Consider the following 71,577-nt stretch of genomic DNA (forward strand, 5'->3'; position numbering starts at 1 on the left):
AATTAAAATTAAAATATTAAATTAAAATTAAAATATTAAATTAAATTAAAATTAAAATTAAAATACTAAATTAAAATAAAATAAAATATTAAATTAAATTAAAATTAAAATATTAAATTAAATTAAAATTAAAATATTAAATTAAATTAAAATTAAAATTTTCTTTTAATTTTTTTTAAAAAAATATTTTAAAATTAAACTTAATTTTTTTAAAACTTAATTTTTTAAAAAATTAAACTTAATGTTTTTTAAACTTAAAAATTTTATTTTAAAATTAAACTTAATTTTTTTCTTAAAAAATTTATTTTAAAATTAAACTTAATTTTTTTTAAACTTAAAATTTTATTTTAAAATTAAACATATTTTTTTTTAAACTTAAAATTTTGTTTTAAAATTAAACTTAGTTTTTTTTCTAAAAATTTTATTTTAAAATTAAACTTAATTTTTTTTCTTAAAAATTTTATTTTAAAATTAAACTTAATTTTTTATTTTAAAATTAAACTTAATTTTTTATTTTAAAATTAAACTTAATTTTTTTTAAACTTAAAATTTTATTTTAAAATTAAACTTATTTTTTTTAAACTTAAAATTTTGTTTTAAAATTAAACTTAATTTTTTTTCTTAAAAATTTTATTTTAAAATTAAACTTAATTTTTTTTAAAACTTAAAATTTTGTTTTAAAATTAAACTTAATTTTTTTCTTAAAAATTTTATTTTAGAATTAAACTTATTTTTTTAAACTTAAAAATTTTATTTTAAAATTAAACATAATTTTTTTTACTTAAAAATTTTTTTACTTAATTTTCTTAAACTTAAAAATTTATTCTATTAAAACTTAATTATTTTTGTTGTAACTTAAAATTAAAAAAAATGAAGTCAGAAACCAGGGGTGGCCGCCCCCTGGTATTCCCTTCCGGGGCACTTGGAAGAGACTCCGAGCACCCCGCCCTAGTCAACCCCGGTCGCCCAGGAACGGTCCGGGTGCCCGGAGCCCCCTATAAATAGGGGGGCAGGGGCGCCCTCACACTTTGCACCACCTCCCCTTCACTCTTGCTAAGGCTCTTTCCGAGCTTTACCACGAGAGTGATAAATTTAAAATTTTATACTGCAGTTATTTCGTTGCTGTGAATCAACCGAGGTTGTCATCTCTAAAAATTCTCGTCATGATGACTCGGTAAAATCTTTCCTCCTAAGTTTTTAAATATTTCATTGATTCGTGCCTATTATAGTTTATTTTTACTTATTATTGTAGAAAACGTTCTAGATCTGGTGTTGGGCCCTCGACTGCTAGTATAGACCCTAGGTTCCCCACTGATGAACTTAGGATTAAGTTTGAGTCAACCATTTACGTGGCTATTAGGACTAAGTGTCTAGATAGAGAGTTCTTCTTACATTCATGTGTTCCAATTATAGAGGTTATTTGTAACGACCCAACCTCCCTACTACTCTATAGAGGTGGACGCTACTTAACTACTAACTCTACTTAACTGGTATGATCGAAACCACGAGGAGTCTCTACCGAAAAATTTCGGCAACATCTCCCCTGTACTGGTGACCATAAACTTAGATACATATATAGTATACATCAGCCACAGGTGACTGAAACATATATCAAACACTCACACAATTAAATAAGTGTCAAACACCAAAATATCTACTTATTAAACAAAACTCATCTCAGCATGCAATCTAAAACACGAATGAACTCAAATGACATGGAGTATAAAATACAATCTCAAATGAAATGAAATATAAAGTACAACTCAATTCTTTCTTATCCACTAACACGAAAACTCAATAACATCCCAAGTCTCTCCCATAGTCCTGGCATCGCACACCATCCGCACCTCCTCGTCGCCTTCCTTTTCTATAGCATTTCCTTTCCTTTATCTGCAGTAAGAGGAAATGCAATCTATAAGTAAATTGCTTAGTAAGCGCTATCTAACTCACAAAAACTCAATATGCATGTGAATATACTGAAATCTAAAAATTAAATGCTCAACAGGAAAACTACTCATGCTGATCTAATAGCTAAAAGAAACTTATTGAAATGCTAAACATGTAAAGCAAATCTATACAATCATGCTAGCATAAAGAACTAAACTTGCTGATTTTAAAACAAAGTGAAACTTATTTCATTTGTTTTAAACTTATTCTTTTATTTCACTTGTTTAAAACTTATACTTTTATACTTATGTGAAACTTATTTTACTTGTTCAAAAGCTTATACTTTTAATACTTCAAAATAATAATCAACTTCTCTTGGGCTCAGACGTAATACCATCTTATGCGCGTTCCCTAATAGGTTGGGGTAGTGAGCCACCAATCCTAAAAGAGCAGACCTTGGTCTACCAGGGCCAAGACCTTGGAATTGGACACCTGGATTTGTTTAACGACAACCTTGGAAGTCGGGTACTAGCCTCTTCAAAGTAAAATATCTTATTATCTTAATTATTTCTTCTTTAAATGCCCTGGCATTTTAACAAGCACCTTGTGTGCCAAAATCCCTAAAGTCTTGACTTTGGGATCTACTTAAAGCCTTGGCCTTTTTCTTTCTTTTCTTTATCTCTCTTATACTTGTTAATACCTCTAATAAAAGAATGTCTCATACAAACTGCACTAAAATGCTTATTAACATTGCACTGAAATGCTTAATAGAATTACATGGAAATACTTAATAAAATTGTACTGAAATGCTTATTAAAACTGCACTAAAACTAAATCTGCATACAAGCTTAATCAAATCTGCATACAAGCTTAATCAAATCTGCCTACAAACTTAATCAAAATTCTGCACTATACTTATAAAAATCTGCGTACAATACTTATAAAAAAATCTACATACCATACTTATAAAAATCTGCATACTATACTTATAAAAATCTGCATACTATACTTATAAAAATCCTGCATACTATACTTATAAACAAAATTTGCTGAAGCTTAAAATTGTGTGAAACTTATTCAAAGCTCACTACAATAGGAATACTACAGCGACAGCACATTCCGAAAACTACAACAAGAATGCCACAGCAGAAATACTACAACAACAGCATATTCCGGAAACTACAGCAGGAATACTACCATGAAAGAAAACCGGATTCCACAGAAGTTTCAAAAGAAGCTGCTTTTTACCCTTTTTCCATTGCTCAGTACCAAGTTAAGCTTGCTGTAATGTTTTAACATAAAGACCTATACAAAACTTATTCACAGCTTATGTTTTTATAGAGTAAAGGAAACCTTTAAGCATGCTTCAAAACAAACTGAAACCAAGCAATGACAATAAACCAAACTACATGTTAAAAATTAATCTAACCCCTTCTATGTTCATTGCTTAGCACAAAATCCGAAACTTGCAGGGCTCTGTATAAATTGAACATGCCAAATGAGGTGACAAACAGAAATTCTAGTCAAGAAAACTGAATTACTACTTCCAAAGCTCGAAGGAAACAACCCACAGCTTAACCTATACCAATCAAAACCCCCTCCCATCTTCTTTAGGAGACTCACGACAGAGACCCTTAAGACCATCCATCTTCACGGCATGCTCAAAGGGAAAACAAAGGAAAACACCAAATCAAACTCGGAACTACTCTTACCGCAGGTGAGTAGCAACTTATCCTTCGTGTTCTTGGACTTGCAACTGAAAGAAAAGCAACTAGGGCTTCGGGGGAAAACTCAAACTTCGGCTCTTCTTGTGTCTACAACTTCTCTTCGACGAAAGGATCACATCCGAGTGAAAACCTCACGAGAATACTCCTTCGCTGGCCGCCGAAGACGAAGCCCTAATCACGGCTTCGTTTCTGCCCGAGCTGCCACCGTCGCACGAGAGAGGTGAGGAGAAGAGAGGGGAAAAGCTAGGTCACGGGCAAATCCAACATCAACTTATCCCTTTTATAATCCAATATTCTGTTAACTATCTTAAATAAATTTGCTACCTTTTCTAAACAGATCCGTCCGCTTGGATTCTTGGTCAGCCGGATTCGCTTAAGGTTTGGGTCGGGTCGGAGGTCGCGGGTTCGAATCTCGGCCGAAACCCTTTTATTCTTGATTATTTTTTATTTTCTAACTACTGCTTAAGTAAACTTTGCTCCTTCTTTGGTCAGCAACGCCCGCTTGGGCACTTGGTCAGCCGAGACAACTTAAGGTTTGCTTAACCGGAGGTCTCCGGTTCGAACCTCGGATAAATTTCTTTATTTTTTGCAATTTGTTTCTTTTGGTAAAAATACCAAACGAACTCCAAAAATTACATAAAAATACTCTAAAAAATTCTTAAAATCTCTAGAATTTTTCCAAAGCATTTCTAAATATTTTTAAGTACTATTAGGACTCGTAGTGAGGAATTTTTTGGGTCATTACATTATTAGCCACTATAACTTATGGAACCTTGTTTACTGTACCAATTCAGTAAATATAGATTTATGTGCTGAATTTTATAATAACTTGGTTAGGGTAGATGATCTCACTTACGTTACTAGGGTAGCTGGTACGGATATTACACTATCTCCTACCACTATCCAGGACATCTTAGGATTACGACCATCTGCGTGTCGTTTTTGGTGTTACCCTCCTAAGGATCTACCATTTGGTGATCCCTACTCACACATCACTCTGGATACGATTTATTCGTATTTTTTCGGAGGAGAGCGTGTACCCACCGTTACTATGTTTAGGTTAGTTGGCCTTCGAGTTCATGATTATGCACTCTATAGGGTCTTAGTTTATTGCATATTACCACTATCCACTCACGGCATAGCGATGATGCGTCCATTCCATTCCTTTCTTTTGTACGCACTTTTCCATAGATTAGATATAGATATTAGTCCACATATATTTCAGACCATTATCTACGTAGCTGGATATGTCACCAGCGCTCGAGTTCATATGTCGTATTGTCATATTTTGACAGCATATTTCGCCCACCTACATATTGACGTCATCCGAGGTAATGTTCGGGCCATGACTGAGTTCGACGTCATAGGACCTAGGAGCTTCTCGTTAGCGGGTGTCCACATAGATGATGATTAGGGATGTACGAGTCGAACCGAGCCGAACAATATTAGGCTCAAGCTCGGCTCGTTTAAGTTATATTCGGGCTCGAGCTCGGCTCGAGCTCGAATCAAGCTTTATCACAAGGCTCGAGCTCAGCTCATTTTAGAATTATCAAGCTCGTGAACAGTTCAAGCTCGGCTCGTTATTAGCTCGATTAACAAAGTTAACGAGCCTAACTCGTTAAGCAAGCTCGAGCTCGTTTTCGAGCTCGTTTTTGACTCGTTTTTTTGACTCATTTTAAAACTCATTTTAAGGCTCGTTTTAAAGCTCATTTTTTGGCTCGTTTTAGAGCTCATTTTTTGGCTCGTTTTAAGGCTCATTTTTTTGGCTCACGAGCCTATAAACAAACATGTTCACGAGCTCACGAGTCGAATATCCTTAAGCTCAAGCTCGGCTCGATAAAACTATCGAGCTCGAAATCAAGCTCGAGCTTGGTTCGATAAGATAAACGAACAAACTTGAATGAGCTTTTTACCGAATCGAGCTCCGAATAGCTCGCGAACCGTTTGGTTCATTTACATCCCTAATGATGATGATGGTGTCATGTCTTGGCGGAGGGGGGCACAGCACCAGCCATACCCAGATGCCCAGGAGGCGGCAGAGCATGATGAGTTTATGGTTGAGTTATTCGGCGAGGACGCTCCAGCCCCGGCACCACCTCCACCTCCAGGCCGAGCACCTCGTCCCGCTTATCGCACTCTAGGCGATCGAGTTGCCGGACTCGAGTTATCCATGACGAGCCTTCAGCAGGAGGTCTCCGACTTGAGACGAGACGTGAGACCGGATATCTCAGACCTTCGACACGATCTATCCAGTTCCTGAGAGGATGCTCGGACCCGTCACGTTGAGCTGATCGAGATGTTGCGTTCCTTGAGATCCAGACCACCCCCCTCCTCCTCATCTTGATAAACATCCCTATGTATATTTTATCATGATCATTGTACCTTGACTTTGATATTGAAGTATGATATTCTCGACTATACCTACTTAGGTATATCTCAACTTTGAAAATGATTGACTCTGGTTTGTTTAATAGACTAGTATTACAAAAATTATTTTCAAACGGGCATTTTCAAATTCTAAGTAAAACACTTTCAAAATTTCTTATTTTTAGAATTTCAAAATAGTTTTAGCCTTAGACTAGAGCAATTCCCTAGAAAATATGTTCCCCTAAGGCTAGTACTTGAGCATCTCACCAACACCCTAGGATTCCCTTGTTTGTGATTGCCAAACATAGAAAGGGGTGAGATGCATAGGCAGATTACCTGGACTTAAGATGTTTATGTCAGTGCATCAATACAAGTCTGGACGTTAAATACCAAATAAATAGTAATCAAATTAAGTCATTCGGTTTAGTCAAACACTAACTGATGCTTAGACTTAACTTGACTAACCAAGTGAAAGTTGTTATCCTCTGAATAGTCAGTAAGTAGCTAACTAGTTAAACAGATTTTGTAATGTCAGGTTCAGGGGGAGTAATAATCATTTTCACATCAATTTTTTATTAAAAATATTTTTGAAATTAGGTTTTGGAAAATATTCTTCTAAAAATCTTTTAGAAATGTGTTTATGAAACCTAACCTTTGTAAAACTAAGTTTTATGTTAAATTTTTTCAAACTTGGTTTTGAAAATTGTATGTTATAAACTTGGTTTGAAAACTGGTTTTGAAAATCGAATGTTACAAACTTAGTTTTGCAAATTAGTTTTCACAAACTTAACTTTGAAAAATTAGATTTTGAACACTGAATTTTACCTGGTTTTTGAAAATTTTACTTATGTAAAATTATCTTTATAGAATTTATGTTTGAAAAATGTTTCAAGTTCAAGTTTATTTTTAAAAATTTTGGAACATATAAACTTATGTTTGGAAGTTTGGATTTTCTTTGGTTAACTTTAAACTTATATTTGAAAAATTAGCTTTTATAAATTTATGATTGCAATAATTATCTTTTGAAAATTAATTGGCAAACTTACTACTAAGATATATTGCTCAATTAGTTCTCTTTCTAACTTAGTCATTTTTCAAAACTTAGCTATTTTTGAAAACTTAACAAAAATCACTTCTAAATTATCTTTCTTAGCTATTTTTGTAAAGGTTAAGAGATACTGTTTAAAGTAAAAATTCTAATTATTTAACTCCCCTGAGTCGATCTGATTTGTGTTTGCACTCTTTGTACAACATTTTTGTATTTATGATTATTTGATCCATGTTTATATTTGATGAATGCCAAAGGGGGGAGGGTTAGGTGGTTAAGTTAGCTAAAACAAATTGAAAATAAAAACTAACTTAAAAACCTGTTAATGCTTGTTTTACTTGCATTTTACACTAACTTAACCAAGTTGTCATTCCATCAAAAAGGGGGAGATTGTTGGTGCGGTTAGCATTAACGATCTAACCCAGATTTTGATGAATGACAAAATAGGTTAAGTTAGTTTTGTTGTTGATCTAACACTCTGACCGAGTGTGTAGGAGAAGCGCAGACAGGTCGACGGGCTGACCTGATGTCTGGCATGAAGCCCAGCTAGGTCGACGGGCCGACCGGATAGCTGGCACGAAGTCCAAACGAGTCGGCGGGCTAACCGGATGTTTGACACGAAGTCCAGCTAGGTCGACGGACTGATCAGATAGCTGACACGAAGTCTAGACGGGTCAAAGGGCTGACCTGACGTCTGTCAGGTAAGTAAAGGTAAGTCACTGGAGGGGAGTGACTGTGAGGACGCATTCCCAGGAAGGGAACTTAGGCGTCGATCCGACTTAGAACCATTTTGGAACTGTAAGTCGAGATCTTGACTAGGTTCTGGTCTCGGAGAGACGGAATCTAATTAACACTATTTTCGTTTATTATAACGGTGCTAATAATCTGTTTTGCAGGAGATATAAGTGTCTCAGACTAATATTTTTTTGCAGGAAGGAAGCTGCTGGAAATCAAGGTCCGGGCGCCCGGGAGGTACCCGGGCGCCCCAGAGGCGAAAACTTATCCCCAACGTCGCTGTGCCACCTGGAGTTCACTGGTTGGCTTGGCTACGTCATAGTCAAGGCGCCCTGAAGGTTCCAGGCATCCCGAACCTCCTATATAAGGAGGGTCAAGGCTGAAGCTCGAACAACAACTCAGAATCTACTCTTTTGTGATCCTGCAACGCTGCGAAAGTTCTCCGACAAAGTTCTTTCTTTTCCTGTCTTATTTTCATAATTGTCGGTATTTTCTTTCTAGCATTTTTGTACTTAATCTTTGTAATCAATATTCGAATTGCTAGTGGATTGTCCAACGAAAGCACCCTTGTGTGCGGGCCTTGGAGTAGGAGTCGACAAAGGCTCCGAACCAAGTAAATCGACTTTGTTAGTCGTGCTCTCTCTTTTTGTTTTCCGCTGCGTATTCGTACTCGAAAATTTTTATTGATATTCACCCCCTCTCTATCGACTTTCACGATCCAACAGTGTCGATCGAAATTCTCTTGAACCTGGACCGACGATGGCTAGTCGGGTATATAGTAAGTGTCTTACTATAGGCGGAGAGCATTAGGCTCCTTTGGTCCAACCGACCTGTTTGCCGGATGTCCTTGTACTAAGGGCCTTAGCACTAGCCGAAGAACTATGCCCTATTCAGAGTAATCCTCTGACTGCTACCTCCTCTTGACTTGGACCACCGCCTTATCTTGACTTTGACTATCATATTTTCTTGACTTTAACTACCACATTATATCTAGATCTATTCGTAACAACCCGTATCAATGATCAAGCACATCGATAAAAGACAATATCACATATCAGAACATAAATGTAACTGGTATATAAACAAGAGGAAAGTCTTGATCAAGCCCTCTTTTCAATGTCTGATCAATTGGATATTTGAGAAACTTAAATATTTATTGAAGGCTTGCTTTTGCCAGAGATGTGAATCTAAAATGAGTAGTTTACAAATTCAAGAGCGTAAAAGTGATCAGAATTTACAAATATCAACCAATCGAGTCAACCCAAGCACAATAGTTTAGTATCATGCATATTAAAGATAATTAGAAATTTTTATGATAATAAATCTAGAATTTTAGAATAAGAATTTGATGGATAATTGATTTTTTTAATTAAAAAATGAGTAATTTAGTCATATTTCAGCTCACAGTTAACCCTAATTAGGTCTAATTAGTGTAAAATCAAAAGTCATTAAATAATATCATAGCACTTTAAAACAAATTTCTCTTAAATAATTATAATTTTGGCACATCTATGGCTAGCAGTTCCTTCTTGGGTTTCATCTCGAGTACTCAATATACCTTTAGTTTTCAGAGTGTATCGAGGTACCATTAATTGCTTTAGTTTGTCATTTTGAACTTATGATCTAAATCCCCATCTCAGAAAGCTCAAAGTCAACCATGATTAAATCAGTAACTACCACAAATATAATCACCACAATTATCTTCCTGATTCATTCCTTTTCTTTAGCTTTGCTTGTTCATATCCAAGTTCAAGGTGTCCTCCCAAAACTTTTAAGTTATTAGCTAGTTCCTTGATATCATTATCAAAATCCTTTCTGAGTTTCTTTAAAATTAAGCATGCCCCTGTTTAGTTAAAACAACTATGTTTGATCTTCTCCACAAGCAAGATTATTGACTATTAAGTCTAGCTAGCTAGTACATTAGTGGATACATTACATGCCAAAAGACACCAAATAGAGACAGGTCACAATATAATGCTATGATAATTGTTACTCTCGCTTTCCAATCTACTCATTAGGAGAGTGATCTAACTTCTCCCCGGGTTCTTAGGATCGTGACGACTGTTTGCACCTGAACCGGGGTAGTCATGGAGTTCGACATCCATCCTCCTTTCAGCAACTTCCATTTGTTGGTTGGTCATCTGAACTAAGAAAGATTAAAACTTACTTACACTTTGTTCAACAAATTTTGTATTGTACAAACTGAACAGATCGATAAGAAACATAAGAATGAAGCTTCGATTTGAGAACATGTAGGGAGATTGAGATGATTAAAGAGAGAAGAAAGAGACCTGATTTTCCACCTTTGTTATTGCTGCTGCATCTTGGTTACTTAATGCAAGAGTTCCTGCAAGATTAAACCATGCATAAATATACAACAATCTATATAGCTTCTCAGCACAAGGAGAAGGCGCAGATCCTTAATTTTACTTGAAAGGGGAACAGCATCCAGAGAGAAAAGGAACGTGAGCAGCAGAAGTGTCAAGAGATGGTTCGAAGGGCTCTTTAGATCCATGGGAGAAAGATACTTCCTCTTCTTCCAGACTGAAGTTCTCAAGACACTACTTTTACTAGTTCTGACAAGTGACAAGGCTCATGGTGGTGCTCATGTGTTTATATACAGTGGCAAAAGGCAAAGAGGACATACTAAAGTCAACTTTGTCCAATATTTATTTGCAGAACTTGTTGACATTTTCTTAATCCCTAGCCCTACACCACAAGATATGGAACAACATAAATTATCAGCTTGTGTTCTACATGTTCACACTGGAAAAAGTTTGGTAGGGCTGTGGATGGCCTAAGTGCATGCACTCACCTAAAAAGTAGAGGATGCAGCAGTGATGGGGAAGTGGCCCCTCCACAAGAAATGGTGTGCAAGCAAGAGCACTAGTACTATTGCGAGGTAAATATATCTTGATACATGCAGGGAAATCTAATGGCGTGAACCTCCAAGGAACATGTGGCTTGAGCACATGAAATGCTCGTCATTCCAGACGTTGGTGGATCATGGAGATCCTCAGAAAATTTTAGAAATATTCCAGTATAAAAGGGATGTAGAAAGCTGCAGTATGGGATCAATACTATAAGATGGTAGTTGGTGTAGCTTTGTGAATGGATCTGACGAGTTATATTTGTTCTCCAACTGGTTTAAGAAAACATTACCTCTTGATTGGCACAATGCTAGTGAGTTTTGGCTTAATCTGAACATTAAACTATGAGTGCATTAATCGAGTCGTTTTCTAATTGCCAAGGTCTAATCAATTGATAGTTGGGAAGACACTGGAGGCTTTCTTTGCTGGAGAAGACAGAAGAGAAAGATACGTGCAGATGTGTCATGCACCGAGGAAGGCTTCATCTACAAGCATATCCTGTCGACCTTTATCACCTTGGTTCCGAGTCCATGACAAAGTGAAAGTACTCAAGTGTAATGAAATAAATTAAGGAAATATTAGTAATAGGAACTGGTCATCTTCACAGAATCGTGGCTTTAACGTTGCCATTTGTAGATGACTGGAAGCAGAGACGTAGTTCTTGTCATGTTTTCCATTCCACTCTAATCATAGATCTTATATTGGAATCTTATTCATCTCCGAAGCTTCTGGGTGGTGGTCCTCTTTATATATTTATGCATCATTAGCATGTTAAATACCAAAAAACAGAAAAGAGAAGAATAGATCCTTGTTGATGTAGAAATTTTTTGGGACGGTTTCTTTTCACTCCATCTTACTTTTCACTTGTGTGTCTGACCTACCTAATTTTATATGGCCCAAGGTATTACAAAAGGAGGGACTACATAATGATATGAATCTTTCTTTCTGTTTCAGTTGCTAGATTGTTTTTTTATTGTTAATTTTTTTTTATATTTTCTGTTTCTTGATCCACTTCTAACAAACTGTCGTAATTGTAAACATAAAAATGTCATACAAACAAAAAGATTGGGTCCGCAACTGCTTCAGATGTTCCATCAGTTCTTACAGTTTCTAATTTGAAAGCTTAGCTTGAAATAGATTATGATTCAGGTTCTTTATTGAACTAGTTGCACAAGATGATATGGTGTGATTTGGATTGCATTGATGGTACAAAAAGTCCAGAAGAAAGAGAAGAAAATGAGCATGCAGAGTTGCAGACTTAAAAGTACCTTTGTTTGGCTCCAGTTAAGACAGAATTTGAACCTAAGATCTTAGCAGCATCTTTCATTACCGAAAAAACATGCTTCCATTCGGTTTTCTTAGCCATATCTTGCATCTCATATCTGTCTACAGGGGAAATTCTAAAAGGGAATGAAATCCTTCACTTTTCCCTCCCATTCCTCTCCCAGTTTTTTTCCCTCCTAGTAAACCAAACATAAATGTGTTCTTCAATTTCATGATGGCTACTACCACTACCAATACAAAAATCTGAATCATTGTGAAGGGATAGACAATTTAGAGAATCTCCATGCATTGCATGTGGAATATATAGTGATCATAATTGGTTCCACTACTGGTGAAGCTTGCACAGACTGATCTTTGTATCTAATAATAAGCGATAAAGAGCAAGTGCAGACAACGAGTATTAAATTTATGATAAGGTTGAAACTTTCTCAAGAAGAAAAACAAAGTGGTTCTTGTGTTTTTCCAGGCACAACTGGTGCAGATAGCATCTAATTGGAAAGGTAAACCTTTCAGAGACAAGCAAAGATTGATCATATAAGCATACACGTACTACATCCGAAAGGAACTCTAATGGTCGATCAAATCTGCTAATTAACTCAGACAATGATACCCAAGGTTATATATATTGCTTCTTGTCTGCATATTCTTCAACTTGTCCCTCTTGATCAGTTAGGTCGTTGCTGCTGCCGACAGGAACCGGCATAGCATCATGATGATTGGAACATTGTGTCCTTTTGGTCGAGCAAGAACCATAGATACTAGCTCAGTGCGCCCCATGGCGATCCTTGGCGTGGCAATGCAGGATACATCAGCCTCAGCCCTTAAGTTTCTGAATTCTTTCTTTGTCTCGTGAAAAAAATGAATTGAGGGACTAAAGCTGGCAAAGGTTATAAAAGCCATCACATGAAAACAAATGGAGCTTTCACAAGTTTTCACTTGGCAACCATAACTATTCCATGGCATTTAAATCCACATCCATCATAATCCAAGTGCTAATCATCAAGTGTCAAATTCAAATATATCTACCACTTTTTTCTGGTTCGTGTAATTATTCAGATAATACAACAAATTAAGGTCACATAACATTATATCAGCGGAGGTATTCAAGATTGAACTATAAGTACAAAAAATTATCCATTGCAGTGCCAGCATATTTAAAGGTGGCATGGCCTATTTTGTTCTTTGTAATAATATTCCTAATTTTTCAGAAACTGAAAGTATAACCCTCATAATGGGCAGGGACAACAAGGTGGAGCATGCAGTAGGGGACACCAACCTGGAAATCCATGATCGATATTGCAGTATGTGTTCTCATAATTTTCTGAGTGATAATGTCAATTGCCTCTCCTAAACATCTTGGCCCCTGGGAGTACCTTTTCTGTCTTGCTCTTGAAAGAAAAATGCTTTTTGATGCGGTTCTTCATAGATGAGGCCCTATGTTGAGGCATGGCAAGTGAGTTGATTCGTTTCATTTCCTCCTCAATCTGATGTGAGATCAGGTTACTGCTGGTACCTGCTCCGCTGGATACTCCCATGCCTTGATCATTGCTAGCAGACTTTAGGGCCACATGGAGAGGTTCTGAGAATGATGTTGGTTTTTCTTGTCCAATGGCTTTCAGACACACTGGGCAGGACGGTTCATGGATTTGACTCTTTGGAGTGATCTCTTCCAAACAATCTGCATGGAAAACATGGTGGCATGGGAGTATGCCAGTGACGGGCATATCACCACTTCTAATGATCCGGTTAGAACTCCAAGGAGACTTCTGGTGCAATGACCTCTTGCAAAGTTCACATTTCTGGTATGCTGCTGTGTTAATGGGGCATCTCTGGTTCTCTACATCGATATTGTCTCTGATTTCTGCAGAATCTCCATCAAACCTAAAATCGTAGCTACTTGCATTACTCCATCTAAATCCTTCCCTCCTTGAACTCATGCTGAGATCTGGAGAAGTTTCCATCTTCCGGAGTTCAGTTAGGGCTCTGTGGAACTTAAGCTCAGGACTCAATGTTCTCTCAGTCCACAAGGGAGAAGTCACATTATCTTCCTGAGGCATTTTTGCACCACTAGGGCTTTCTTCGGCTATTCCAGAAATATCCGCATCTGAAACAGGATTCTGGAAAATAAGTGGATAGATGGGTTTCGAAATGAATGAGCGCCTGTTTGAAAGTTGACGGGGCTGCTTGCTAGTGGATGGCCATCTACTAGATTCTAATGGTGAAAAAGGAGAACCAATACTGTTTACCACAGAGACGGATCCCTACAATTAAAATAAAGGAAAAAGCTTGTCTTTTAGAATAATATACTTGAAACCAGCTACAAACATGATGAGAACTGTTCAGAGAAACAAACACCATGAAAAATCTGAATTAAAATGTTACCTCACTTCCCTTAGAGAATACAGAAGCTTCAGGCCTCGCATCTGACAAAATAGAAGTAATTGAGGATTAATTGAATGGGTTTGGGGTTAATGAGAAAATCTTTCAGAAACTTTTTAGGTTTCGACAAAGTTATCTTCAATTTTCCATTTTAACTAATGCGTACAAGTACTTCTAATTTGTTCCCAACTTAACAAATTGGATAACACATTTTTGATGAATCATACATCATGTCATATGATGGTTCAAAAAAATTATACATGATTAGTTAAAAAAATCAAAATAAATAAATATTAAAATTTGAATATTAATAAAAATATCAATAAATGACGTCTTGATCATTAGAGAATATATGGCGTTGTCAAAATGAAACACGATACCACATGAAAAATAATACTTTGAAGTATTAATTACACATTTGTTCATAAATCTTTTTGACTTGTTATAAAATGAAAATATGTGATGTATTTGTTAGGAAAAAAAAGGAGCACAATAGATTTGTTAAAACCTCAAAAATCCATGACAAAGTAGTAATTAACCATAGATTTTAAGAATTATATATATATATATCAGTTTGCACAGCAGCAAAGCTTCAACTATCAAATAGTTTCCACATACATTGTTGGTATTTCTTTAAGTTTGTATTTAAGAATGAACATCAGGTATAACAGTAAAAGGCATGTTTTATTTCAGATGATTGTAGCTCTTCTAAAACCAATAAGAAGACCACATTTCACATGAAAGGAAAGAGAGAGAAAAGCGTTGAAGATCACTTGCCAATCAACTTGAGGAAAAACAAGTTCAATCACAGACGTGGAAAAGAAAATAGGCTTACAAGGAATAGCAATTCATTGATAGATATGACAAAATATCCAATTTTTTAAGATATTTGAACAAAGTGGTAAGTCATGTTCTTACGAGAAATTAGCTAACATGCTAGCGGGAACCTAATTGCAACTGAACATTTCTGTAATGCAAATTATTGAACATGTCATTATGCACAAACTAATCTTGAGTTGATTCTATATTAGCATTGTGTAAGATATAATCTACAGCAAAAAGAAAAGTTAAGGATATTAATGCCAGAAGCAATGCATCACATTGCAAACTGCTTGGCTTTGTAATGTCTATATGTATTGCGGCCTGCGGATGACCTTAATTATATCTATGATTGTCAAAATGCATGACTATGTATGGTGACTCATGACAAATTTAACCTGAATACTGAGCACAGTAATATCCACTTATTTTGTCTACTCTCCCTTTGCCTTTGTTGAGGTCATTTATGAACATGCCCAGACAATGTGGCCTGTGAGTTAGTTTTGATATTGTTTATTTTAGTGAGAACCTCATGGCTTTCCCCTTTTGTTGAGAAATACCTCGAAGGGTGGAGATATCTTTGAACTTATAAGGCCTTGAGAGTTGAGATATGCCACTCCTTGCTGAAGTGGGACTGAAGGCCCCTTAACAAATCCATGATAATTCCATAATGTATTTGCAACTTAAAGTCCGGCAAACTCCTATAGAATTAGACAGCTACCAACCATCTTTCCTAACTTGGACGTGGTGAATTTGCTAACTCATATCAAAATATTTTTACCTCCTAATTCAGGCACAAACACCATGCAATGTTAACTAAAGACAATGATGCAAATAGATAGATAAAAGTTAGATTGTCTTGTCCTCCTGAAAAAATATGGAAAATCCAAACATAAAGAGAGGGAAAAGACTAATCTTGTCATAGTAGTGAGATAAGGAAGCCCAAAAAAAAAAAAAAAAAACAGTTACCTCTAGTAAGTGTAGAGAGTTCCCCAAGATCATATCTATGTGTACATGGTGTCCAGGGGCGCGCTTGGAGGTTGTCAGATGGGCTCCCTGTATAAGATACAGCCCCATCTGACACAGAATGGTGATGATTTAGGTCACCAGTTTGTCTTCCACTTTTACTATGTAAAGGGAATGAACATCCCGTTAAAGGAATTTCATGGACTCTGTTGGAAAGTTCATCTGACTGAGAACTGCAGTCCCATCTTCTTGATAAATGAGGTGAGTAGCTTGAATTGGTTCGCCATTGAGGATCACTTGGATCCATGGAACACGCTCTTCTAGAGGAATTAGATTTAGGTCCATGTGGCCCACTGGCCACACAACAAAGAGCACCCGTCTTAGATATTTTATATGGTACACAACAAATCTGAGGAAAGCAAAACAGACCAGCAGCTTCTACAAGAGAAACTATTAAAAATCATGAAGGCAAATTGACAGTTATCTATGCCAGACTCGAAGTTTGTTTTGTTGATAAGAAAGCCTGTAACATATTCAAAATCATTAACCCACATGAGATTAGAGGACTATCCAAAAGAAGATATGAATAAAAGTATTTTTACCCTAATATTCTTCCTCAGATCCTATAACAATGTAACTTATTTGGTTATTGTACATTTAATCAGCACTAAAAATATTTAGACAAAATTGTTGTTCAATATTCGCAACTCTCTACACAACTTGCATTGCATGCAAAGCTTCATTATCCACACTTTCAAGAACAACTACCCTCAAATTCAATTCAGGTTTACACCAGTTAATGGTGCAAAATACCAGTTGATAACAGGAGAATTTGACTGTGAATACTATCAATTCTTCTGTTAAATAAAATGTTGTATCATTGTTAGAGAAACTAGAAGCATGGGCATTACTAGAAAAACTTAGCCAAGGACCTGCTAATCTCTGAAAAGAAAATTAGGGCTCATACGATAAAAAGGAATATTTATATCAACTTGTCAAAGAGAATGCACGGCAACACCAAATCAAATCAAACTCACATAAGAAATTGATATCGAAATTAATGAAGCATAGGGATAACTATGTCACACACAAAAGAAAGGATCTCATACAAAGATTAAAGAAAGTGGAATGTTAGTGATTACCAACTTGTAAACTACCTTTGAAGACTTATTCTCCTAAAGAGATCTTACCAAAATACACCTTTAAAAAGTCTAAAATTTTTCAAACTTCAATTCCTTGTTTGCATTACCTCATCATGGACTAGTATCAAATCATGAAGACAATATGCAAAGATTAAAAACACAACATAAAAATCAGCGTGATATAATAAACAATTTGACGAAGCACAAACAAGTTTCTTTTTGAAACAAATGGGTCCAATTGATTTAACAACCACAGACTACTTAGATAAAATAAAATTAAAAAATAAATCTTTTATGGCGGTGAAGATGAAGGACATGCGTACCCAATTTGTTACGATCACCTACAACATTGTTCCTCTGCAAGGAAAAAAAACATTCTATTAAATCAAAAGAGGAAAAGTAAACTTAATAACCAACAGGAGAATGTCAAGTATGGCGGATTGTCGGTGGACCTCATCTTCAACACCAAGGACAATGCCAACATACTACATGGCTGCAGAAATAAACAAAACGACAAAAACAAATCCATTTGCACCGATAATAAGACAAAAATTTCGCCGGATTAATAAGAATCAGTCCATGACTCCGCCATGAAAATAAGGTAAAGAAAACTCCAGTGTCTCACGAGACAACCTAGAGATACAAATCAAGCATGCTTGAGGAGCAAAACAAACAAAAGCAAGGCCTTTCGACGAACGAGAGACTCAAGAACCACAAAATAGCTTCTTTTTTCCCCTTTTTTTTTCCTGAAGGCATAGGAAGGGTCAGAATCAAACCGCCGCGATTAGGGAAATGCTTCAGGAGATTCTTAAACCAACAAAATCGGGATATTGAGAGCTAGGGGAACGGAAATCGATTCACCTGAGAGTAAATTAGGGCTCGAAAGGGGTGGTTTGCGTTGGTGAGAGTGGAATAGAGCCAAAAGGACCGATCTTTAATGGAGGAGGGTCGTCGTCTTCTCTGTGGGAGTCAGCGGAAGAGAACAAAAGTAGCAGTATAAATAGATAAATAAATAAATAAATAAAAGAGAAAAGTTCTTAACTTGTACTGGTTGCATTCTACGCGATCGTGCACCTTCGTTGTAATTGCTAGCTGTTGCGGGATCCCATTTACCTACTCAGCTGATGATGATTGAAAACATACCGGGCATTTTAACAAAGAGGCGCCCTAGGTTTTAAGAATTATCAAAGGACACACAAAACTTTGATATTTATCACGCATTGCTTATCCAAAATAATTTTTTTAATTTTAAAAAATATTTTAAAAAAGTTCCTCCGCCGGCTCGAGAGGGCTTTTCTATTTTATAATATTTTTTTAATGAGAGAATATTTTGGGGGCAAAATGCGCCTGTGTAGTATTTAAGAATTGTATTTGACTACTTGAACTTGAACTTGGTGTGTGCTATGAAAATAAACATAAATGATCATAGCTAGCGAGGATTTATGAGCTCTTCACATATTCAAACATATAGTTCATCAGGTGAAACATGAACAAAAATGAAGACAGTAAAATTGTACAAAAGAAATTCACTAATCTCTTTGACAAAAAAATTCACAAGTCGAGTTCTACACTTCTCAGTCATGCAAGTTTGTAACTAACAGTGATAAGAAATGAAAGAATGGTGAAGGAGGTAATCAGTAATCAATTTATTTTTCAATGAGCTCTGCTTCCAACTCCTGATGCCTGATGCCTGATGCCTGATGACCAACACTCCACATGGTAGCCTGCTGATCTTCTTCCAGAGTTACATTTGTAAGCATCTGTACTTCAGGCTTGCCCATGAAATAAAGAGCAAGACTCGATCAGAGTTTAGAGTTGGAGCTGTACAGAGAGCTGCACATCACCCTGAATTCTATCAGGGAAGGCAGCCGGAATAGCAACAGATGTTAGATGTCGAATTTCCTTGATCCAATACTTCTGATCCTTGAGGGGCCGGTACACTCTTGCGGATTGGAATAGAAATAGTCCTCTTCTTTTGGTCGGCCAGGAAGGACCTTCCTTAATGTTGGTTGGCCCATCCGGTCCTTGTGCAATTCCCTAACAGCAGTCGAGAACTGATCCCAGGATAGTTTCCCGCCCTCAAGAAGATCCAAAAGTTTTACTAGTTCTTTTCTATCCAACGCAATTGTCTCACGAAAACCACTATACCTATAAAGAAGGAAGAAGAATTAACAAACCATGAAATGCACAAGAACAACACAGGTATGGACGAGATTGAACATGTATATACAAAAAAAATAACAAGCATCAAGTATTACAAAAAGTTAAATGAAGATCATTGTTGAATTTTGTTAATGAACAAACCTTCTGTGTCCTTCTACCACTTTGGCCATATTTCCATCAAAGGTGGGGACAAAGACACCACTAGCAACTGAAACCATATAGTCCAATGCTGCCATCTGAGTTGAATGGTTTTGGAAGGAGCTCAATTCCTCAGCACTAAGAAGCATTTCCTTGCTCAACTGAATTGAAAGGTTCTGGGTCATTATATCGTAACAATATCTAAGAAACAGTCAAAAGACAAATGTCTTACTATTCTTGGATATGAAGCCCTCAAGGAAGCCATCCTTCTGTCCCCACCATAGATTTCACCAGAGGCAATGTAAATTAGGGTGTCACTTGCAAAACCTAGGGCTCGTAACACTAGTGTTGTTTCTTCAGGTGTAAGGGGACACAAACCTTCTGATCTTTTCTTTTCTGATATTATTTCTTTCTCTTTCCACCATGGATAGGCATATCTTGAGATCCAAAGATACATAAAGGACCTTTTATTATTGATAAATCAAAAGGACCACAAAAGGAATGAAAAGCATAGTATAAAGGACACGAATAAGCAAAAGAATAACAAACCTCATCCTTGTGAGAACTTCAGACTCTTCGGCAGAGCATCCATGTGTGCAACCAGAGAAAGAGAGCATATCCATCTCGTATCGCAGGTGAAGAACAACAAAGAATCCATTTCTCTGGAGAATTGAGATGAGCTTATTGCCAAGGGCTTCAATTGCAGGTGTAAATCTTAGGGCCTTGTAGTTAACACGGCAACGAAGTTTTTGGAGCCGTAAAGGCAATCCATTATTTGCAAGACGGGCATCTGTTCTATTGAAATGGACTACTTTGTGTTTCCTTATAAGAGGTAAGATCTGTGATTAACATTTCTTAAAAGATCACTCATCTAGAATAGAAAATAATAAAAGCAAATAAATTAAAGGACTTTCTTAGCTAACCTCCTTCAAGTAGTATTTCAAACCAGACCAGCTAACAGGAGGCATTGAGAATACTTCAGTGTGAATATTTGTGCTAAATTTTTTAGGGAGTGCTCTTACAATTTTCACTTCATCTCTCAAAGAATTAATAAAGTGATCTACATCGAATATATCCCCAAAATCACTGCAAAGAGAAAAAAAAACATTAGCCAAAATGTAGGTCCAGATTAAAAGAAAGTAGGCAACATTTATGAAAGCTAACAATAAAATATATACCTACGATCAGCCCAGAAAGATGTTTTATCAAGTTCAGGAACCACAAGCGTTAGATTGAGAAAACGGGCTATACTAACCATATCACATATCTGCAAAAATCCCAATAACAATCATAACATATCTCAAGCAACTTAAATCCACCAGCATGATCTGGCTAAAGAAAAACAAATTTGGAAATGCATGAATGATTCAAGAAGTAGAAAACAAAAGGAAAGGATTTATGGACCGCAGCACGCATCTGATTCAGGCCTCCATTGCATGACACCCTGAGATAACCATTACTTCTGTAAAGTCCTGAAAAATGAAAACACATCACGATTTGTGGCAAAAAAAATGCATGTTTATAAAAATATATATATAATTTCATTTAGAATTCAAACAAATTGGAGAGCAAGATATTACATTGTTATTTTTTTCCAGTAATAAGATCATTATCATCAAATCCACTCACGTACAGGCTACAATCGCAATGCACCAACGCATTTAAAGATATGAAGAGCAAGTCAATGGCATAAATGAAGATAGGAAATGAAGGTGTTAATGTGGAAAGGCTCGGTCACAGTCAACTTTAAGCTACATGCAGACTCTTAATTTTTCATGTGGTAAGACATGTCCTCAGTCTCATCAAAACTCATGGGTAGACTGATAAGCATTTAAGTTTACAACAAGAGCATATTAGAACACATCAAAGTTGTTCTTAAATTCAGATCGTGAATAAGCTTGTGTTCCAAGTTGTAAACTCATGAACTTGATCTGATTTTACAAGTAGGCTTTGGTCCTATTGGCTCATTCATGGAGCATGCGATCCAACATAAGTTCTGTTTTGTCTAAGCATTGTTGCTCAATTCTGGATGTTCCATATGCTCACAATCCTAATCTTGCATCAACTTCTCTTCTTCTCACATTTCAACATCTTCTTCAGCCAACTATACATTCATCTTCTATTTTGACTTTTCTCATTATCTCACACATTCATCATAACATTGCCATCTCTGCTACACAAGACAATGTTGCTTTCTTGTTAGAAACACGTCCAAGAAATCGCTTTCAATTATTCCTTTGTTCTTTTCTTACTATTGAAATCGCTTTTCACATACACAGTTTTCACTCAATTATATTTTAAAATCTTTGATTTCTAAGTTTCTCTTGAGAATTGAACCTTTGAGTTTAATCTTGAACTATAGAGAGAAATGGCAGAAACCTATGTTTTGCTGATAAAAATGAAAATTTGTATCCATATTATTTAATCTGTTCTTTAATATTTATTAATTTGTTTCGGTAACTCTATAAGTCAAAACGTATCGAAGAAAATGGTTCTGAACACCCACCAGAACTCACTCAGTCTCAACCTCTATTCGAATTTGCCTCTCCAATTTTGTGAAACAAGAAACAGCTTTCTCAGCATCAAATTCAGACTCTGTAAACTTTTTGCTGTAACTCAAGTTCTTTATCTCAATCTTCGCAGGGACATGTGTGCTTTATGTTAATGATATATTGAACTTACACCAAATACTTTATTCCCATTATATCTTATGCAATCAGATGCTAAAAATCCTATCTCCAATCACGAGAATCCACTATAATTATAAGTAAATTTTCAGAATTAAAGATTGAGGAAAAACACGATAAGTGTTGATATCTCCTAAACAAGAAAGTAGAGAAGGCACACTTCGCATAAAATATCCAATTCCGATCATCGACATTTAAGTAAACCAAAATATCAAGCAAACTAGCGCAGACCACAAAGTCACAAACATACATGAAAGAATTTACCATTGCAAGAAAAAGGGATCAAGAAAGAAGGCTCGCTTCGCATAAAAATGAAATTAAAAAGTAAATGAGGAAGAATCGGGACTCACTCCGTGGAAGAAGGACGCGAGGGGCGGAGCGGGTTCCGGACAGGGCGTGTTCTTCGCCACCAAGCACGGAAAGGTTGGTGGAAGCGTTGAGACCGCTCCCGCCGCCGCCGCTGGCTGCGGCACCGCGGCCGTCGAAGCAAGCGGCGCTCGATGACTTGGGGAGCCGCGGATGCCACACTGAAGCCAGTTGCATCAGCACCGTCCAGATGAGGATGCTGGACCCCAACCGCAAGATCCACGTCCGCGTCGCCGTGCGCCACCACCAGCTCCCACCGTAGGCCATGCTCCCCGGAGGCAGGACCTTCCGCGCCCTAGCCTCGTCCGCCATTAGCCCCCACGCAGACCAACAAAACCTCTATATCCACAAATCGCTAACTGCATCGGAAACATACCACACCAAAAAAGACCATCAAGAAGTGATTTTTCACCCGAACACAGGATCAAATCAAAAAGGCAAAAAAAACTTGGAAGAACAAAAAGGTCAAACCTTTCGAGAGACTCGAGAAGCAAAGCAAGAAAGATATCGAAAAGTGTAGAAAGGGAAGGGCAGTATTCAAAGAAAAGATCGTCTCTCCTTGCTTTGGATCGCGAGGATGCGCCCACGACGACGGACTCCTTCCACTGAACACGAAGTTGGTGAGAGAATTTGCGTTGCAAAAACAAGAAATGGCAGTGCCCTTCCGCTCTAGTCTATATATATAGCTCTCAGCAAATGTACATGCCTATTTTATTAAGATCTTATTTCAAGCAATTTGCTTATTCTCATAATCAAATTTATAACTTTGTTAAAATAAATCAAAATGTAACCTCATTTTAAATTGCAATCCTCGACAATGAGTCACATGCACGCCAGCCACTAAGCCACGAACAACATTCCTGGTAGAATAAATTTATATAACAATCAAGAATTATATATATATCTGTCCATTTTGTTTGTTTGTACTGATTGGAGCCCTTTTATATATATGTATATAATCTCATCCGTTTTGCTTGTTTTTGTGATTTTACCCTCACACAAGCAGAAATTAAAAAACGGTCAATTTAATTTCGGATGAGCCATTAATGGCATTAATGAAATCTAGATCTTACCATAGATTCACTCAAATCTTACCGTAGATTTATTTCAGTGCCCGCAGAATCCAACCGCAACCTAAGCACCAAATCCAACCGGTTCTCTCACCCACCCACTTGGTCGAGGCGCACACTCCCATGCCCCAATCTACCCAACCCATCCAGTATACCGGTGCCTGTTGAGGATAAGGTCACCGACTCCCTTCTCTATCTTCCCAACGCTGCTGCTTTCCCCTCGCTTCTTTGCTCCAGGCAGGGCAATGGCGGCTCTAGCGACCTTAACCTTCGGCCCGTGCGCCGGCTACGTCGCGAAATCAGCTAGCAAAGGCTCATCGCCTCGGCGACTTCCGCTGCTCTTCCCTCCCAAAGCCTCCCATCTCGAAGAGCGCGGCGGAGGAGACTGCAGTCGCCGTTTTCGCCAAGAAAGGCTTCGCCTTTCCTCGGTTCCTTTTGTCAGAGCTGTGGCCGTGGACTCCGATGAGATCGGTTCGTCTGACCCTGCCCAAGAGGTACAAGTCTTGAACACAACTTTAGATGCACTAGCTCGTTCTTCAAAATTAGGAATCTCCATGAACTGGCTTGCACTTAAGCTCTGATCATTGTATGACTGCCATAAGGTGTAATTCTTGAATGAACAATTGATACACGACATTTGGTGATTAGAATTGCTTGTGGCATTGAGCTTTGAGAAATGAGAAGACTTATGTTGTTGTTGTTGTTGTTTTGAGATTTTTTTTTTGTTCTGATGAGCATGAAACTGTAGGAAAAAACAAGGAGGTACTACTTTGCAGTGGCCAATGCAAAGTTCATGCTTGATGAGGAGGAACATTTCAAAGAACTATTGTTCGAGAGGCGCCGGTGCTTTGGGGAGCGCAACAGGGAGCTGGATTTCTGGCTTGTTGTCGAACCCAAATTCTTGGACAAGTTTCCTACCATTACCAAGCGATTGAACAGACCGGCTGTAGCTCTCGTCTCCACTGATCGACGCTGGATGACGTAATTATGCTTTCGATATGCTTGATTTTCAATGTTTTGGTTGTTACTCATCTCAGTTGCATTCATCTTTGTATAATTGCTCTTCTCATTTGCTTTCCTTCAAGTTATCAGTGTAGGAATGTTTTTGGTTAGTTAGTTTTATTGTCTTGAGTAGGGAGAGAGAAGGATCTTAGTTCTACTACTTGAGATTGTACTCCAGTGTGAAAGTTGTTCGGCTTCAGGGTTTAGCTAGTTGATGAACTGTCCTGGGATGCAGCAACTGCACACCCTTCCTCCACATTGCATCTTGAATCAAAACAATGGGCTTTCTGCTTGTCAACCCGATGAGCTGTTCGATGTTCAATCGAGCCAACCAATTGATTCACAACCTTTTGTGCTTGGCCTGATCATTTTCACCCCTGAACTTCCACTGTGCTTGGCCTAAGCTACAAGTGAATAAGAACGATTAGGTTTATTTTTGTTAATCAGTTAACTCTTAACAGCAATGAGGACTTATTTCAATTACTTCCACAGGTTCATGAAACTGAGACTGGACAGGGTTTTAACAGACAGCTTCGAGGCAGACACACTAGAGGAAGCCCTGGCCTACAACCCAGTCGATCTAACTTTCGACAAGCCGGAGAAATGGACCGCACCATATCCGAAATACGAGTTCGGATGGTGGGAACCCTTTTTGCCATCAGGATCCAGCAAAAGCTCTCCATAGTCATTTTACTCTCAAATTTCTGCTTTTCGATTAGTTATTATAGCTGGTGGAATTTGTCACCAATATGTAATCCGTTTGAGTTTGTACTTAAACGTTGTTTCAACTTCATGACAGCATTGTTATCGCGATTCTTTGCTGTTGTTAATAGATAATAATACTTTTGCATAGATACATAAGACGATTTATTACTTGTGCCCACTGTTTTGGAAGAGTTATGTAAGCCATTCAATGCAATTGAAGACGATATATTAAGGTGCTTTAAGGCGTATCGTACATCATGAAGATGAAGTTTAATGCTAAACAAATAGCCTTCTAAGATTGACAACGAAAATGGTCGCATGGCAACAAAAGTTTATGCAGAAAAGCTAGAAGACTTCCCGGTTCATCCAATTTCAGCTACCTACTCGATGTCCCCACAGCCCGTCTTCTGCGGCCCACCGGACGCCGGCCAAGCCGGAGCCGCAAGATTTGATTGGCGTGCGGGAATTCCGGCAAACCTAACAGTCGAGTTCGCACCTGATCGTGGCCGAATGGCCCAAATAACAAAAGTGGGGGCATATATAGGGAAAGAGCAATATTGAAGGGGTTTTTTGGGAAATTGGAAAGGAGAAAAAGGCATGTGCTCTGTGCAGGGTGCGGTTCGCTTATAGAGCTCTCGTTTCTTCCCTTCTTCCCTCGTTTTGATTTATTATTTAACCCCTGTTTTTCTTCGGTAGATTATCTTCGCTTTGTCTTCGCCTTCTCTGTCTTGCCGTCCTCGCGCTATAAACCCTAGTCAAAACCTCACTCGATCCTTTGTTCGTCTCAAATCCGAGCGGGAATCTTTCAGATCTTTGGGGGAAAGAAGGTGATTCTCTAGCCTTTTCATTGTGCGTGAAATTGTGGGTCTCTGTACGTCAGATCTGTGGTTCAGAGTGATGAATCTGCCGCCCGTTGCTCGCCGGAGAGGCGGCCCGGCGGCTCTTGACGCCGCGGTCAAGTTCTCCGAGCACACCACTTCCATCAGGAAGACGGTTCCGGCGGTAGGAGGAAGTAGACGCCGGAGGAGGGTCGTCCGCATCCACTGTACCGACGCGGACGCCACTGACTCCTCCAGCAACGAGGAGGATAGAGTCCTCGCGCCTCCCCGTCGCCGGGTTAAGAGGCACGTCCAGGAGATCGGGATCGAGGCGGCCGTTCGGCCCCTCCCGCGCCGCTCGCCGCCGCCCCCCAAGCTCCTGCGAGAGACGGCGACGGATGGGCCAGGACAGAAGAGATTCCGCGGAGTCCGAAGGCGGCCATGGGGCCGCTGGGCGGCGGAGATCCGCGACCCTTCTCGGGGGAAACGGCTCTGGCTCGGGACCTTCGACACGGCGGAGGAAGCCGCCGCTGTGTACGACGATGCCGCCGTCAAGCTCAGAGGCGGCAAGGCCGTGACCAACTTCCCCTGCAACAAAGTTATCCCCGCCTCTGCCGACAGCAGCAACTCCTCCACCCCTCGGGATGACTCCTCCTACGACAATCCCTTCTCCTCCCCTACCTCCGTCCTCCGCTACGGTTCCGACCCCACGCCCTTCGACTTCCTCAGCTTCGGAGACGTCGACGCCTTCGGCCTCAGCGTCGATCCTCCACTCCACTTTCCAGAGCTCTACCTCCCGGGCGGGGAGGCGGCGGACGAAGAGTTCGCCGAGTTCGATGCTGACGACTTTCGATTCTTCGAGCTGTTACCGCCTCAAATGACGATACTGCCTTTGTCTTGAGATCTTTTTTCGCCGGTCAAAACGAGAGCGTTAAAATTAAAATTAAAATTTGTTATATACTTAAATTATTGAGCTTTAAAATTGTGAGATAATTCCAATAGTAAAGGAATGAGAGTGAAGGTGTGAAAAGTAGAGCGAGCTGTGTTTATTATTAGTATGTGATGAACAGTCAAAGGGAGTAGAGAAACTTTCCTTGGATTGCACGGCTTGGCGTGGAAAGTTCGAATATTCATATTTAATTCCACAACTCCCTTTTTAAAAAAGAGATACTGTCGTCAAAGATCGAGCTACGTGTACGGTCAGACACCGTCCCAGGGCATAAAATATTATCCTGGTCGGGCGTGGCCGTTATGGGTCTGCAAATCAGGACCGTTAACGTAGTCAGTGCTTGCGACGAACGCTTCAGATCGCGGAGGCAGGGAGGAGGTGGGTCCGGCGGCGGCTGAGCTCTTCGTGTCGCACGTCAGCCCGCCTCACCCGCCGCGATCTGTCTGTCCCCACAATGACAAAACTGCCCTCGCGAATTTTATTTTTCCCCGACCTCGGCCTCGTCGACGTGGACAGGGGAGTGTGTGTGTGGCGGAGAAGACATCTCACCGTGATGCACGCGCAGCCGTCCGATCATTCGGCCAAGGTGATGGGCTGCTCCCCACTCAATTTCTTTTTGGGCAACGTGCGTAAAATCTGATTGGTCGACGTCAAGGTGGGCAAATAAATTAGATTTGAGTGCGATCTGTAATTCTTCAATGGAAATTTAGACTGAACCGGCTCCCTTAGCCGGATAGCCACTCTATAAACGGCGGCCTCCACTGCAAAAAGCGGCCGCATAATTCCCATGAGGTCGTCGGGTTCAGTGCGGGAGTGTTCTTCCACTTGGAGTTGGGGAAGAAAAGTGCAAGTTGAATTATACAATCACATGACTTTGAATGCAAGAGAGCAGCGAATTAAAAAAAAAAATTGTCTTTTTGTAGAATTATTATCAATATAAACTTGATTAATTGATCTCTCTGTAAATGTCGCAATTTGGAAAGATCTTTACCAATTTCACCTTTCTCTATATCCTTTCAAGTTCTGAAAGCGACTGGTGCTCAATCCGTGGCCACGCAAGATAATTAAAATATCTGTTCGTATTTTTTTATCTAAATTTCACAGAAACTTTTAATTCTGACCAGTTAAATCATATTGGATATATTTAATCAAATTGAATTGACTCGATCAGCTGATTGAAGGTCGTTTTCTTCAGTGGGGTGGTCATAGAAGCAACCTGATGATGAATTGTTTGGAAAACTGGGAGAATCATGGTTCATGGACACGAAGATACATACTAACAAATTCCGTTTCATGTCTTGGCATGTGAGTTTGACAGGGAGTGAGCAGGTGCAGTGTGTTACAGACAAAACGCACATCGTGGGGGGAAAAAATCCATGCAGATAATGGAGGAGTTTGGCTGTCACTACTACTGCACGAGTTCGAACTCGAAGAAGAAAAAGAGGAATTCCCAACGTTGACTGAGACGATGTTGGATGATCATGAACGAGGGAGGGACGATTGATGGCCGTCTCACCTTTCCCAGACATTTTCCATTTAGTTGGGTTCTTGGCATCGAGTGCATCTCTCTTGGTTAGAGATCAAGAGAGAGCAGATAACCTCTGGTAATTACAGGTTGGAGGGGAGAATTTCAACGTCCTCTTCCTGTTGACTAGAAGCAAGTGAGATGGATGTTGTTCTTTGCAACCACTGGAGGACGATATGCAAGTAATAAAGTCTCTTGATAGTTATATATAGACATGCAGTGACATTTTTTGCCTGTCTTGTTTTATAGTCACTTGATAGTTGCATCATAAGTGTTGAGGAAAGAGTACTTCCTTTAAGGAGACTAAATAAAGGAATCAAATTTAATTTCTACACCTTGCTTGCTTTGGCCAAAAAACTAAGACAAGATTTTATTCCAATCTTGAGAATGAATTGATCATTCATCGAGTTGCCAGTCTTCATGGGGAGAAGAAAAGGTAAGAAATCATTCAAAAATACCTATTTGAACGAGTTAGAATCTGATGAGATCTTAAGAGGTTATAGTAAAGACAGCAGACAAACAGCTTGAAGAGCATTTTTATAAACAAAGTTCAAGAAAGATAACCCGGACTGTAATGTTGATAACCAAATTAACCAAAACAAATGTTGGAATAGAAACTGTAGTAGCCAAGCATTTTAGTTCCATACTAGTCTTTCAGCTGAGAAGACTAGGCTTCTGAAGGAAAGGAGCAGGCCTCACGTAAGTAAAACCTGCAAATTCATTCTGCCCGGCCACTGGGCTGGCAACCGGTGAATCCAACACTGGCATGCTTGTCCACCGCTTGTCAAAATTCGCAATGCAAGTTTTTCCAGCAACATTTGGCCGGAAGCAAGGCTGGATCTCACGATTCTCCAGCTTCCTCCAATTAATTGACTTGAACCATTTGTGGCTCTTTATCTCATTGCTGCCAGTAGGACCACTGCCGAGGCGCTTGCTTGCTTCCTTCTGGAACAACTGATAGGAGAAAGAAAACGGCTTGTGAACTTTTACACTGAATGGCATGTGAGATAGACAAGGAATCAAATTTGAATTTACAAAGAAATGCTGCAAACTTACGCCTTTGAGCAAAGAATGAGCTTCACTGGACAAGTAAGCTGGCAACTTAATCTTCTCTTTCATTATCTTCTGCTGCATTTTTTCTCTGTTGCTACTGATAAAAGGCGGCTGCAAATGTAATTGGTCATATTAGAATCACTATAGGAAGATACAATAATAGATGTGAAGATATGTTTTTTATATGTAGGCTGAGAATCAAAGTCGGATCAATGGATGAGCCATTTTCTGTACATCTGAACCAAATGTTTAGCGATTCCTATACACTAAAATTTCGAATTATATATTTTAAGCATAGGCCAGTTTCTAACAATGATCATTATAAAACAACTTTAGTCATTTTCTGTGCATTAAAATTCGTACATAAGTAGAAAATTAATTTTAAAAATTAAAAGTCTAAATCAGTATAAAGCAATTTTTAGAAACCAATTTTTCTGGTTCAGTGAATGGAGAAAATCACAAACCTTCCCAGTAAGCATCTCAAATAACAAAATTCCAACACTCCACCAGTCAGCAGCTTTATCATGGCCTTTTCCGAGTGCAATCTCAGGTGCCATATACTCCAGCGTCCCACAGAGGGAGTTTGATCTAGTATTTTCATCAAACTCCTTTGCCAAACCAAAGTCAGTTAACATGGCCTGAGGAAGTTTTACAGAACTGAAGTCATTCTCGGAAACAATGGAGATAAGACGTAAAAAAAAAAGGTAACAATGATTCTCACATGACCATCCGCATCCAGGAGAATGTTCTCAGGTTTGAGGTCCCTGTGCATTATACCATTTGCATGAAGATGACTAACAGCAGATACTATTTCAGCAGCATATATGCGAGCAAGAACCTCTCTGATAATGTAGTTAAAACTAAGTTCACATAATGTTCATTTGAATATTTCATAAAGAGAACAGAAATAACATATGTTCACCTGAACAAGCCATGATTATAGAGCTGAAAGAATAGATGCCCCCCATTTACAAAGTCTAGAACAAGGTATAACCGGTACTTTGTCTGCAAAGATCAAATGAACACATATGATTAAAATGTCCAAAATTCCATAATAGCACATATTCAATCAAAAGGAACAACATTGTTCTGTTCGCCCATACTTTTAACTTGAGTGGATATAAAGCTGCTTGAATAAAACCTAGTAGTTTACTATTATTTTTTAAAAAATTTATCACTGAGTAATGTTAAATAGAATTGAATAAAGTGAATAACAAAGAATCAAGTATTATCTCCAACTTCACTAGGATGGTATTACCCTGATAATAATAGAAACATTTAATAAACATCAATCATATTTTGTGTTTGTGTTGAGTAGTCAGGAACAATGCAAACAATTTATTTAGAGATACGAACATAGAGAACAAAACATTGAAAAAATGCTATATGAACATAGAGAACAACTAACTGTAGCTTCAATAGGTGATAAAACTGAGAGAAAATTGATTACAACTCTATAGTTAGACAAGTAAAATTAACTACATGATATCAAACAAAACACTGGTATCATAATAAGAAATGATTTACTGGAATGAATATTACTAGTGATGTAAATTACAATGTTATCATCCCCAATTTATTGGGCTTTGTGAGATGCTGTTATTAAGTTGGCAAACAACAAAGAACTTGTTTCATGATTGAGTTCAGTTTAAAGTGTGATAGGTTCCAAGTAACTTACAGATTTCAAAATGTTTTAGTAAGAGAACATTGATATAGCATCTTGAACAGGGAAGTACATAGAAGTACTAAATCAGAGTTTGTCATGTTGACTGAACAGTGTATTTGCAATATCTTTAGCTTAAGATATTGTAAATATACTACACTTGGATATTACAGGTGCATATGAAGGCATCTTTATTCAGTTGAGGCCAAGAAATTTCATTTTTAATTGCTTAATTATTTGATGAAGATAGCACACCTGGAATGAGTACCTAAGTTGGACTACAAAAGGATGGTCAACTTTGGTCAGTATATCTCGCTCAGATTTCATGTACTCAGCATGATTTTTTTCCATGACGCTGTCTTTCCGCATTACTTTCATTGCATAGATTTCAGAAGTACCTTTCTTTCTCACCTGAAACACTTTCCCGAATGCCCCTTTCCCAACAAGCTTCAAAACCTCAAAATCATCAAGTCCAATGCCCTCACATTTCTCAGATATGGTTTCATGCTTATCTCTGATGCAGATTGGTGAATCATGATCACCTGCCTCCCTGGTTGTACACTCCAAAAGTTCCAAGGAGCTGTCAGTCTCATGAATTGTGAGCTTTCTAAGCTGCAACGATTTGCTAACTGGGGTTGAAGGACCCACTAGCGAATGTGATCGCTTGAGAATAACTATCGGGTCGCCATAAACTGTCTCACTTACTGATTCAGTTGAATTATCAGAAATGGGAACATGTAAGTTAACAGAGGCATGAACCGGGGCAGGACCAAACACATCAGAAAAATCAAATTCTAAGTTTTCGGAGGCCACTGCATCAGGAGGGCCTGTTGGAAGAAGTATCTCCATCTTTAAGTTCTTGCGAACATGGGCCTTGGTTGCACTACGTATCTCAGAGAAAACCATTTTTGGATTGCTAAACTGATCAGATAGTTTTTCTTTCTTTTAAGCTAAATCAGGCTGTCTCTGTTGGCCCCTAAGATAACTGATGAAGAAGGATTCCTAACAATGGCCTTGAATAGTTGGAAGTCCACGTAAACAATAGGAAAGCCAAGGAACCCTGGCAGTGAGCAAAGCAGGAGCCCAGAGCAGCAATTGTTTCCCAATGTACAGGAAACGGAAGGTACCACTATATTTCTTGAATTCATGAAGACCAAGTTGCCTAGAGCTGTACAAAAAAAAAAAAAAAAAGATACAGCAATCAAAAATAGAGAATCATTTTACATGAAAATTAGACTTCCATGGATGAAACATATGGCAGAAAAAAAATAAAATTCCACACTGTAAAATAGACGCAGGATAAACAGTTATTTCCCCTTGAAGTGTTAAGAACAGTAGAATTAGATCGCCTTCTACAAAAGAATTGTCTGGCATTTTGTAACCCATACATGAAAGTATCAAAGGTCTCTAAATAAATAATAACATAATCCATCACCAATAAGACTGCAACAGTGTAAGTACGACTAAGGTCCATATACCCAGAAGGACCTAATAGTTCACTCTCAGAACCTAAATTTAATGAGAAGCTGATATTTGATTTGAGAAAGCATCAAAATAGATGAAGGCACCCAATAACAATCGCGATGGCTGAGCCAGAAAAACAAAGAGATAAGAAAACTAATATCCTTATTTTGTTTTCCTAAGTTGTCAGATAGCTAATCAGACACGCCTCTTTCAGATAGATGCCAAACACAAGATAATATCAATGGCAGATCCTAAGAAGTTCCTTCCAGCAGGCGTAAGACCTCTCCCCTTCCCCAACATCAGCACCAAGACATCACATTCCCCCTTCTTTCCCACTTGAAAGCCAAGATGCATGTTTGCGAGTGTATTCCAAGAAATCAGATTGGAGGAAAGCTTATCACCAGTAAAAAAAAAAACGATTTTTGCATGAAAATTATCTTGAACTCCTAGTATAGTAACAAAACCATCAACCGATCTAGAGCAGTGAACACAAATTAGAAGAAAAATAATTGAAACACCCAACTTTCTTACATCTATGCCAAAAAAAATAAAAGGAATTAATTTTTCTTTCGAAACAGCAAACGTAGCGCTGTTTCAAGTACATTCATCGTAACAAGACAAATATGCAAACTAAAATACGAGTAAAAGAATTGCAATCCAGCATTCCAATGCTAACCCTAATTGTAAGGAAAACCAAGAATACCACGAACAAACGGCAACAGAAAGAGATGAGTAAAGGAAAGGAGAAAAGCATTCGCAAACCTTGCGAGGCGGAGCGATTGATTGGCTCACGGGAAACCGCTGCGGGCGATCAATTGTCGATCTCCGAAGTTCCTTTATATTTATTTCACTTTAATAATGAAGCCAAGCGGGCCGCATCATTGACTGAGCGGTTTAATAGCATGCGGATGTGCGCAAACCTTGCCGGAAAGTGGTACTAAGATTATTTGCAACCTAAAAGAATTGGAAGGAATAAGAAAGTTGCATCGTGAGAATATCGATAAAATAATACGTCAATAACAGATTTTAAAATTATTACATAGAATTATTACATTATATAAAATTATCTATATATATATATATATATATATATATATATATATATATATATATATATATATATATATATATATATATATATATATATATATAGAGTTTTGATCTCCTGCTCGCTTGCACAGTACGTGATTATGCGCGCGCAGGAGATTGCTCAGTTTTTTTTTTATTTTTTAGATTTTTTTAATATTTTAAATTTAAAAAATCAATTAAAAAATTTAACATTTCCTTATATAAATTTTTAATACCTTAATATATCCCCTTAACATATTACAATACTCAATAAATACTTAAATTAATTTTATTTTAATTTTTTTTTAAAACCAAACACTATAACTTAATTGGAAAGCTTAAACCCCAGAGGTAAAATCTAAAAAAAAAATAGCTTTAACACTATAACCAAAGTCTGAACCCTAGAAATAAACTCTTAAAAAAATATTTTATATTTTATTTTTTTCAATTATTTTTTAATTCATAAACAAATAATTAAAAAAAACAAAAACAATTAAAAAAAACTCATATACAGTGTTGAATCCTGCGCGCGCGCACAGTCGCGCACTGTGCGGCGCGCAGGATATCAACACTATATATATATATACACTTTGTACGCGACCATGTGCGACGGTCATAAGTGACGTTGTCAGTTCGGTTTTCCTACAAATAAAATATTTCTTTTATTCTCTCTCCCCTTCGGGCCTTTGGTCAAAATTTCAGCGGCGGAAATTACCCAAATTAAAATTAAAATCTCTCTCCCCGTCTTCTCCCACTCTCGCTGCCTCCGTCTCCGTCGTCTGACCGACCTCACAAGCCGTCGGGAAAGTTTAATATTAAAATCTCTCCCTCGCCGCTCTCTCTCTCTCTCCCTTGCTCCCTCCGTCTCCGACGTCCGACATCCGGCCGACCTCGCGCTCCCACCAGGAAAGTTTAATATTAAAATCTCCCTCGTCGCTCGCTCTCCCCCTCGCTTGCTCCCTCCTTCAACCTCCTCCGTCGAAACTTGTCCCTCGCACTCTCGTCGGGAAGATTTCTCCGACGTCTTCAATCGCACAACTGCTATGAGATCCTACCACCTCACTCCATTTTAAATTGTTAATCCACACCGCTATAGACTACAAAAATTGATCTATAAAAGGAATATTTTATTTGTACGGAAACCGAGTCGGTAACGTCACGTCTGCGCATCGCTCACGGTCGTGCACAAAACGTCGCCCAACATATCAAATATATATATATATATATATATATATATATACAATCAGGCCCGCCCCTGGAGGAGGGCAATCCTGGGCGATGACCTTGAGCCTATATTTTGAGGGGGGCCAAAATTTTTTTTTAAATATTATGTTTAATAAATAGTGGAGGAATGAAAAAGATTTAGGGCAAATTCCTTCTGCCGCCTGCGACTGCGATGGAAAGAAAACTCGCCACAGGCCTGCAGCACTCACCGCGGCCCGCGACGCCACCTCCCGCCTGCACGCTGCACCTGCGCCTACGACCTACGACTCTACGAGAAAGAGGACTCAAGATATGTCTTCTCCTCCCTTTCTATTTGAAAATATTAGAGATTTGGAGGTCCCTATCGCAATCTCTTCTTCTTTAGCTCACGGGCATGGCGTCGGTTCTTCAACGACTATTTCTATGATTTCGCATCTTTGTCACTTCTCAAGATTTTTTTATCATTATTTTTGTATCCAAACTTCCAAAGAGATGAATGATGATAAATACATCCCATGGAAATTTATTAGAATTAGAATTTGAGTTTTGTTTTTCTTTACTCACAGGCTCCCATCACTGTGCTTCCCTTCCTCGCTGTCGGAAAACGCTCGTCCTGCTCGCTTCCCTCTGAATTCTGAAACTGTGAAACATCTGGTGTTTCAATGCATAGTTTAGGTATGCTAACTTACCCTAGTTTCAATGGTTTCTATTGGCATTGGGCCATGGAAGTGAAAAATGAAAATGGAAGGATTTTTATTTCTTTTATTTTGCTAAGTAATAGTCTATTCTCATGTTTGAAGCATTGAGTCGGTGAGATCCACCGTCAATTCTCTAAATCAAATACTAATTTTTCATTCTTTTCTCATTCCTCACTCCCATACCATCCAACCAAGCTCCCCTAAATTTCTGACAAAAACAGAATAATTTTAAATTGTTGTATCTATGCTATTTGTATAGAACTGTTGTGCCTAAGTGCTAGCTGAACTTGCAATGAAGGGACGATAAATTAAGATGCAAGGATTACGAGTTTTCATACCTAAATTTTCTATCTAGGAGAGATGAAGGACAGGCTCCCATTTCCATATGAATTATTTTTTTTTGCTTGCCTAATTAAGAGACTCAATAAATCAAGAAATATGTTGATTAACTGCCATAGTCCCCGAGGACATTTGAAAACAGACCATCAAAATATTTAGAAATGAGATAATTCTTTCCTGAACAAATTCATAAACCAATCTTGGCATTCTATTCATATATTGCAAAAGGAGGATTGTCTATTTTCTAATTCATGATAAAATGGTGTACTAGATTCTCTTTTATCCTCAAAGGAGAAGGTAGACTACTAGACTAGAATGCTATTAGAGGATTGTCTATTTTCTAATTCATGATAAAATGATGTACTTATTGGATATTTACGTTTGTAAGAGTTTCTGATGGAAAGTTCTAACTTGCACAAAAATTCAAACATTGTTAGGTTAGCCAAGTATATCTACTAACAGAAAATGCATTATCTACTAACAGATAAACAAGCATAATAGTTTAATAAAGATGTTTCAAGTTTTATAGATTTACATTGATCTCTGATTCAAGATACAAACAATGTACTCTCTTGCTTGTATATACACTGGTTGTAATCTTCAGCTTCTTAACTGATAAATTGGTATAACATTTAAAGCTGCTATAAATAGTTTAATTAAATTATTTTATGTTTCTTAATAAAAATACCATATAATATTTTTTTAAAAGATAATAAAAATAAAAGACACTTTAACTTTTGTTTTGGCCATCATTTATTTGAAAAAACTATTTCACGTGCCTTTAGACCGACACATTGATGTGATGTATTAAAAATCATTGGCGTGTCTGGTTGTAGAACTACTGAACTAGGTTATCCTAATTCCTACCTACACTAGTAGTAGTATGGTTATAATTCTTGCTTAAAGATGATTGTGTTCCTTTTGATAAACACTATCAGGACTATAACATCCTGAGTTTCCATTGTTGTATTGTATTTGTTGACAGCAAATTGTTGTTGAAGAATGCACTGTCTCGATAAAAGAACCTATTTTGGTGGAGAGAGTTTGTTTTAAGAAACTCTTGGTTGTTCAAGAAACCTCTAAAATACTTACTCTGCTTGATCTTATGCGCTTGAACTTGTGTTATAATTAGTATTATTGTTTCTTTAAGTATCATAATTTTACTAATTAGTTTTAATTTGATAATGATTTAATTTTCTTTTAACAAGTGTTGTCTGATGAGGTGTTTAACTTAACGACCTAGGACATTTCTATTAATATTGAAAACTATCATATTCCAGGTGCTATTATTCCTTTACTAGTGAAATAATTTGAATTATCTATTTTTTTTGTAATTGTTGTGGTTTTATACATTATAATATGTTGCCTAAAAAATATCTTTCTGGATATGAGAAAAGGAAAAAAAGAAAAAAAATAGAACAATTGACTGAATCACAAAGAGACGCTATTAATAAATTCTTTATTAAAAGTTCTCATGGAAATCCACAAAATTCAACTATGACTGTGAATGGTGTAGATGAGTGTAATGAGATTCACGATGATAATGAAGAAAGGAAAATTTTGAGTGAGCATGAAAATATTTTCAATAGGGTAGATAATGAGAATATTGACATTGATGAACAATTTATTTCTTCACTTGATATATATGATCCAAGAAATTGGGATAATCTTGATAACAATGCACATGATATTTTAATTGAAAAAGGGCCTATAAGAGAAATGAATATTGTATATCCTTTGGACGACACTTCTAGGCATTTTTCTTGTACTCATTATTCTAGACATTTAAGTAATGGAGAAATAAGAAATCGAAAGTGGTTGGTTTACAGTAAATATGTGGATAAAGTTTATTGCTTTTGTTGCAAGTTGTTTAAATCTGAAAACAATAGAAGTTCACTAGCAAAGGATGAATTTAGAGATTGGAAACATCTTAGTGAATGACTTAAAGAACATGAAAACACTATTGAACATATAACTAACATGAACACTTGGAATGAATTAAAAATGCGATTAGATAAAAATCTAACAATTGATAAAGACCTACAACGAAAAATTTTCAAAGAAAAAGAGCGTTGGAGACAAGTTATAACAAGAATAATAGCAACTGTAAAATGTCTTTCTAAACGTTGTTTGACTTTTCGAGGATCTAATGAAAAACTTTATCAAGACAATAATGGAAATTTTTTGGGGTTGATTGAAATGATTGCTAAATTTGATTATGTGATGCAAGATCATATTAGACGTATTCAAAGTATGAAATTCATTATCATTACCTAGGTCATAAAATTCAAAATGAGTTGATTTCTATTTTAGCTAATAATGTTAAAAGTGTTATCATTAATAAAATTAAAGAAGCAAAATATTTTTCAATAATTCTTGATTGTACCCCAGATATAAGTCATCAAGAACAAATGACTTTTATAGTACGATGTGTTAATATGTCAGGTAATAAAGTGAAAATAGAAGAGTACTTTTTAGAGTTTCTAAAAGTAGATGATACATCATGTTTATGACTTTTTAATGAATTACAAAATGTGTTAAAATCACTTGATCTTAGTATTGAAAATATTAGAGGTCAAGGTTATGATAATGGTTCCAATATGAAAGGAAAACACCAAGGAGTTCAAAAGAGGTTACTTGAAATAAATCCAAGAGCGTTGTATATGTCATGTGCTTGTCATAGTCTTAATCTAACTCTTAGTGATATGTCACATTCTTGTGTTAAAGTTATTTTTTTTTGGAGTAGTCCAACGCATATATACATTATTTTCAAGTTCTCCTAAGAGATGGAAAATTTTGCTTAATAATGTGAAGGGATTAACTGTCAAATCGTTGTCGAATACTCGTTGGGAAAGTCATATTAAAAGTGTTCAAGCTATTAGATTTCAAATTGTGAAAGTGAGAGCAACTTTACTTGAATTAAATAATATTTGTGATGATGCAAAGTCAATAAGTGAAGTTGAAAGTTTAGCTAATTCAATCGAAAATTTTGAATTTTTACTTGATATGGTCATTTGGTATGATATCTTATTTGCTATAAACATGGTGAGTAAGAAATTACAATCAAAATCTATGTGCATTGACTCTGCCATGAAACAATTAGAAGGTGTAATCTTATTTTTTGAAAAGTATAGGAATGATGGTTATGCTGCAAGTTTGACTATTGCTAAGAGTCTTGCATTAGATATGAATATAGAGCCAATATTTACAACAAAGCGCCGTATTTTTAGAAAAAGATAATTTAATGAAAGAGAAGATGATGAAGTTTCATTATCATTAGAAGAGTCTTTTAGAATTAATTATTTTATTGTTGTTGTGGGCATGACAATTGCTTCTTTAAAATGTAGATTTGAGCAAATGAAAACCTTTGAAAATATATTTGGCTTTTTATTTGATTTAAAAACATTAAGAACTTTGAATGATGATGAATTAAGAAAATATTATGTCAATTTAAAATTTACTCTAACTCATAACAACTCATCAGATGTTGAGTTAGATGATTTATTTACCGAATTAAAAATATTACAAACGACTTTACCAAATATGATAATGTCTACAATTGATATTTTTAAATTTGTTCAAAGTGTAGATTGTTATCCAAATGTTGCAATTGCTTATAGAATTTTATTGACTATGCCTATTACAGTAGCATCGGCTTAAAGGAGTTTTTCAAAATTAAAATTATTAAAAATATATATGAGATCATCTGTCTCAAAGAAAGATTAAATGGATTGACAATTTTATGTATTGAGAAAGATATCTTAGAAATTCTAGAAACTGATAATATTATAGAAGATTTTGCAAATAAAAATATTAGAAGAAGTTATTGTAGATAAATTATGTATTATTAGAAATTTATTTGGGATCTTATTTTATTATTTCACTCAGGGCCTCTTCGGTCGAAGGACCGGGTGCATACAATTATATATATATATATATATATACACACACGACTACGACTAAGTATACTTACAAATGAAAAGATTCAAATAAAAAATTTTATGATCAACAAACAAAAATTGTTAATGGATTTAACATCCAAGTTTATATTTTCATCCTTGATCCGTCGGCTTATCTAATCCGTTGAAATAACCAAATAAATGGATGACACATGGACTCGATGGATCACCGTCGCGTGGACGCACGTGTTTTGTACATGAGTAACTTGATAGAGATTGAAAGAGGCGGCGCCGATTATGCGTTCCAGCATTTCAAGACCGGATTTTGCATCCGAAATTAATAGCCCATTTTGACGAATATTTATTATATTTATTTTTATTTTTGATAAACTCACGGCAACAAATAAAACACACCCCATAATAATAGCGTAGGAGCAGAGCTTTCGCATCGGCTAAGAATCAACCTAGACTTATCTTTCTGTATAAAATCATCTGCACTAGTCTTGTAATATCCTGTAATATATCGTAACTTAAATTTAAATTTTAGATCTTTTATTTATCTAACTATTATACCATTATTTTTTCGGGATTATCTAATAATTAATACATGAGATGATGATATTATGAGATCTTATATTCGAATCTTGACATGGTCGAGATAAATATCTTCTTCATGCGCCAATTAATATTTTAAACACTAGTAGTCATTCGTGATTTATCTTTTCTGTGTTAGCTCTGGGATGATTTGACAAGAACACTAAGAGCGAACGTAATCACCTTTTATCATGACTTGATTCAACTAATTTACAATCTTATTTCTAGTTAAATGATAGTGAATTGAGATTATCACTAAAAAAATGATTTTAGTAAAAAAATTTTGACAGTGAAAAAAAATCATCACAAATATAAATTAGCTAAAAAAATAAATCGCTCGTAATCCATTGATGTGGTTATAAAAGAGGGCCTACTAAGTGTGAGTCAAAGAATGAAGAGAGCAGCCGATGTGGAGGTCAAAGTTAAGGAGGTCAACGTCAGAGAACCAACGGGCTCATCAAAGGGGGTTAAGCGGAGCTCTCCTACAGTGGTCGATCGACGCGTAAAGCTTCCGACCAGCAAAGGATTGGTCCAAGCAGAGCGCCCGTACATCTAAGGTCATGAGATGCTCGTCACGAAGTAGAGGACCGTTGGGACGACCAAAGCGTTAGTCCGGTCGGGCAGAAACAAGCTATCGAGTCAGATCGTTGCGGGGAAGTCTAACAGAGTGAAGGTGTCCCTAGATGAGTTGCTTCCCTGTTCGGTCGATCAGCGGTATCACTGAAGTATCTCTAGATATTTTTTTAGGAGATAGTGCTATTAACACGAGGCATGGTCAATAGACGACTTGTACGATGAAAGCTTCTATTGTCTTGTCGGAGATATGCATGCCCTGTTAAAGTATAGTGTTAGAGACACTTTCCTAACAAGCTCTTTCATAAGATAAATTGAAGAAGGTGCCCACGACAAATTAGAGAATGTGCCCACGACTAATTGGAGAATGTGCCCACACCTCGAGGAACATGCACGTCGCCCACTAGGGCACTATATAAAAGGGGGTCCACACACCGGCAGAGGTACGCATTATCCACCATTCACGCCTGTGTCTACTGTTGCTTCATCTTTTTCCTCTTATCGGTGACTGACTTGAGCGTCGAAGGGCTAACACTGAAGACCCCTTCCCTTGCTCGGCACTAATGTTTCTTGTGTTGTAGAACGAAGCAAGAGTCTACATCTAGTCAATGTAACAGTCACATCCCCAGCTTGTCATCTCCACAATTTTCGGATATGATCATATGTTGGAACCGTAAGGTTGTTTTGGTGTGATCAACAAGTTAAGTTAGGTTCTGTCGGTTTTTAACCTTGTGACTAAGTGTGTAGGAGTTTAGGAACACAGGTAGTCGAGCGGAAGACGCAGCTGGCGAGAAGGACGACACGCGATGCATCCAAGGGACGAGCAGCTGTGGAAGAGTACACCGACGGATGAGAAGGAAGCGTGCGGTGGTTCCGAGGGACGAGAAGCCGAAGCGGAAGACTGCTCGGGGAGCAAGAGACGCATCTAGCGAGAAGGTCGGCACGAGTGCGACCGAGGGACGAAGACTGCGAATGAGTACGCTGGCATACGAGAAGGAAGCATGCGACGATTCCGAGGGACGAGAAGCCGGAGCAGAAGCCTGCTCGAGAAGGCCGAAAGTTGGGTTCGGGTGAGCCCTATTCCGACTGGCAGAGATCACCCAAGCGAGGGGAAGACTCGGACTGAGGTGAACGGAGCCAGAGCAAAAGACCTGGGCTGAAAAAGTCAACGAGGTTGACTTTACCACCCGGGGCGCCCGGAACCCTTCCGGGCGCCCAGACCGAAAGTATATCCAGATCTCGGTCAAACCGAGATCTGTGCATTGGGGATAAAGTTTTATCCCCTTCAGGGCGCCCGAAACACTTCGGAGCACCCTGACTAAGACTATAAATACAGCATTGGTCCAGAAACTTCAAATCAACTCAAGCAATTCATTTCCAACACTTGTACACTTCATTTCTAGATTAGCTTCTTTGTTTTTGCGCTTCACTGTTGTAAGAGTCTTCTCCGCCTGAAGGAGTATTTAGTGCTACACTTTCCTTGGATTAACAACCTCCCCGGTTGTAACCAAGTAAAAATCCTCTTGCCTCTTCTTTCTGTTCTGTTTAGCTAATTTACTTTATGCAAGTGTTAGTTTAAGAAAAGTCGAGAAGGGTTTTGTTTCATTATTTTTCATACTATTCAACCCCCCTTCTAGCTGGCCGCCGCGGTCTAAAAAGTGGTATCAGAGCCAAGACGCTTTAGGAGGACTAACCGTCGAACGAAGCAACGAAATAATCGTCGGACCAAGCATCTACCCGCTGAAGTTCGAAGGGGAATTCGCTAATTGGAAAAAGCGAATGCAAGTATTTTTTAAGACTGATTTCGATTTATTATTAATTATGGAATTTGGTTTTACAGTACCAGAAGACAAAGAAAAGTACCAATGGACGAAAAAGGAGCAGGCCGACTACGTAGCAAATGACAAGGCAGAATTCCATCTACTAAGTGCTCTCCCGCTACAAGAAGTCAACCGGATCGACAACTACGACTCCGCGAAGGAACTTTGGGAGAAGTTCCTTGAGCTGCACGAAGGAACGCCCGAAGCCAAGCTCGCAAAACGAGATTTACTCCGTAACCAGCTCACCAGTTTGCGACTTGGGGAAGACGAGACAGTTGCACATCTGCACTCAAGAATTAAGGAAATCATCACTGGATTCTCGAATCTCGGAGAAAAGGTAAGTAACCGAGATTCGCTAAGGTGTTGGTTAGTCCTAGGAAAATGTACCGGTTCCACTGTACAAAAATTTTGTATAAGTGTCGAACCTTTCCTTAAATAATATATTATGTTCTTTAGAAGTTAAATTAGGAATCGCAGACGGAACTTAACATCATTGATTCCAAATTTAACTTATCCGTTCTTAATGGTTTAGATTTAAATCGTAAGCGGAACTTAACACTATTGATTCAAATCCACCTATGTTATTAATTCCATTAAATATTAATTTCCAAAATTGGCTTCCAAGACTGCATGACGAGGCACATGGCCTTCTTGGATATGGGAGCAACCACCACCGCCTAGACAAAGCCTTTTAAGGAAAGCTAATATTTAATTTCCTTAAATAACTCTAGCTTAACCAAAAAGAATAATCAAATCACAAATTCAAAAACAAAGAAAACACAAACTCGAAAAACTAATTCGAAAAACTAGATCTAATGCCTCTTGTGTTTGGAATTCTTACAAAAAGAAATAACTAGCATGATGCGGAAAACAATTGCTAATTATACCTTCTCTTTGTAAACTAATGACCTCGAGATATTCTATCGTATTCCTCGCCTCGCCTTGGACGTCGTGTGGGCGACGATCCTCCAAGATGAACACCACCCAAAAGTTTCCTTCCTCTTCCTCTAAAATCTGGCCACCACCACCACTAAGGAGAAGAGAGCAAAGGGAAAGGGAGAAGAAGAAGGGGTCGACCACACCAAGATCTCCAAGCAAGAGAATAAGAGTTGTGTCTCATGAAGCCTCCTCACCTCTTCTTTTATAATACTTGCCCAAGGCAAATAAGGGAAGAATTTTTACAAAAATTAAAATCTTCCTCTAGTTTTTCCTTTTCCCTTTTTATTTTCTTTTTCTTTTCTCTTGATTGAATCAATCACCAAATCAATTGGATCATGATTTTTTTTTTATTTTCTTTTTGGCCGGCCACCTTGCTTGGGCACCAAGCAAGGTTGGCCGGTCCCCATAAGAGGAAAGAAATATAATAATTTTTTATAAAATTCTACAAGAAGAAATCCTCTTATAAAATTTTACAAGCTCTCTTCTAATTTCCTAAAGTAGGAGTTAAAAAAAGGAAAGTTCTAAAAATTAAAATCATGTTTTAAAATTTAAAACTTCTCTTATAAAATTTCCTTTTTTAACATGGTGATAGAAAATTTAAATTTTAAAACTTATCTTCCTTTTTTTCTTAAACCATGAGGATGGTTAAAAAAAGAAAATTTTAAAACCTTTTAAACTTTCTTTTAAAACATGTGGTCCAATTCAAATAAGGAAAGTTTTAAAAATTTAAAATCTCTCTTTTAAAACTTGTAGTTTTCTATAAAGAGAAGATTTTAAAAAAATTCAAAACACCCCTCCTTGTTTGAATTATTGTGGTCGGCCCCTACATGCTTGGGCACCAAGCAAAGGGTCGACCCCTATAGAAGAGGATGTGGCCGGCCCTTGCTTGGTCACCAAGCATTGGATCGACCCCCTTCTTGGACACCAAGATGGACTTATATTTGGATGGACTTGAGGTTATAATGAGGCTATGACAGGGACGTAGGGGAGAAATTGGTTTTGGCCTTCCAATGAGCTTGAGTATCCCGTGTTCGCCCCGAACACACAACTCAAGTTCATCAATAATAACTCATTCCACTAGAGAGTTATTATTGCACTACCGCACCAATCCCAAATTACATTATGGGCTCCTTCTTATCATGAGTGTGTTAGTCTCCCTGTGTTTAAGATAACGAATATCCACTAATTAAGTAAGTTACTGACAACTCACTCAATTAATATCTAGCTCCAAGAGTAGTACCACTCAACCTCATTGTCATGTCGGACTAAGTCCACCTGCAGGGTTTAACATGGCAATCCTTATGAGCTCCTCTTGGGGGCATTCTCAACCTAGATTACTAGGACACAGATTCCTTCTATAATCAATAACACACACTATAAGTAATATTATTTCCCAACTTATCGGGCATATTGATTTATCGAGCTAAACCTCACCCTTTGATAAGTCAAAGAAATAAATATTAAATATATGTGCTTGTTATTATATTAGGATTAAGAGCACACACTTCCATAATAACTAAGGTCTAGTTCTTTTATTAAGTCAGTACAAAAAGAACTTACCTAAAATGGTCATACTCAATACACTTAGAGTGTACCAGTGTAATTTATTAATCAAGATAAACTAATACTTAATTACACTACAACTATTTCGATGGTTTGTTCCTTTCCATCTTAGTCGTGAGCAACTGTTTATAATTTATAAAGAACCGACAACATGATATTCTGTGTGTGCTACCACACACCATGTTGTCTACTATATAAATTAATTGAACAATTACATTTAACAAATAAATGTAGATATTGACCAATTTGATTCTTTTATTTCAAAAATAAATGTTTACAAAAGCTAGGCTTTTAGTATACACTCTAACATAAGGTACGCCCTCAATTTATTTCCTAGAAATACAAAATGGGCATCACTAGTAGATGTCTTTTATATTTCGAAAGATTTAGAAAAAATTACATTAGAAGAATTCGTTTCCACATTTGAAGTGCATGAATCAAGATGTGCAGGTACGAAGGAGCCCAAGCACAACATCACCCTCAAAGTATCGAGAGACGAACCTGAGTCAGAGTCCTCTCTCGACGACGAGGAAATGGTAATGATGGTAAGGCGATTCAAGAAGTTATGTAATTTTAGAAAAATTAACCATCCGCAGGGTAGAAAGAAAAGGGCGATCCGCTGCTACCACTACAATGAAGAAGGGCATGTCAAGGACAACTGCCCCAAGCTAAGGAATAAGGACACGGATAAAGGTAAGAAGCCTGTTCAAAAACGCAAGGCATTAAAAGAGACGTGGGACGATACGTTGTCCAAATCGGAAGTCGAAGCCTTCTCCGGACTTGCACTAATGGCAAGTCATCAAGACGACGACTGCAAGTCAAGCTCTTCCGAAATGAGCATCGATGAAGGGGGAGCCACGTCGGAAGATAGCAGCAATTCAGGGGGAGAAACGGATAACGAGATCAACAAGGTAAGGCAGGTACAATCTCTTCCTCCCGATAAACTATTTAAGTTTATTAAATTGTTAATTAAGGATTGTTGTAAATTAGAAAAATAAATTAAGAATTTAAAAATAATATTAGCTAAATCTTGTCTAATAGAAGAATTCGACATAATTAAATTAGAAAATAAAAAATTAAAAGTAGAAAATGATAATTTAAAAGTATAAGTAAATAACTTGAAACCCCATGCATGCTCATCTAATACCAATGTTAGAAACTTTAACAATTTAAATTGACATTTTAGATATCATAAGGGACAAATTAGAAATATTTCAAAGAAATATGTCCCTAAGAAATTCTTGTAGAATCGAAAAGAATTTAGATATCTCCACAATGGCATGATATTGTCCACTTTGGACCTAGGCCCTCATGACTTTGCTCTTGGACTCTCCCCAAAAGGCCTCATGTCAATGGAGATATCTTTTCTCTTATAAACCCATGATATTTCCCATGTGTTTTCAATGTGGGACTATGTTTGCAACCTTGCAAACCCAACAATCCCCCCTCAAACAAAGGACCACAGGCTTTCCACGTCTGATATGTTGGTTGCTACTCGGAATATCGTACCGGTTCCCCTGTATAAAATTTTGTACAAGTCCTCAACCTTTCCTAACAACCTATTGTGTTCTTTAGAAATTAAATATAGAATCGTAAACAGAACTTAACATTATTGATTCCAAATTTAACTTATCTGTTCTTAGAGGTTTAGACTTGAATCGCAAACAATACTTAACATTATTGATCCAAATCCACCCATGTTACAAATTCGATTAAATATTTATTTCAAAGATCGGCTCTCAGGTCAAACATGACGAAACACTTGACCTTCTTGGGTATGGGAACATCCACCTCTGCCTCGACAAAGCCTTTCAAAGAAATTCAATATTTAATCTCCTTATAATAACCCTAGGTTTAACCAAAAAGAACAATCAAATCACAAGATCGAAAAACAAAGAAACATAAATTCGAATCACAAATCTGAAACCTATAATCACTAGTCTCTTGTGTTTGGTATTTCAAGATCTAAATAAAAAGGATGAACTAGTTATGATGTAGAAACTAATAACTAGTTATACCTTTTGTAGCTTATAGACCTCACGATCTTCTATCGTATTCCTCTTCTTATCTCGGACGTCGTGTGGGCGACGATCTACCGAGACGAGAATCCACCCAAGCTTCTGTTGGGCAATTTCCCTATGTCAAGTTTGACCAGTTTGACTAAGCTTGAGTTGAGTCAAGCTTGAGTCGGGATTTGAGTTTTGATGTTTGACAATATATGGAGATTGCTAGGGCAATCGTCCAGTTGTGGAGATGGTCAAAGGGTTAACCAGGGTGATGAGAATACAAGTCAAGTAGGTCAAGATTGACAAGAGACTTGATTGAGAAAGTCCTAACTAGAGGTTAGGCGTATGGAAGTCCTAACTGGAGTTTAGGCAGTCGTGGAAGTCCTAACTGGAGTTTAGGCAGTATGGAAGTCCTAACTGGAGTTTAGGCAGTGGTGGAAGTCTTAATTGGAGGTTAGGCAAATTGGAAAGTCCTAGTGAAGCTAGGCAGGAGAAAGTCTTGGTGAGGAGCCAGGCAACGGGAAAATCCAAGTGTGATTTTGGTAAAAGAGAAAGTCCTGGTGAGGAGCCAGGCAATTGGAAAGTCCAAGTGTGATCTTGGAAAAGGAGAAAGTCCTGGTAAGGAGACAGGCAACGGGAAAGTCCAAGTGTGATCTTGGCAAAGGAGAAAGTCCTGGTGAGGAGCCAGGCAAGTGGAAGTCCAAGTGTGATCTTGGCAAAGGTTGTAAGTCCAAGCATGTGGTCTTGGCAAGGTAAGTCCTAGTGTGACTTGGCAAGGAGAACTCAACAACTAGGATGAGGCCGAAGGAAGCTCCTGAAGGCAAGGCGTGAAGGATGAGAGATATCCGAGGGACGCAAGGCTGATGGAGGAGGCTAGAAGGCTAGTTCGAGGTTGGTCGGGTGTAGCCAAATGCTAAGCACGGAGACCCAACAGGTCACGGTTGACTAAGAGTTGGGTTGGAGGCTTTGGACTTGAGTTTGAGTTAAGTCCAGGCTGGTCAATCGATCAGGTGATCGATTGAACCATGGTCCAATCGATCAGTGGATCGATTGGAGTGTGCTGCGATTGTGGGAAGTCCCAAAAAATCGGTCGATCAATTGGGATGTGAAATTATGAGCACAGAAGCATTCCCAATCGATCAGGCGATCGATTGGGAGCTGCCAATCGATCGGTCGATCGATTGGGCAGCAGAAGCTCTCACTTTTATCGCACGAGCATAGAAAGGCAGTGAATCGATCGGGCGATCGATTCAAGCAGTCCCAATCGATTGGTCGATCGATTGGGAAGTGACCGTTGGGCAGGAAACGAGCGATGGATGGCTGAGATGGAGCGGTGCTGACGTGGCAATCGATTGGGAGCACTGTTTAAAGCCTTGGCGGAGCGTTTTCTCCACAGATTTTTGGTGATCTGTTTTCTGCGATTTTCAGCGATTCTTCACGAGCTTTCTCCGATCTACTCACGCCAGTTCTTGAAGGCACTTGGGGAGTTTCTCCAAGGTTCAAGAGGCGACGACAAGCACAAGTAAGCAAGAAGTGTTGGTTGCTACTCGGAAAACCTAGAGGTTCCACTGTACAAAAATTTTGTACAAAGGTCTGAACCTTTTCCTAGCTACCATGTGTTCTTTTAAATTAAATTTTGGATCACCTGCGGAACTTAGCACGTTTGATCCAAAACTTAATCTATATGTTCTTTTAGGTTTTGACTTGGATCTCCTGCGGAACTTAACACGTTCGACCCAAATCACCTTAAGTTATTAATTCCATTAAATATTAATTTCCATAATTGGTTCCCAGTACTGACGTGGCGAGACACACGGCCTTCTTGGATATGGGAGCAACCACCACCGACTAGACAAAACCTTTTATAGAAAGCTAATATTTAATTTCCTAAAATAACTTTAGGTTAACCGAAAAGAACAATCAAATCACAAGGAAAAGAAAAAACAAAAGAACACAACATCGAAAAATATATTCGAAATTCTAGAATCGTAAGCCTCTTGTATTTGGTATTATTTCCATAAATAACTAGTATGATGCGGAAAGAAAAATTACTAGTTATACCTTGTAGAAAAACCTCTTGATCTTCTACCGTATTCCTCTTCTAACCTCGGACGTTGTGTGGGCAACGATCTTCCGAGATGAGAACCACCTAGCACCTTCTTCTTCTCCTAGCTAGGTTCGGCCAATCACAAAGAAGCTTCACCAAGGACGAAGAACAAAACACCAATCAAGCTCCAAGGGATACAAGCTTTCACTCCTTCTTCTTCTTCTTCTCCAAGTAGTATCCGGCCACCACAAGAACTCCAAGCAAGAGATAAGTTTCGGCCACCACAAAAGAGGAAGAAAGGAAGAGGATGGCCGGCCACAATAATTTTCTTCAAGGATGAATAATTTCGGCCACCACCAATGCTCCAAGGGATGCTAGAGATGAGACTTGCTTTCTCTCCTTCTTCTCCTTCCTTGATCCGGCCACAAACAAAAGCTCCACCAAGAAGATAGGTTTCAGCCAACAAGAGGAGAAGAGAGAAAGGGAAGGGCCGGCCACCACACCAAGGAAAAGAGGGAGGAAAAATAATAGAGGTTGTTCACCATGAAGGCACCCCTACCCCTTCTTTTATATTTCTTGGCTTTGGCAAATAAGGAAATTTATTTATAATAAAATTTCCTTAACTTTCCTTGATAACAATTAATTAAGAAAAAATTAAATAAATTTTCCTAATTAATTGTATGTGGCCGGCCACCTCATGTAGAGCAAATAGGATAATTTTAATCAACAATTAAAACTTCCTTTTTTATCTTTAGAAATTTTAAAATTTCCTTTTAAAATCCCTTCATGGTTGATAAAAAGAAATTTCTATAATTTTAATTTTCAACATGTGAATAATTTTTCAGAGAAAATAAAATATCTCTCCAATCTACAAATAAAGAAAGAGATCTAATCTCTTTCTTTTAATCTTTTTGTAGATCTTTTTAAAGAGAGATATTTTAATTTTAATTCTCTGTAATAAATTATATCTTCCACATAATAAAAATTAAAATTAAAATTCTTTTTAATTTAATGGGGGCCGACCACCTAAGCTTGGGTTCAAGCTAGGGCCGGCCACCCATGAACCAAGGCTTGGCCGGCCCTAGCTTGAACCACAAGCTAGCTTGGCCGACCCCTTTCTCATGGGTATGAAAGTGGTTATAAGTGAGTATAGTACTCTATAAATAAGAGGCTACGATAGGGACCGAGAGGAGGAATTGGTTTTGGTCTCCCGATAAAATTAAGCATCCCGTGTTCGCCCCGAACACACAACTTAATTTTATCAATAATAATTCATTCCACTAGAGAACTATTATTGAACTACCGCACCAATCCCAAATTACATTTTTGGGCTCCTTCTTATTATGAGTGTGTTAGTCTCCCTGTGTTTAAGATATCGAATGTCCACTAATTAAGTGAGTTACTGACAACTCATTTAATTAATATCTAAGTCCAAGAGTAGTACCACTCAACCTTATCGTCATGTCGGACTAAGTCCACCTGCAGGGTTTAACATGACAATCCTTATGAGCTCCTCTTGGGGACATTATCAACCTAGTATCTCTAGGACACAGTTTCCTTCGATAATCAACAACACACACTATAAGTGATATCATTTCCTAACTTATCGGGCTTATTGATTCATCGAACTAAATCTCACCCACTGATAAATTAAAGAAATAAATATCAAATATATGTGCTTGTTATTATATTAGGATTAAGAGCGCACACTTCCATAATAACCGAGGTCTTTGTTTCTTTATAAAGTCAGTATAAAAGAAACGACCTCAAATGGTCCTACTCAATACACTCTAAGTGTACTAGTGTAATTATACAGTCAAGATAAACTGATACCTAATTACACTACGACCTTCTAATGGTTTGTTCCTTTCCATTTTGGTCGTGAGCTACTGTTTATAATTTATAAGGTACTGATAACATCATCTTCTGCATGTGGCACCACATACTATGTTATCTACAGTATAAATTAATTGAACAACTACAACTAAATGTAGACAATTTGACCAAATGTGATTCTTTATTCATAATGAATGTTTACAAAGCTTAGGCTTTCAGTATACACTCCAACAAGAAGAAGGGTGTATTGCATTGTATTTTTGTTTCTTCTTCTTGTGTTCATGTTTGTGTTTGTATGTGAGTACTGTACGAGGCTTCTCCGCCTTCAACTGCGACCGAGAAGGAGGTTTTTCATTCGTGGAGTGAGCGTGTCATGTGGATCCTTGGATTAGTCACCTCTTCTTGAGGTGGATACCAAGTAGATATGTAGTGTTAGCGTTGTGTGTGTCTTGTGTTTATTTCCGCTGCACATTATCAAGACGAAGCAACTGACAAGCACGACGAAATTCTATTCACCCCCTCTAGCGGACATCACGGTCCCTACAATTGGTATCAGAGCGAGGTCGCTCTTCTACGGACTAATCGCCAAGACAGTAAGAAGCTAGAGGAAGAAGAAGATGGATTTGGAAGGACCACTCGGATGGGATATCCGGATTCCTCCGCCATACGACAAGGAAGACTTCGCCTTTTGGAGGAATCGGTTGGAGACATGGTTCCAAATGGATTGGAACCAATGGGTTATCTTGAGTGGCCCATTTGAAGCTCCTACGGACAAGAAGGGTAAATGCCTCCAACCTCGGCATTGAATCGAAGAGCAACGAGAGTAATCAGAGGCGGACAAGGAGGTAATGAGAATTTTGCATAATTTACTACCTTCTAATATTTTGTTGAGTATAGGTGAAATCACAAATGCAAGTGATCTTTGGAAAAAGATCATTGCCTATCATGAAGACCCTACACAAGTCCAAGGAGTGGAAGAGCCCAAGGAGAAGGGCTCATTGGTCTAAGAAGAGAAGGACCAATCCGATGTTGACACGAGGTCAACATCCGAAGAAGAGGAGGAAGAAAAGATGCAATCCGATGTTGACGAGAGGTCAACATTCGAGGAGGAAAAGGAAGAGGAGGAAGAGAAAGAGAAGGAAGAGGTGGAAGAGGAGAGATCTTCCACATCCTCAAGAGATGAAGAAGTGGAAAAGTCCACATCCTCAAGTGAAGAGGAAGAAATAGAAGATGATGCCATCTCTACATTGCAAGAAAAATCAAATGGAGGATCAAGCATCAACCCTACAAGCAAAGGTATAAAGATTTCAATTATTAAAGATAAAAATCATATCATTTGCTTTGAATGTAGGGAGCATGGGCACTACAAGAGCAAATGCCCCCAAATTGACCAAGAAGAAGGGCCAAGTAGCAACAAAGGGCAAAGAAAAGCTCAAGAAGACCAACCCCACAATAAAGAGAAGCAAGGAGCACATTGTGTGTTTCTCTTGCAATAAGAGAGGACATTACCGAAGTCAATGCCCTAAAGGGAAGAAACCAACCAAGGTGATTAGAGGAAGCACAAATATAGGGGGAGCTTGTAAGAGCGAACCCAAGGTAAATTTTATTAATGCAAATTCTCTTAGAAATGATAAAAATCATACTAGTTCAAATTTAAATCGTTATAATGCTATTTATCATGAAAATAGAATGCATGATAAACCTAAGGACAAATATATACCTCCTCATGCTAGATCTACCATACCTAAGTTTATGAAGTTAGATAACTACTTAGGCAGCAATTTTAAGGACTTTAGATATAAGCCTAAGGCTAGAAATGCTCAAGGATTCAATGAAAATCTAAAATCTAGGGATTTATGGAGTGAAAATCAAGGCTTGAGGATAAGACTTGATAATTTAGAAAGGACCCTAGCAAGAATTGAAAATACGCTTAAGGGTCAAAATGAGCATAATCTAAGGAGAGCTAGACAAGAGTCATCCAATGGCTATAGAGGTTTGGGATACAAACCTAAAGTCAAGAAGGATATGACTTCTTTTCATAGAGTTCCATATAGCTATGGAACCAACCCTAGGTTTGTTGGTGCAATATTCCTCAGGTCAAGGTTGACCAAGTTGACTGAGCTTGGACTGAGTCAAGCTCGAGTCTTGATGTTTGGATTTCGATGTTTGACAATACATGTAAACAACACATGGAGATTGCAGTTGCAATTGTTCATGTGGGGAGATTGTGAAGAAGAGTCGAGTAGGTCAAGCTTGACTGAATACTTGACTGGAAAGTCCTAGTGAGTGAAGCCAGGCAGAAGGGAAGTCCTGGTGAGTGAAACCAGGCAGAAGGAAAGTCCTAGTGAGTGAAGCCAGGTAGAAGGAAAGTCCTGGTGAGTGAATCCAGGCAGATTGAAAGTCCTGGTGAGTGAAGCCAAGAAAATTGGAAGTCCTAGTGAGTGAAGACAGGCAGATTGAAAGTCCTGGTGAGTGAAGCCAGGCAGATTGAAAGTCCTAGTGAGTGAAGCCAGACAATTAAGAAAAGTCCAAGTAGGTCAAAGTTTTGACCGGATACTTGGCACGAGGAAATCCAGGTGGATCAAGGTTGATCGGACACCTGGTGGTAAAAGTCCAAGTAGGTCAAAGGGATTGATCGGATACTTGGCACGAAGAAGAGTCCAAGTGGGTCAAAGGGATTGACCGGGCACTTGGTGAGCGAGTTCTAGTAGGTCAAGGGTGACCGTATGCTAGGCATGATGTACCAACAGGTCATAGGTGACCGGATGTTGGTTTAGGGGGCTTTGGACTTGATTTTGGGCAAAATCAAGGAGCTGGATCGATCAGCCGATCGATTGGCTCATGCCAAATCGATCGGCCGATAGATTGGGTGAGTCCCCGCGACAAGCTTCCTCCCAATCGATCAGTGGATCGATTGGGAAAGGCTTGCAATCGCACAGAACAACGCTGGATCGATCAGCCAATCGATCCAGAGCTCCCAATCGATCGGGCGATCGATTGGGAGGTGTGATTCTGCGCAATAAGCCCTGGATCGATCGGTGAATCGATCCAGGTGTTTCCCGAGAGCACAGAGGCGCTCTGGATCGATCGACCGATCGATCCAAAGCCTTCCCGATCGATTGGGAGCAATCCAATTGATCGGGATCCGACCGTTGGCGCTGGATAAAGTCGTTGGCGTGTGATTCCTTCGACAGAGTTTGCACTGTTCACTCCCAATCTACACAGCAATCTTCGAGGGTTTGTCTCCAGAGCTCACCGCCAATTTTTGAAGCTTCTTGGAGCAGTGTTTCCAAGGTCAAGAGGCATCCCAAGCAAGAGGAAGAAGCTAGCTAGGGTTTATTGTACACAATCTTGTAAGATTTTCTTGTATTTGCTTCTTCTTCTCTTCTTGTTTGTTGTGTGAGTTTGTAAAGGTTTCTCTGCCTTCAGTAATTATCGTAAAGGAGTGTTTTCATAGTGGAGAGTGCTCGTGTGTGTGGATCCTTGGATTAGTCACCTCATCTTGAGGTGGATACCAAGTAAATCCTTTGTGTTAGTGTTGTGTTTTGTTTTTTGTATTTCCGCTGCATATCATTGAAGAAACAAGCAACGACGAGCACGAGATCGCGCCGAGCTACTCACCCCCCCCCCCTCTAGCTACATTTTGGTCCCAACAAGTGGTATCACCGGAATCATCGCCGGAAGGGGCAACAAAGCTAAAGGGTGGAGAAGTTGCAGCAAATTCTATCAAGTCAAAGACTTCATCATCAAGCTCAACTTCAAATGGAATTCCAAGATGGTTTTCGATTCGACACAAGGGTGCCTCCACCATATGTTTCTACAAGTTTCGATTCTTGGAAATCAAGGATCGAGAATTTTCTTATGATGGAGATAGAGCAATGGTTTGCTCTCATGGAAGGCTTCAAAGCTCCAAAGAATTCAAAGGGCAAAATTCTCAAGAGGAGCAAATGGAGCCAAGACCAAATCCAAAGATGTGAGGCCAATGACAAAGTGACCAAGCTTTTGGTCAATTTATTGCCGAGCAACATCTTGGAGCAAATTGGAGATTTTGAAGATGCCAAAGAGCTATGGAGCAAATTGGCCAAGATTCATAAGATCCCCTCCACTGTACAAAACAATGAAGAATCCAAAGAGGGTGACTCATTGGAGCAAGATCAAGAGGAGGAGAATTCCGAAGGTGAGAGATGCTCATCTTCCAAAGAAGAAGTCCAAGAAGCTTCATCTTCAAAGGAATGCAATGAAGAGGGCAAGGAGAGGGCATACTCCTTGTTCCATGTACAAGATGAAGATGAAGAAACCTCCATCTCTAGGATTGAGGGGGAGTGTAGATCATTGACACCGGAGCAAGAAGAAGTCTCCACATCCGGGTCAAGAGAAGAAGAGGATGAAGAAGCTTCCACCTCCACAAGTCAAGCTAAATCAAATGGAGGATCAAGTGTCATCCCTACACATGAAGGTATAAATGTGTCAATTAAAAATAAAAATCATATTATATATTTTGAGTGTAGGGAACATAGGCACTACAAGAGCAAGTTCCCCAAATTGGCCAAGAAGAAGGCCAAGTGGCACTAAAGGGAAAGGTGAAGCCCAAGGAGACCGTCCCCGGAACAAAGAAGAGCAAGGAGCACATTGTGTGCTTCTCTTGCAATCAAAAGGGACATTATCGGAGTCAATGTCCCAAGGGGAAGAGAGCGGTCAAGGCTCAAGGAGGAAGCACAAATCAAGGGGGAGCCTCCAAGGTAAAACGAAAGGTATCATTTGTTGAGCCTACCCCTTTAAATAATGGTAAAAATCATGTTAATTATAATTTTTATCATTTTAATGCTATTTACCACAAAAATAGGAAGCATGATAGCATTAAGGAGAAACATGTAGCTTTTTATGCTAAAACTACCACACCTAGGTCTAGGAAAGTAGATGAAAATCTAGGCAAGAAAACTAAGAATTTTAGTTATATGTCTAGAAACAAAAATGCTCATGGATTAAATGAAAAACCAAAATCTAGGGATTTATGGAAAGAAAATCAAGTCTTGAGGTCAAGACTTGATAAAATGGAAAAGACCCTAAAAAGGATGAAAAATATCCTAAAAGGGCAAAATGAGCAAAACCTAGGTTTAGGACAACAAAAGCCATCCAATGGCCATAAAGGTTTGAGATACAAACTTAAGGCTAAGAAGGATGTAATTTCTTACCATAGGGTTCCATATAGCTATGAAACCGAGTCTAGGTCTAAGGGTCAAGTCAAAAGTACAAGGGAAGTTATCTCTAGGAGTATTTTTGCAACTAAGGTGACTAAGACTTCTAAGAAGTCTAACAAAGTCACTAAAAAGGTCACAAGGGAAGAAATCCCTAGGGTTGACCTAGAAAATGTGACCAAGACTTCTAAGAAGCCAAACAAAGTCACTAGGAAGGTATCTAGGGAGGTTATCCCTAGCGAGTACCTAGAACATCCAAGGAGCACCAATAGATTTTGGGTTCCTAGGAGTATTTTCTCTACCCCATAGATGGGCTAGAGAGTGTCAACTCAAATTGAAAGGGTAGTTAACCTAATCATGATGAAGTTGACACTCAAGGAGCATTTTCATGGTTATTATTAACCTTTGAAAATGAAAAGGATTATTATTTACTCTTAATTGGAGTAATATGTGCTATGAGTTGAGAAGTTTTGATGTATTTTCAATGGCACAACAAAATATGAGTAAAAGAAATGCTAATTTGGGATTTTGACATTTTCTTAGAAAGTTAAGGGCAATTTAGGCCTTATTTTTAAATGGTTACTCTTGGAAGAGTAGATTGTGCCAAAATTTGAGGAATATAGTTAATTTCAATTGGCACAACAAATTAAGAGTAAAAGAAATGTCAAGTTGGGAGTTTGGCATTTTATTAGGGACTTAAGGGAAATCTAAGACTTAAATTTTAAGTTAGCCAAGGTTTTAGGATACTTAGATAGGTAATCTATGTATTGTATTTATGCTAAAACTTGTCATGATTGTTTGCCTTTTATATATCATGACATCATATTTATTTGCTTTGGCATTCATACCTTATTATGAAAAATACAAAAATACCAAGTCATGGCATACATACATCATATAGTCATAGGAAATTTTCTTTTGAAAATTATTTTTCTTTGATGTATGCCATAACATTATCATGCATTAGTTTATTCCTTGCAATTAAGGACTAATGACATTTATTAACAAGTAACATCCTTGGTGGATGTTCATAACCTCAAAATGCCTAGGTAGATATGCATGATCCCTAGATTAGGGCAAAACCAAGACTTGCATCTCACAAAGAACTATAAGGTGGCTTGTATGTGTTTTTGTACACATTAGATGCAAGTGAGATGTTAGGATGATGAACAAAACTCAAGATGTGATTTAGTGCATTCTTATCAGTTTTAGGTTCATCAAAACACATAGTTATGTGTTTTCCAATCATTGGGAAAGCTAATGTACAAGTCATGTGCATTGAGCCCAAGGAACATGGTTGGATATTGGTTTTGAAAATCATTTTAAAATGCTCTTGGAAAACCTTGGTGAAGGCTATCTTTTGATAGTAATCATCATTGAATAGTTGTGCACAAACTTGAAGAAAATACTAAAGTGTTTACAAGTTTTCAAGTTTGTGTCAATCTTTGAAAATATGAAGTATTTTCTTAGAAAACTATTTTTCCATGATACTATATGCCCTAAATAATGTCTACAATGATTTTTATGATTTTTGAAATTTTGTAGATTTTTCTAGGGGTTTCTGAAATTGACTAAAATGGAATTTCAGCTTTTTCAGAGCTTCAATCGATCACCCGATCGATTGAAGGGTCTCAATCGATCAGGCGATCAATTGAGAGCAAGCTTCTCACGAACAGAAGCTTCCTAGATCGATCCACCGATCGATCAAGCTCTCCTGAATCGATCAGTGGATCGATTCAAGAAGGTTCAATCGATTGGGACCCAACTCCAATCGATTGGGAATACTAATTTTGGCTGGTAAAGCTTGATTTCAGCATTTTGGACCATCTTTAGTCTAGGTAACCATTCCTAACCCCTCAAAACATATTTATACACATTTAAGGAGAGTTTTCATGATGAAAACAAAGATGGATTGGTTAAGGAAGACTAAGTCGAAGTTTAGGTTGAGGTTTGGTTTCATTATTGAATTTATGAATCTCAAAACTTCTAATTTTGGATTTCCTAAAGGTTTAGGGATTCCAAGTCATTGTTGGTGAAATGACAGAAGTTTCGTGCATGTCTTTAGGGGGAGTTACTCTTTAAGGATATGAAAAATATTTTTAATACACCTTGGAAGGTGGCTAAATTTTTTTTGAGAAAATGATCAAGGTTGGGCATTTGAATATAATGGAGAGTGGATATCTTTATTATTCAAGTGGTGTCTGCTCAAGGATGAGCATTTAATGATAAATGAAGGGTATGAGACCTTTGTTATCGGGTTGTGAGCAACGAGTGAAGTTGTGAACAACGTTGGGTAACTCTTCAGGGGGAGAATTTGTTTTTTTTATGTGTGCCAATAGGGGGAGAATGAAAGGGTTTAAGTTAGGTCTTCATTATCTAAGAGGGAGTTTGCCCTCTTAGGGGAAGAACGTAGGGTTTAACTTACGTCTTCATTACCTAGTGTCATGAAGAGAGTTGAGGCTATGGGATTAGCCTAACTTAAATGTGGTATTGTCAAACATCAAACAGGGGGAGATTGTTGGTGCAATATTCCTCAGGTCAAGGTTGACCAAGTTGACTGAACTTGGACTGAGTCAAGCTCGAGTCTTGATGTTTGGGTTTCGATGTTTGACAATACATGTAAACAACACATGGAGATTGCAGGTGCAATTGTTCATGTAGGGAGATTGTGAAGAAGAGTCGAGTAGGTCAAGGTTGACTGGATACTTGACTGGAAAGTCCTGGTGAGTGAAGCCAGGCAGAAGGGAAGTCCTGGTGAGTGAAACCAGGCAGAAGGAAAGTCCTGGTGAGTGAAGTCAGGCAGAAGGAAAGTCCTGGTGAGTAAAGCCAGGCAGATTGAAAGTCCTGGTGAGTGAAGCCAGGAAGATTGAAAGTCCTGGTGAGTGAAGCCAGGCAGATTAAAAGTCCTGGTGAGTGAAGCCAGACAATTAAGAAAAGTCTAAGTATGTCAAAGTTTTGACCGGATACTTGGGACGAGGAAATCCAGGTGGATCAAGGTTGATCGGACACCTGGTGGTGAAAGTCCAAGTAGGTCAAAGGGATTGACCGGATACTTGGCACGAAGAAAAGTCCAAGTGGGTCAAAGGGATTGACCGGACACTTGGTGAGCGAGTTCTAGCAAATCAAGGGTGACCGGATGCTAGGCATGATGTACCAACAGGTCATAAGTGACCGGATGTTGGTTTAGGGGGCTTTGGACTTGATTTTGGGCAAAATCAAGGAGCTGGATCGATCAGTCGATCGATTGGCTCATGCCAAATCGATCGACCGATCGATTGGGTGAGTCCCCGCGACAAGCTTCCTCCCAATCGATCGGTGGATCGATTAGGAGAGGCTCGCAATCGCACAGAACAGCGCTGGATCGATCAGTTGATCGATCCAGAGCTCCCAATTGATCGGGCGATCGATTGGGAGGTGCGATTCTGCGCAATAAGCCCTGGATCGATCGGTGAATCGATCCAGGCGTTTCTCGAGAGCACAGAGGCGCTCTGGATCGATCGACCGATCAATCCAAAGCCTTCCCGATCGATTGGGAGCAATCCAATCAATTGGGATCCGACCGTTGGCGCTGGATAAAGCCGTTGGCGCGTGATTCCTTCGACAGAGCTCGCACTGTTCACTCCCGATTTACATAGCGATCTTCGAGGGTTTGTCTCCAGAGCTCACCGCCAGTTCTTGAAGCTTCTTGGAGCAGCGTTTCCAAGGTTAAGAGGCATCCCAAGCAAGAGGAAGAAGCTAGCTAGGGTTTATTATACACAATCTTGTAAGATTTTCTTGTATTTGCTTCTTCTTCTCTTCTTGTTTGTTGTGTGAGTTTGTAAAGGCTTCTCCACCTTCGGTAGTTACCGTAAAGGAGTGTTTTCATAGTGGAGAGTGCTCGTGTGTGTGGATCCTTGGATTAGTCACCTCATCTTGAGGTGGATACCAAGTAAATCCTTTGTGTTAGTATTGTGTTTTGTTTCTTGTATTTCTGCTGCATATCATTGAAGAAACAAGCAACGACGAGCACAAGATCGCGCCGAGCTATTCACACCCCCCCCCCCCTTAGCTACATTTTGGTCTCAACAAGGTTTAGATGTCAAGTCAAAGGTACTATGGAAGGAATCCTTAAAAGTACTTTTTGTTAGTTTGAGCCCTAGAGCCAATCATATGATGATTGTTGTATGGACTCGATGTATCATATTCCTATATATTTATAAAGGCATTTTCTTTATGGTTATTATACTTACTTGTATTGGTGTCAAATAACTAAGTATAATAGCGTCCATGAGTAGAAGGTTCTTATCTATATCAATGATTGGTTTAATCGATAGTGAGATGATATAGAGAACACTACGCTTAATCATTCCTAGTCAAGTATTAACATTTAGGGACAATGTTAATGTCATAAGACTAGCGTGTAGGTCAACTCGATGACTTGATCTCATAAGTCATGGATATAGAGATATCAAGTTGACACATGGGTATGCATTGAAGAATGTATACTGAATGACCCGCCATGAGAAAGTATCATGGATCGTTATATGAGTGTCATATACTTTCTCATGTGACTATTAGTATGACTATCAATCCTTGGACCTGAAGTCACCATAGTTCTCTACATAAGGAGTTGCATACTTTGGCTTCGTCAAACGTCACCCGTAACTGGGTGGACTATAAAGGTGATTACTGGGTATGTAACAAATTATGCGGAGGGATGTGAGTGATGTAGATGGGATCTATCCCTCCTATATGACGGGTGTGACATCATTGTTCTTTATAGAGTAAGACCACTAAGTGCATGGCCATGCCCAAATGAGTCAATATGAGATACTGAGCTCGTTTGATTAGAGTGAGTCTACTTGGAGTTCAAGATTTAGATTGATTAGAGGATGGCACAGTCTATGCCTCAAACTGATCAATCTAGATGTCAAGGATAGAAGGACATTGTCATATATTGTGAGGGTCACAATTAGTAGTCACAAAGGTGATGTTGGATCTCAACATTCTTGTAACTTGGGTAGTAATGATGTGTTGCTAGATACCGCTCATTACTTATATTTCTAAATGGGTTTAGGAGCATTGTCAATGTTACAAGAACTTATAGGGTCACACACAAAGAGCAATTAGATGGAGATTAAGTTTATATAATGAACCAAGAGGATTAGGTTCATGTGATGAACCAAATTGGATCAAGAGTAATCCAAATTAGAACTAATTCAGTTAGACTCAATTTTATTCATGTGTCCAATGAGTCTAATTAGATTATGATTCATTGAGTCAATTTAATTCAATGAATATAGATTCATTAGATTAAATTGATATGAATCAAATGGTTGGATTTGATCAACCATGGGAGATAAGAGATCAAGTTTGACTTGACTTGAGAGGGAAGATGAAGGGTCAAGTTTGACTTGACCAAATGTCACTTCATTGGTCAAGTTTGACTTGACCAAAGCCACTTGGCATAGGGCCGGCCAATGATGGTGTTACACATCATCAAGGCCACATCATTTGGTCAAGATTGACTTGACCAAATGCCACCTCATGAGGGAGACCAAGAGTCATGACTCTTGGTATCCCATGGAGGTTTATAACCTCTCTATTGTGACCGACCACTTGAATGTGTGAGTGATTGCATTTGTGTGCTCATTCAAGAGGTCTTCTTCTTCCTCCTCTCTTCTCTCCCTCTCTTCCTCCATTGTCGTGACCTTCTAAGGGTGATAGCACACTCTTAGTTGTGTTTTTCTCCACCTATTGTTCGTGTGGATACACATAGAGGAGTGTACATTTGACACTCTCGAGATCCGGCAACCCTTCTGGACGAGCGGGATTTGCGAAGGGTTTCGCTTCAAAGGTATACACCCCTTTCTTGTAGATCTAGTATAGATCTAGGATTAGGAAACATGTACATGATAATTTTTATATATCTTCGCACAGATCCGTGGCAAGACTTCGGGTTTCCGCAACGCAAAAGCGATTTTTGCGGCCCGAAAGTCCCAACAGTGGTATCAGAGCCACGTGCAAAGCATGTACTTGTTTCATTTTGTATTTTTATGAAAAATATCAGATCTGTAAGTTGCTGTAAATTTTCTATTTTTATGTATTTTATGAGTATTTTTCTCGTAGAGGCGAAGCAACAAGTGTTTGGACACTTGTAGACTTCGACTACTGAGAAAAACCTTCCGAATCGGCAAGGTCTCGCCCAAATTGTTTTGGGACAGCGGCTTAAGGATCTGTAAGATCGTAAATGGACACTCGTGTGACTCATTTCATGAGAAGGGGCGCTGTCCCTAACCCCGCAAGGGGCATTGCCCCACGATCGTGCCTGAAAATCGCTAAACGGGACCGTCGGGAAATTGTGACTCATAAAATCGTAAAAACAGTAGTAAAATTATAGAAATTTATATTTAATACATAATTTAGAATTATGTATGATTTTGTGATGGTCATGGCCCAGAAAACCTAATTTGATTGGACTAAATGTGTTGTAATTCATAATATGGCCCGCGCGCCATTTTGTGTGATATGCGTGTTGTATATATTATGCGACCTGCGTGTCGTACCTCCCTCATTTTTATATTCCTGTTGTAAAATAGTTTTAGACTCGAATATAACTCGAGTTTCATATTTGTAATGTACAAAAAATTAGAGCTGTGGAAGGTCCACTCGAGAAGGAACGACGAGGAGGGTGTGAGCAACACATGGTGGTCAAAGGGAGGAGCTTGGAGAAGTTGTTGACCCTAGGTTGACCGTCCGATCTTCTCATTGGCTTGAGAAGATCGTAGTAGGGTCATGACCTAATTAAAATTTAATTAATTATTTGTGTATGTGATGCATGATAATGTAGAGTAATTAATTAGTGCCTTGATGCGTATAAGATACGAATCCACGATTAGATTAGATCTAAATCAACTCAACTCGAAATGTCTACCAAGTTTTGATACCCATCACTACCTCAATCACATGTTGTTGTTGAATCTGTCAAAGTAGAGCAACACATATTATCTTGGTAGGGTGCAGAGGGATAATCTTGGTCCCGCCTATCAAAACTTGGGTGAGCACAAACTTAATTGGATTAAGTATAACTAGTTAACTCAATTGGATCGAGTATAACTATAGGCATTTTTCCAACGGTTGGAAAATAGGACAAAATCACATTTATATTAAATCTTGGGTGATTTAGCCAAAGCTAACTCAAGTTCTAATATAAATGAGGATCTTGATCCTATAAACAAGAGTTGCATAGAGATGTAATTGATAATTAGTTATCTACCGATCATACTAAGTCTTGGGCGATTTAGCCAAAGCTAACTCAAGGCGTAGTATGATGTGGATCTTATCTCGAAAGAATTATAGCTAATTGGTGAGAATCTAGTAAGTGTGGTTTGACCACATCTATGACTTGATTCTACAAAAAATTCTATAATTCAGTGGGAGTATCATTTAATTAAAGGCCTAATTAAATGATTAGTGGAATATGATATTTATTTTCTACATTTTTCTGTTGTAAATTGTCATGTCGACAAACACGAACACCTTCTCTCTGCTTTCTGTCCTTGATAAGGACAAGCTCAATGGAGCTAATTTCCTGGACTGGTACAGGAATTTGAGAATCGTTCTCACACAAGAACGAAAACTGTAGGTCCTGGAGCAGCCCATTCCCGAGGCACCTCCTACCACTGCCACACGAGCTGATCGAGATGCTTATAAGAAGCATCAAGATGATGCATTAGATGTGTCATGCCTCATGCTCGCGACCATAAACTCTGAGCTTTAGAAGCAACACGAGTTGATGGGTGCTTATGATATGGTTGAACATCTTCGTCAACTATATCAAGGACAAGTGAGGCACGAGAGATTCAAGATCTCTAAGGCACTGTTTCAGTGCAAGATGCAAGATGGGACTCCCGTAGGACCATATGTGCTCAAGATAATTGGGTACATAGAGAACCTATAGAGGTTGAGATTCCCACTTGGCTAAGAGCTGGCCACTGACTTGGTCTTGCAATCCTTGCCAGAGAGCTACAGTCAATTCGTCATGAACTACAACATGAACGAAATTGATAAGCCACTACCCGAGCTGCTTTGCATGTTGAGAACTGCTGAGTTCAACCTTAAGAAGGTTAAGCCCAACTCCATTTTGATGGTACAAAAGCATAAGGGCAAGGGTAAGCCTAAAGGCAAAGGAAAGTCCCAAGCCAAGGACAAAGGCAAATCACTGAAACCCAAAGGAGGGTTCGCCAAGGATGCTACCTGCTTCCACTGCGGTCAGACCGGGCACTGGAAGAGGAACTGCAAAGTTTACCTGGAAGATCTTAAGAAGAAGAGAAGTGAGACTTCTACTTCAGGTATATATGTTATAGAAGTTAATCTCTCTATTTCTTCATCATGGGTATTAGATACCGGATGTGCTTCTCACATTTGTACTAATGTGCAGACGTTGAGAAATAGTAGGGCATTGACGAAGGATGAGGTGGACCTACGAGTAGGCAATGGAGCACGGGTTGCTGCTGTTGGATCGAGACGCGCTAGAGGGGGGATGAATAGCGCTCGTGGCTATAATCGTTCGATTATCGGAATCGTAAAACGTAAGAGTTAATGCAGCGGAATAAAACAACACAGAGAGACAATGGATTTTTACTTCGTTCGGAGCCTGTGACGTCTCCTACTCGAAGGCCCGCGATCCTTGATCGCTTTCCGTGGGCAACAACTATAAGCTCGACAAGAGTACAAGTATTACAGTTACGTATTAAAAAGAATACAGTTATACCGACGACAATATCGTAATCTGAAGATTCAGAGCTCCGGGTCGTCGATGTCTCGCAACAGCACTTTGGAATCGTCTCGTGAGCAGCTTGTAGCAGTAAGATCACTTGGAAGTTCTTATTTGAAGCTGTTGGTCGAGACCCCTTATAAAGGGGGTTCAAGGCGCCTTATACTGTTCACCAAGGCGCCTTGAACGAGCCGAGTCACCCGCGTGGATCAGCACGGACCTGGTCGAACTCTATCTGGTTCAAGGCGCCTTCAGCCTATCCAAGGCACCTTCAACCTCCGGTCCAAGGCGCCTTGAACTCCATTCAAGGCGCCTCCAGTCTGCTACGCTGGCCTTTTCCTGGCTCGCACCCGAGGCACCTCCAAGCTCCATGGAGGCGCCTCGGACACTGTTCATCCGAGTTGTAACTTGCCCCTTTGTTTCTGCAAAATGTGTTAGTCCCAAACACATACCCTGCAAAACAAAGTTAGCACAGAAACATAATGAATGATAATAATAAAAGTTTTGACAAGTCATGGAGAACTGCTTCGAGTTTCTTTCGGAAACCCTAGGTCGACCCGACGCCTCGTTCCCTCTACGGGAACGCGTCCTCACCTACTCCACTCGGAGATTTACATTGCCGACGATCCTCCGGATCATTGGACTTTGCCTGCACTCGATGCTTAGGACTTTCACGAACATCCGCCCACCGGATTCAGACTTTCACCGGTTCGCGATACAGACTTTCCACCTAGGGTTACCACCCCTAGGACTTTGCCTGAAGCCATCGACCGCCAAGGCTTTCCGCATAGGGTTACCACCCCATGACCTAGGGTTACCACCCCTAGGGTTTTAACTTGCCTAACCGCAGCTAGGACTTTCTGAAACACTCATCAAGTACCCGGATAACAAAGCACCTTAACTTTGAATCCTTTGCCATTATCAAAACTTAGGTTCGATCGTCGGATGCTTCCCGCACCAACAATCTCCCCCTTTTTGATTATGGCAATACGTAATTCAAAGTTAAGAAAGAACAACATATGCATAAAGTTAACCATGCTTAAGTAAATAAACTTCAAATGCAATAACAGTTAAGCTGGAAACTTTTAACTTGGTAATATTAGACTCCCCCTTAATAAAAGCCCTCCTTTATTAAATACTTTGAATTTTCCTTTAACTTTAATTTACCTACTCTCCCCCTTTGCCATATATCAAAAATAAACCAGTTTGAAAGTAGATTTGTATTTTTCTGAAGGAAAATTTTCAAAGAGGGATAAATTTTCTTCTTAGATTGCCAAATTTGAAAATACTTAGCTTAGCTATATCTTTAGCTTCGAAATGATTTGTATTGAGAAAATATTTTGCCAAATAGCTAAGTTTAGAGTACAATCTAACTAAGTCTAGTTAAAATAGTCTTAAAATTAACTAAGTTTGAAAATATGAGTATTTGAATTTTCAATAAAGGGATTTTCTTAGAAGTTATAAAATATGAGGTCACTTGAAAACTTTAAAACGTTATAAAAAGTTGACTAGATTTGAAAATATTTGAATACTCAATTACATGGACAAGTTTTGAAAAACTGTAATTAAGTTTTGAATATGCATTTTGAAGAAACTTTGATATTAAAAAATATTTAGTTTTAGGACACAGGGAGTAGCAGTAGTTTGTTTTCTAGTCCAAGCATGAGTCAAATTAAATTATTGAGTTTAATTTGATTAAGTATCAGAGCCTTAAAATAATCTGGTAAAGTAATTTGATTAGAACCTTAAAGTACAATCATGCTTAAACAAAAAATTGAAACACACTTTTCCCAATTGTCTAACCTTTAGCTACTTGCTGATTGCCTAGAGGGCAGTAGCTTTCACATGGTTAGTCAAGTTGAGTTATTTTGATCCAGGTAGACTTGACTAGAGCTGGAGAACTTAACTTGATTAATGTTTATTGCATATTTAACGCCCAGACTCATATTGATGCACAGATATAAGCATTCTTGAGTCCAGGCAATACCCTATGCATCTCACGCCTTTCTAAGTTTTTCAAGACACAAGCAAGGTAGACCTAAGTGTTTGTGAGATGCTCTAGCTTAAAGCTAGAGGAACATGATTTCTAGGGGGAAACCTAGGCGTAATCCGATTTTTGAAAATTCTAAGAAATTGGAGTTTTGAAATAAGTATTTTCCTAGAAATTTTAAAAGCAAATGATAACCAATTTAAAAACATAGTCTATTCTACCCAACACATTCCTATTTGTCTTCTAAGTGAGCTGAACTCAAGTTCAGGTAAGGGTTTTGTGAAGATGTCAGCTAGATTTGATTTTGACTCAACATAGTTGAGTATAATATCACCCTTAGCGACATGATCCCTTACAAAATGGTGCTTTACTTCTATATGTTTAGTCCTTGAGTGATGAATTGGGTTTTTTGTTAAATTTATGGAACTTATATTATCAATTGAGATTTTTGTGTTATGATAGTTCAGTTGATAGTATTTAAGAGTGTGCATCATCCAAAGCAATTGAGATGTGCATTCACCTAAGGCTATATATTCAGCTTCAGTGGTAGATAAAGCAACACAATGTTGCTTTCTACTTGACCAACTTACTAGGCATTGTCCTAGAAATTGACAACTACCACTTGTGCTTTTTCTATCTAACTTGCATCCGGCGTAATCCGAGTCAGAATAGCCAAGAAGGTCAAAGGTGCAAGTTCTAGGGTACCAGAGTCCTATATTTAGAGTACCTTTAATGTACCTAAGTATTCTTTTAACATAGGTTAAATGTGACTCTTTTGCACAAGATTGGTATCTTGCGCACATACCAACCGCAAATAATATGTCGGGTCGGCTTGCAGTTAGGTAAAGTAAGCTTCCTATGGCACTCCTATAATACTTTGGATCTACTGGTTTTCCTTCAGGGTCAGAGTCTATGTTAATGTTGGTTGCCATTGGAGTATTTATTATTTTTGAATTTTCCATGCAGAATTTTTTAATTAATTCCTTTGCATATTTAGTTTGATAGATGTATATTCCATCTTTAGTTTGTTTTATTTGTAAGCCTAAGAAAAAATTAAGTTCACCAACCATACTCATTTCAAATTCATTTTCCATTAATCTAATAAATTCTTTTAAAAATTTAGAGTTATTTGATCCAAAAATTATATCATCAACATAGATTTGAGCTATGAAGATGTCTTTTTCTACAGTTTTTACAAATAGAGTTGGATCTATTTGACCTTGGTTGAAACCTTTGGATATTAAGTGATTTGATAATCGTTCATACCATGCCCTAGGGGCTTGTTTAAGTCCGTACAAGGCCTTTTTTAACTTAAATACATGATTAGGATATCCTAAGTCCTCAAATCCTGGGGGTTGGCTTACATATACTTCCTCCTTAATAAATCCATTTAAGAATGCTGACTTGACATCCATTTGGTATAGTTTAAATCCTTTGTTTGCTGCATAGGCTAACAACATTCTAATGGATTCGAGTCTAGCTATTGGGGCATAGGTTTCATCATAGTCCAAACCTTCAACTTGGCTAAATCCTTTAGCTACAAGCCTAGCCTTATTTCTAATTATTTCGCCTTGATCATCTAGCTTGTTTCTAAATACCCATTTTGTATCGATTATTGATTTATTTGAGGGTTTAGATACAAGTTCCCAGACTTGATTTCTCTCAAATTGGGCTAACTCTTCCTGCATAGCTATGATCCAGTCCGGGTCAGGTAGTGCTTCTTCTATTGTTTTTGGTTCGATTTTAGAAATTAGGGCAATCTGACTGTGGATTCTATAGGAGGATCTAGTTCTGACTCCTAGGTTTGGATCACCCAAGATTTGATCAGATGGGTGTGAGGTACTGGCCCTAGTTGGTCTTATAAGTGGGTCAGGGGCTGGTTCCTCTGGTTTATTAAGATTTGGTTGAATTTCATCATCTTCTATATTTCTTGGATCAACATCAACATTCTCATTTATATTTGGTAGATTATTTTCTTCATCAAATATTATATTAGTTGTTTCTTCAACTTTTAGGGTGTTTTGATTGTAGACTCTATAGGCTCGACTGTTTGAGGAGTATCCTAAAAATATTCCTTTGTTAGATTTGGGTGTGAATTTTCTTAAATAATCTTTAGTATTTAAAATGTGAACTTTACATCCAAATACTTTTAAATAATTTAAGTTAGGAATTTTATGATAATATAGTTCATAAGGAGTTTTCTTGTGAAATTTGTTGATCAAGATTCTGTTTTGAATATGATTTGCAGTATTTATTGCTTCAGCCCAAAATTGGTGATTTAAATTATATTCATTTAGCATGGTTCTAGCGGCTTCTTGTAGTGTTCTATTTTTACGTTCCACTAGACCATTTTGTTGGGGGGTTCTAGGACATGAAAATTCATGTTGATATCCATTTATTTTAAAAAGTTGGGTAAACCTATGATTTTCAAATTCTCCCCCATGATCACTTCTTATTCGTTTAATTTTAGTGTCTTTTTCATTTTCTACTAATTTGCAAAAATTACTGAATATTTCATAGGTTTCATCTTTTGTTTTTAGAAATTTTACCCATGTGAACTTAGAGTAGTCATCAATTATCACTAAACAATACTGGTTTTTGTTTAGTGACTTGGCTCTATGTGAATCAAATAGGTCAAGGTGAAGGAGCTCAAGTAAAGTGTTAGTTCTTTCTAGATTGGTTGACTTATGGGTTGACTTAGTTTGTTTTCCTTGTTGACAAGCATTACAGATTGAGTTTTCAATAAATTTTAATTTGGGCAAACCTCTAACTAGACTATTATGACTCATTTTTGAAATGAGTCTAGTGTGAGTGTGACACAATCTTCTGTGCCACAAATCAGTTTCCTCTTCTTGTGTTAGAAAACACTTTGTTGAGGATGTCGGTAGATTAATTGAATACATATTATTTATCCTAAGTCCTTTAAGTAAGATTTCAGGATTTTCAATGTTTTTAACTAAACACTTGGTTTTGTCAAAAGTTACTAAGTATCCGCTATCACACAATTGGCTTATACTTAGTAAATTAAACTTGAAATTTTCAACTAAAAGGACTTTTCGAATAATAAAATCGGAGTTGAGTTCGATATTACCTCTTCCGATTACCTTAAGTTGACCTTCGTTACCGAATGCAACTGATCCTAAGTTCTTGTACGTGAGTTTAGTAAACTTCAATTTATCTCCAGTCATGTGTCTGGAGCAGCCACTATCCAACATCCATTGATCCAATTCCTACATAGGACGTGGTTGAATTGTTTTAATGGATTTCACGATAGTTAAATTGAAGTAAACTTGTTAGAGATAAATTTTGAAAGATTTTTGAAATTTAGTTTTGAAATAATTTTGAAGTTTAATTTCATTTCGAAGTTTAGTTTTTAAAATAATTTTGAAATTTAGTTTTTTTTTAAATAATTTTGAAATTTAGTTTTTTTTTTTAAATAATTTTGAAATTTAGTTTTTAAAATAATTTTGAAATTTAAGTTTTAAAATTAATTTTGAAATTGAGTTTTAAAAAGATTTTTTTTTAATAATTTTGAAATTAGTTTTGAAAAGAGTTTTAAAATAATTTTGAAAAGATTTTGAAAATGATTTTGAAAATTTTCAAATAAATTTTAAATTGATTTCATTAAAAAACATGATATTAATTACGAATTTAATTTTGAATTTGAACTTTTAATTCCTTAGTCATCTCACTCGATCTAAATTGTCAATCAGGAAACCCTATAATTGTTGTGAGATGAATTATGGTTCAATTTTAAGGTTTGGGTTAACTTTGTGTTAGATTCAGGTTTAGCTTTGGGTTCAACAAGTAAGCATTCTTTGGATAAACTTCTGGGCTATGGTGAGTCACAAGGAACTCATTAAAGTAACCATGCCTTCGAGGTTTTCCAAATAGTCCTACCCATTGAGCTTAGTACTAAACATTGGTCTAACTAGTTAGGATCCATTTAAGGGTAGCTTCGGTCAATTTCACTTGGCCAAATGCACCAGGTCGAAGCCATATCTTCCTAGACATGCGATTCCCAAGTTTCCCTAACGTACTATCATCCAAAAACTTCACTAGTACTGTGGGTCAAGTTAATCCTTGCCTTTTAATCTAACCTCAATTACCCTGCCGAGTAATCTACTCTTGTTTTACCCACTTCGGGTAGATTAGGTTCAGTTACCCTGCCGGGTAGTTTAGTTGGGGGTGCCAGCGAGTCTGGATCCTCCATCTTTATTTTGAG

The 71,577-nt window shown here is 38.1% G+C and overlaps 5 protein-coding genes across 6 annotated transcripts; 2 read left to right on the forward strand and 3 right to left on the reverse strand.

Moving 5' to 3' along the window:
- Window positions 1–12,922: 12,922 nt before the first annotated feature.
- On the reverse strand, window positions 12,923–18,221 carry LOC122000933. 2 transcript variants are annotated; one of them, XM_042555439.1, is made up of 5 exons: window positions 18,086–18,221; window positions 17,548–17,581; window positions 16,086–16,435; window positions 14,301–14,341; window positions 12,923–14,179 (listed from the first exon to the last, which is right to left on the reverse strand). In XM_042555439.1, the coding sequence occupies exons 3-5, from the start codon at window positions 16,387–16,389 to the stop codon at window positions 13,253–13,255; spliced, it is 1,272 nt and encodes a 423-aa protein (XP_042411373.1). In that variant the 5' UTR covers window positions 16,390–16,435; window positions 17,548–17,581; window positions 18,086–18,221; the 3' UTR covers window positions 12,923–13,252. The 2 variants fall into 2 exon arrangements, with proteins under 2 accessions (XP_042411373.1, XP_042411371.1); XM_042555437.1 differs by having other exon boundaries at window positions 16,086–16,605.
- A 481-nt stretch (window positions 18,222–18,702) lies between these two features.
- LOC122000932 (rhamnogalacturonan I rhamnosyltransferase 4-like) lies at window positions 18,703–23,239 on the reverse strand. The gene is made up of 9 exons (XM_042555436.1): window positions 23,050–23,239; window positions 22,563–22,937; window positions 20,930–20,997; window positions 20,704–20,792; window positions 20,449–20,611; window positions 20,075–20,364; window positions 19,758–19,962; window positions 19,529–19,686; window positions 18,703–19,372 (listed from the first exon to the last, which is right to left on the reverse strand). Exons 2-9 carry the CDS (start codon window positions 22,888–22,890, stop codon window positions 19,111–19,113), a joined length of 1,563 nt encoding a protein of 520 aa, XP_042411370.1. The 5' UTR covers window positions 22,891–22,937; window positions 23,050–23,239; the 3' UTR covers window positions 18,703–19,110.
- Window positions 23,240–23,794: 555 nt separating this feature from the next.
- Window positions 23,795–25,502, forward strand: LOC122000935. Its single transcript, XM_042555441.1, has 3 exons — window positions 23,795–24,142; window positions 24,397–24,629; window positions 25,143–25,502. Exons 1-3 carry the CDS (start codon window positions 23,894–23,896, stop codon window positions 25,333–25,335), a joined length of 675 nt encoding a protein of 224 aa, XP_042411375.1. The 5' UTR covers window positions 23,795–23,893; the 3' UTR covers window positions 25,336–25,502.
- Window positions 25,503–25,689: 187 nt separating this feature from the next.
- Window positions 25,690–27,277, forward strand: LOC122000934 (pathogenesis-related genes transcriptional activator PTI6-like). Its single transcript, XM_042555440.1, has one exon. It carries the CDS (start codon window positions 26,253–26,255, stop codon window positions 27,072–27,074), a length of 822 nt encoding a protein of 273 aa, XP_042411374.1. The 5' UTR covers window positions 25,690–26,252; the 3' UTR covers window positions 27,075–27,277.
- A 1,852-nt stretch (window positions 27,278–29,129) lies between these two features.
- Window positions 29,130–33,773, reverse strand: LOC122000936 (serine/threonine-protein kinase AtPK2/AtPK19-like). Its single transcript, XM_042555442.1, has 7 exons — window positions 33,590–33,773; window positions 31,619–32,531; window positions 30,623–30,705; window positions 30,422–30,542; window positions 30,165–30,338; window positions 29,704–29,811; window positions 29,130–29,601 (listed from the first exon to the last, which is right to left on the reverse strand). Exons 2-7 carry the CDS (start codon window positions 32,267–32,269, stop codon window positions 29,302–29,304), a joined length of 1,437 nt encoding a protein of 478 aa, XP_042411376.1. The 5' UTR covers window positions 32,270–32,531; window positions 33,590–33,773; the 3' UTR covers window positions 29,130–29,301.
- Window positions 33,774–71,577: the final 37,804 nt, after the last annotated feature.

Source organism: Zingiber officinale, chromosome 7A, assembly GCF_018446385.1.
Source record: "Zingiber officinale cultivar Zhangliang chromosome 7A, Zo_v1.1, whole genome shotgun sequence".
NCBI classification, from domain to species: domain Eukaryota; kingdom Viridiplantae; phylum Streptophyta; class Magnoliopsida; order Zingiberales; family Zingiberaceae; genus Zingiber; species Zingiber officinale.

Bases quoted from the DNA above. Each gene is read 5' to 3' on its own strand.
- LOC122000933 (XM_042555439.1), bottom strand. From the start codon at position 16,389: ATGGATCCAAGTGATCCTCAATGGCGAACCAATTCAAGCTACTCACCT. The intron at 14,342-16,085 runs GTAACTGTTTTT...CTATTTTGTCAG, and splicing joins ACTCTCTACACTTACTAGAG to ATGCGAGGCCTGAAGCTTCT. The intron at 14,180-14,300 runs GTAACATTTTAA...TTTTAATTGTAG, and splicing joins TATTCTCTAAGGGAAGTGAG to GGATCCGTCTCTGTGGTAAA.
- LOC122000932 (XM_042555436.1), bottom strand. From the start codon at position 22,890: ATGGCGGACGAGGCTAGGGCGCGGAAGGTCCTGCCTCCGGGGAGCATG. The intron at 20,793-20,929 runs GTCCATAAATCC...GGATTTTTGCAG, and splicing joins TGAATCAGATGCGTGCTGCG to ATATGTGATATGGTTAGTAT. The intron at 19,373-19,528 runs GTTTGTTCATTA...CCTTCTTTATAG, and splicing joins GTGGTAGAAGGACACAGAAG to GTATAGTGGTTTTCGTGAGA.
- LOC122000935 (XM_042555441.1), top strand. From the start codon at position 23,894: ATGGCGGCTCTAGCGACCTTAACCTTCGGCCCGTGCGCCGGCTACGTC. The intron at 24,143-24,396 runs GTACAAGTCTTG...ATGAAACTGTAG, and splicing joins CGTCTGACCCTGCCCAAGAG to GAAAAAACAAGGAGGTACTA. The intron at 24,630-25,142 runs GTAATTATGCTT...TTACTTCCACAG, and splicing joins ACTGATCGACGCTGGATGAC to GTTCATGAAACTGAGACTGG.
- LOC122000934 (XM_042555440.1), top strand. From the start codon at position 26,253: ATGAATCTGCCGCCCGTTGCTCGCCGGAGAGGCGGCCCGGCGGCTCTT.
- LOC122000936 (XM_042555442.1), bottom strand. From the start codon at position 32,269: ATGGTTTTCTCTGAGATACGTAGTGCAACCAAGGCCCATGTTCGCAAG. The intron at 30,543-30,622 runs GTGAACATATGT...CTACATTATCAG, and splicing joins TATAATCATGGCTTGTTCAG to AGAGGTTCTTGCTCGCATAT. The intron at 30,339-30,421 runs GTGAGAATCATT...AAACTTCCTCAG, and splicing joins TCCTGGATGCGGATGGTCAT to GCCATGTTAACTGACTTTGG.